Source organism: Eulemur rufifrons, chromosome 7 (assembly GCF_041146395.1).
Source record: "Eulemur rufifrons isolate Redbay chromosome 7, OSU_ERuf_1, whole genome shotgun sequence".
In the NCBI taxonomy this organism is placed as follows: Eukaryota; Metazoa; Chordata; class Mammalia; order Primates; family Lemuridae; genus Eulemur; species Eulemur rufifrons.
This window is the reverse complement of record NC_090989.1, coordinates 217931473-217986739: the sequence shown is the minus strand read 5'-3', so window position 1 is coordinate 217986739 and position 55267 is coordinate 217931473. Positions and strand designations below refer to the sequence as shown.

The following is a 55267-nucleotide window of genomic DNA, read 5'->3' as shown; positions in this document are numbered from 1 at the left end:
CAACTTCATTACAGTGAACTTAAATAAAACAAAGTGAAAATAAATAGCATAAAGCCTGGCATACTCAAAGGCCAAGTACTCGTATTACTGACTTTCTAGAAACATAAAAATAGGCTAATCCAAGTGTTTAAAAGTATATGTACTCAATGAATTAAAATTCCCCCATCTATGGTTACATTAACTTAGATGGAAACAACCAAGCAAATATTGTTTCATAGCAATCAGCAGACTTTAATATTCAAGAAAAATTAGGTCCATCATACACGTTAAAAATATAGGAAATTTCATGCAGACATGAAGCTTCCAATTCAGCCTATGTGACAACTTTTAGAATGAGAGTTACATATAAATACAGTACATTTTATAGTTCCCAAACTTCATAATTTTATACTGTGATTTATACAGCTTCTCTTTATATTTTACATATTCCACCTTGCTCACTTGATTAACATACCCTAAATCTGCACCGCTTCAGAATATAGAAATTAAAAAAAAGCAAGCACAATGACCTATCTCCTTCCACTTTATGAAAATGAATAAAAACATTTGTGTATACAGCTAATTTAAGAAAAAAATTTAAAACTTTAAGGCTTACACACTTTAGTAGCTAGGACTAAAAATTAAGAAAAACAAAAATAAATCCTCCAGTGACACTTCTATTATTGATTGATACCACATTTCAAGTTTAGAATATATTAACTACGAAAGCTTTACGAAAAAGTGATGTAAATTTGTATAGAACATTTAAGAAAAATTCATGATATGAGGGAGAAATTAACAACAAATGAAATAACTGATGGCAGAATTAACTAAAATATATGCTATAATTTAGAAAGTAACATTATTAAAGAATAAAACCTTATAGCAAAAAAATTTTAAGTAACAAAGCCAACCTCCCAGTGTCAACCTGTTTTAACCACTGTGAGAAAAACAAAGATATCTGTTTTGATACAAGTTGTGAAAAAGAGAATACTAGTCAGTGAATAAAAAGCATTTCTAAATCACTCAAAAACAGTATGCATTCCTTTCTGTTCAATGGATTTTTAAAAAATACTTATGCACCGTGTTTCTTTTTTTCCTTAAAAAAAATTGGTTTTGTTTTCCCCCTTGCAAATTAATTTCAAGTTCATTCCCACCAAATGTTCATCTGCCAAGTATTAAGGGACACAAAAGGAGAAATAGTTAAAAAAAAAAAAAAAACTCAAAAGGAGGACCCTCCCCACAGACATCCCTAATTTGAAAAGTCGTATTAACTTCGTGGAATCCTCTGCATAATGAAGAGTAAAGGTCACAAAAGTTCCATCACTGTTTGCAGAAAAGTTCCCCCCAACACACTTGTAACATGTCAAATAGGGTAGTGACTCCCTCAACCTAAGTGACAAAGTTCTAAGATTTACAAATAAGTTTTCCTATTAAAACATGATATTTATACTACCAGTACATTACTGAGATTAAATTTATCTAATTCAAATTGCCACAGAGGTCATTTAAAGCAATCACAATCATCTGTGAAAATATTAAATAAGATTTCTTCCTTTTCTCCAAGAAAAAGTTAAAACATTGGTCATCTCCATTTTCCAAGCTATTGGAAACAGAACAATATACATTTAAAAAATTACAAAGGAAAACTCCCTCCAATAAAGATCTGCTAGAGGTAGAAATTTAAAGCAGCATATACTGTTTAAACTCCATCCATCAGAGAACAAAATTGGTGTTAATCTGAAATTACATAATGGCTGCTGCTTATAATAATGAAAACACAGACCATGGGCAGTAATTTATCCCTGAATTTCATATTCAAAATTTCCCACATTAATACTATTATGACAGTTTTTACTAGTATATAATTGTTTTAATGAAAAAAAGTGCTTGCTTCCATAATCCAGATAATTTAAAGAAAAGACATTATTGTAAACATCACACTGACAAACTCTGCATTTATAGTTTGAAATCATCCATTTCAAATGGGTAAATTTTATTCTTCTTTTCCCAGTTTCCTAGCACTACCTTTAACAAAGGTTTTATGCCTCCCTTCAACTGTTGAGATCTCACACATTTCAAAGTGATCCATGATGAGTATGTGTTCATAAAGTGTTCAGTTTAGTGTAGCCAAAAGACTTGTTAATTTCTCAGTTACTTGAATGCATTTTACTGGCCTGTGATACTATTAAATTTGACATTTCACAAAAATGAAATGTTCGATGCTTCTCTAAATTAAGCTACGCTAGAAAAAATAATTTGAATGATAAAAGAATAGACACACATTTTCTGTATAGATTGCTTGGGCCTAAAGTAAACATTAAGTCCCAATTCCAGATGTTGAATATGACAGAGGATCCTCAGACTTTTCTAAAAATAACATGTGCAATGCATACAAAAAAAAAAAAACCTGGAAGATTACTATGGACTTCAATACTATAAATCATTAATATGGCAGACTTGCAACAGACAGCTTCATGAAGACACTGGAGGTTAGGTTTTTTCTACTGAAAGATGATTCTGGGTTTCAAGGAAAAAGTATACTTGAAGACATTTCCTCCACTTTTACTCATGTAGTACAAATCTGCATGGCATAGTATATTTCTGAAAATGCAATAGACATATTAAGAAAATAGACACTATTTCTAAATTTTGTTAGGAATAAGAAGGCACCACTGATTTGAGGTTGTGTCCTGTCATCACTGATAGTTGATTTTGAGTTGTTTATTTCATCATTTGCTCTTATTAAACTTTTTTCCAGGTAATATCACTTGAGACTATTATTGTGGTTTACGGACCACAAACAAGACACATTCATAGTAGTATTTCATCATAGAGAGATCATTCACAGTATATGTTGACAAGACAGATTCTTCTTCCACCTGAAATGCAAATAATAATCATCACAATGATGATGACAGTCATGATGACACCGCCACTAACAAATATTGAGCACTTGTAAGTAGCAGGCACTATTTTAAGCATATTCATTTATTACATACAGCTATTCCCATAAGATCAGTACTATTAGAAATCCCACTTTACAAAGAATGGGTAAAATAAGTTGCTCAAGGTCACACTAGTAAGTGGTATAAACTGGGATTCATACCCAGGGAGCCGAACTCCAGAGCTTGAACTTTCTAAACTAATATATTGCTTCTCTGTATTCTTAAGAACAAATCTATTGTATATTATTTATTTATTTAGCCACCCTTGAAGGTGTTTATACTGTTTATTTTTAAAATGCTTCTAAATAAATGAACTAGAATACTACAGCCAAAATATCATAAAACCTTACAATAATGTACATGATAAAAAAAAATAAAGCAGTACAAAATGACATATAGTGAACAATATGCCTCTTACACCTGCCTTCCCATCCTCTATTACTCCCCCCAGAGCCTAGTCTACTTGGTACCTACCAGTGAGAGTCCACTAAGGCCAATATTATGATAATGATCAGCTACCACTTATTGAAAGGCTATTTCACAGAGATTACAGTCTTCCCTCTATACAGACATTCTCCCAAATCTTTATAATTCTGAAAGCCAAGTAATACAGGTTGAGCGTCCCTAACCCGAAAATCTGAAATACTCCAAAATCCAAAACTTTTTGAGCATTGACATTATGCCACAAGTAGAAAATTCCACACCTGACCACATGTGACAGGTGCACAAAATTATTAAAAATATTGAATGCTTTGATGTAGTTGAGCCAAAGTAAAAAAAAAAAAAAAAAAAGTATTGTATAAAATTACCGTCAGTCTATGTCCACACGATAAGGGATACTCAACTTAAATTATCTTCACTTTTTAGATGAATAAACAGAGAAGTTAAGAAGTAAAGTAACTGCCATTGTCACTATTCCTGTTTAAGTGCTTTGGAAGTTAAACTTTGGTAATATCTCATTCCATCCTTACCTCTACCTGGAATCCATACTGCAGAACAACGTTTTTAATATCCTCATAGCTCAATTCTATGGAAAGTTCATTTGCCAGATTTTCAAAGTGGTACAGCAAAGGACCTACGGTTTAAAGATACTATGAATGAATTACTTAAATATAAACATGCACTAGAAGCTGTGTTAGACTGAATTCCAAGTTAAATAATAAGTTAGGTGGTAGATGAGACCAACATAAAAAGAAATAGAGAACGTTTACATTTGCTGAGGACACTTATCCAGACCTCTGAAACTCTGGCCAATTGACATCCGAGAGCTGGGCCTACACTACTCACAGGACTGAATGCATCTCGTATACCTGCCTTGCACTGTGATACTCCACACCACGGACCTTCACCTGGGACTATCAAATTACGGAAGCAGTAGCTGCATCAGAAAATGCTAAGTTCCTAAATTCCAAAGGTATTCTGTAATTATAATTCCATAAGTAAATGCAAAACTGCAGTTACAAACTGGTTATCATGAGAAAACAGAGAAAGGGCCTCAAGCTAGACTGTGTAGGAGAGAGCGTGGGGGTGAAAAGAATTTATAGGGAAAGTTTCCTAGAAGGAGGAGGTGACACTAGAGCTGGCATTTTATGTATACTGTTCATATTCAGCTTCAACACTTATTAATTGTGTGTCTATGGGCAAGTCACTAATTCTGCTTCATCTGTAACATAACTTTAATGTGAGATAATATGCAACATACCTGTCATAAATAAGGCACTAAGTAAATGACAGCTATTATTGCTATTTTTATGACATTTCCCCCTTGACTGTTCTCTCATTCCATATATTCAAGGAACTAACATCTGATTCAAACCAGGATTTTCCTATCTTTCAATCTGTCACATTTTGCCTAGTCCATCAGCAACATTATCACTTAATACAGTTATACTTCAGACTAATCTAGACAGTCTTCTCTCTGCCTTCATTGGGTTAAATAATCCTGTGACCAGCTATTTCTACTCCTCATATAATGGGCTAATCATGGGAGAGAAAAGTAACAAATAGGATAAAGTTTTTGCTTCCAAGAGGCTCACCACTCTGTAGATCATACTTAGGGTAAGAAAGTTTTTCTTCCCGTCTCCTCTTTTGTATCCTAAACTACTAGAAAAAAATGACCATGACCATAATTTATATAATGTTTACTGCTCTTTTCAAAAGATAACAATGGTTCCTTATCAAACTACTCTATTGGGCTTAAATTCCTACTGGTTGTATTAACATTAGTAAAAATGATTGGATCTACCATTTACTGAACACCTGCTGTGTCCCAGACTACCTCAAAGCCTTTTACTAACAATGCAGAGCCTCACAGCAAAGTCTTTCCAGCTTCTAAAGCTTATGCTGTTCCTGCTGTATTTTAAGAGTCTCCTAATAACATGGTTTTACTATCCCTTCATATATGCATTCCAATGATTCGTACATACTGAGGCTGTATTTTACCTCTACTCATGTTGTGTTCTGCCTCCTAGAAAGCTCCAACCCTCCAACTTAATCTTTAGCCATGCTTCAAAACCTTGCTGAATGAAATCCATCGAAGTCATCAGCCCTACTGTCATTCTTCCCAATATGGCATACTTTAAAACTCATTTAACACAGTATTGCATTGCTTACTGATAATTTCATGTAATTCACACTGTTTTCTAACCAGATTGCAAGCTACATAAGTCAAGGAGCATGTCTTACGTCTCTTTTAAAGCCACCAAAATGCCCAGTTTAGGGCTGAATATACATTAAAGCATCTAAAAATAACACGTGTGGTACATGTTTTATAGTCTTCTATTTCACTGGTAATTCGACCGATATCTCTGTGCATATTTCAGATTCTCCCTTACAAAGATATTTCTTCGTGGTTTTTTTTTTTTTTTTTTTTTTTTTGAGACAGGGTCTTATTCTGTTGCCCAGGCTAGAGTACAATGGCATCATTATAGCTCACTGCAACCCCAAACTCCTGGGCTTAAGTGATCCTCCTACCTCAGTCTCCTGAGTAGCTAGGACTGCAGGCCCGCCACCACGCCCGGTTAATTTTTTAATTTTTTTTTGTAGGGACACGGATCTTGCTATGTCACTCAGGCTGGTCTTAAACCTCTGGCCTCAAGTGATCCTCCCACTTTGGCCTCCCAAAATGCTAGGATTACAGGCATGAGACACTGTGTCCAGCCACAAAAACATTTCTTGAGGGTCAAAGAGAATAAATATTTTTACTGACTTGATTCACACAGACGAAATGCTTTCCAAAAGAGTTAGAGCAGTACTTGTTTCAACACCTTAGCAAGTGGGGGGAATGCAATGATACAGTCACTTTGGAAAACAGGTTGGCAGTTTCTTGTAAAGTTATAAATATACTTACCACATATGACCCAGCAATTCCCCTGTTAGGTATTTACCCAAGAGAAATGAAAATCTGTGGCCAAAGATTTGTAACCCCAGTGTTTATAGTAAATTTGTTCGTAATCATAGTAACCTGGGAACACCCCAACTGTCTATCAACCAGTGAATGGATAAACAAAATGTAGCATATCCAATGGAATGCTACTCAAGAATAAAAAGAAACAACCCACTGGTATAAGGATAAATGTCAAAAGCGTTATGCTAAAGAAGCCAGAACAAAAAGCAACATACTCTATGATTCTATCTATGTAACACTCTGGAAAAGGGAAAACTGTAGTAACAGAAACCAGAATAGTATCTGCCAGGGATTAGGAGAGAGGAGAGAACTGACTACAAAGGGGTACAAGGAAACATTTCAGGGTGATGGAAATAGAAATGTTCCTGGTGTTGATAGTGGGGATAGTAACGTGATTATTCAGTTTTCAAAATACATCAAACTGTACATTTTAACAAGGGTGAATTTTATTATATGTCAATCATACCTCCAAAAAAAAATACAAGCATTTTTATTAAACATTTGATAAGGGAAAATGATAGGCCATACATACATAATCTGAATCTGTATTTCCTTGAGGCTGAGCAGTTTTTTATATTTATTACCTAGTCGCCCATTCACAAACATTCACCAAGCACCTAGCATATCTGATATATATGGATATATAAAGATGAATAAAACATGGACATAACTATCACAATGACAGGGTTATCAAAAGAAAAAAAAAAAAACATGGACATATCCCTCAAAGAGTTCTTTATTTTTTCAACTGTCATGTTTCCTCATATTCTTTAAAAAAAAAATTTTTTTTTTTAAGAGATGGGGGTCTCACTATGTTGTCCAGGCTGGATTCAACCTCCACGACTCAAGTGATCCTCCCGCCTCAGCCCCCCGAATAGCTAGGATTACAGGCACATGCCACTGTGCCTGGTTCTCTTCATATTTTTTAGTGGACATAACAGAAGTTGCAAAGACATAATTTTTTCTTTGACTCTAAGTATAATGTAAGCTCATAACAGAAAACTGAGACAATAAGAGAAAGCATGAAAAACAAAATCATCTATAATCCTAACATTACTCACAGATAAGCATTTGAAAATTTAATGTATCTCCTTGCAGTCTTTCTTTGATGTATGAAATATTATACATAAGTTTTGCATCTTACACTTCATTAGGAACATTTCCCTATTTCATTAATTATTTCTGGAAAATGGCTTTACTGTGTGGATGTCCTATGACTATTTATCCATTCTATTTACTGTTAGAAATGTAGGTTCAAAGTTTCTGCTGAGAACTTATATCCATTTAATCAGTCTTTAGTCTGCCCATATCTGATTATTCCTCTGACAGACTTCTAGAAATATAATTAATACATTTATGATGGTGAATGTAATTATGTAAAAGGCCAGATGGCAAATATTTTAGGCTTTGCAGGCCACATGCAGTCTCTATCACATACACTTAATTTGTGTTTTCCCCCCAACCCTTAAATAATGTAAAAATTACTCCTAGCTGATAAAGCCATACAAAAATAGGTGCCAAACTTGGCCTGTGGGCTGTAGTTTCCCAACCCCTGACCAAATGTATAATTGTTCAGATTTTTCCATATATTATATTGTAATATCATTGTTTATCCAGAAGAAAGGTATCACTTTATATTCCCACTAGCAGCATATGAGCATATCCCATCTCATTGTATTTATCTAAGCTTTATATAAAAATTTTTTAAAAGCCTAGCCAATGTGATAGGTGAAAAATGGTTGCTCATTTATATTTATTTGACTAACAATGAGGGTGAACTTTTTTTTTTAATGTATCATTTACATTTATTCTTTTACAGTTTGTGTATTTATGTTGTCTGCCTATTTTACTTCTGGGTAGTTTCATTTTCCTTTTTTAAATAATTTTTTAGGCTGGGCGAGGTCTCTCACACCTATAATCCTTGTGCTTTGGAAGGCCACGGCAGGATAATCACTTGAGCCCAGGAGTTCGAGACCAGCCTGGGCAACATAGCAAGACCTCATCTCTACAAAAAATTAAAAAAATTAGCCAGGTGTGGTGGTGCACCTGTAGTCCCAGCTACTCAAGAGGCTGAGGTTAGAAGATCGCTTGAGCCCAGGAGTTCAAGGTTGGAGTGAGCTGTGAATGCACCACTGCACTCCTAGGCAACAGAGTAAAACCCTATCTCAAAATAAATAAATAAAAAATAATAATTTTTAAAAATTTGAAATAAAGCTTATTGTAAAAGAAATAAAAAACACAAAAATATATAAAGTAACTTTGCTTCCTGTAAAGAGGTAGGTTAGGTTATTCAGACCAATGCTCCTATTGAAAACAACTAAAGTTGGCGCATGAAATTTATTCTTTAAAATTTTATAAATACAAAGTTAAGTTGGCAAGTTAGTAAGAAATTACTAGAAACTCAGAGAATTAACCAGTGGTATGCCTAACTGCCATTTTTGCCCTGAGGGTATTTGACTATCCAGATGAAACTGGTCTGCAATTCGATAAACTGTTTGGGCCAAGGGGACACAAGATAAAGCCCTGGGCCTACCACAGGTGGAGAGTCTGAGAGATCACCCACTATGATGGCAGGAATAGTAAGAGCTGTCTTTAAGGTGAGAGTGAGAAATAGGCAAACTTACTTAGGTCCTTTAGCCCCAGGAGACTACAGGAAAAACTGAACTAAACTTTCTAAAAGAAGGGATGTTGGTTGCAAATCATGGTTTAACCCTAGAGCACAGCTGTAGCCTAATTTAACATAATGTAAGTGGTCCAATATACTTCCAGCCCTGATTTTACTTTAAAACAATTCTGGTCTGACAACGTTCCAGACTCCTTGCAGAAGCAAATACAAATTCCCTTAGGGGAAAACACTTCAACCTAGGCCTCAGGAAGTCTAAAAGTGATTTCCCAAGAATAATCAGCAATAAACAGTTAAGGTCATCAGCCCAGAGAAACAAGGAACCATGAGCAAGAATCAGCAAACAGGAACAGGAAAAAGCAGAAAATGACCTGCAAAGACCTGAGATATTAGAATTACCAGACACAACATGCTCGGTATTTTCAAATAAAAGACTACCTTGAAAATATATGCAGGGAATAGAAAATAAAAAATGACATAGCTGACTAAAGAAAAACAAATAGAATATACAATAACCAAAACTAAAAATTAATGGATGCACAGATTTTAGACTATATAATTAAAGAGAGAATTTGTGAATGTAAAGACAGGTCAGAATAAACTATCTGAATGCAGCACAGAGAGACAGATAGCAAGGGAAGTGGTTAAGATACATAGAAGCTAGCATGAGGTCTCAAATACATCTGATTGCATTTCCAGAAGAAACAGAGAAAGAATTAGGCAGAGGCAGTATATGAAGAAATAATGACAGTTATTATTTATTTTAATGCTAAACTTGTCTCAGATTGGCAAGTGGGATCCCTTTCAAGCAGAGAATTTTTCATAACTGGTGACAGAAGCTTTTAGAAGCCACTGGAATGATACACCCCATTTGTTGAAAGCTACCTACCAACCTATACTTAGTGTTGCACTGGAACTACATGTAGCAGTATGAACTCATGACCTTTATAGACACAGACACATATATCTATTTCCTACCCCTGTCTGCTGAAAAGGCCTAGAAGCAATACTACTCCAGTGGCTGAACTCAGATTTTCATTTCTATACACCATTCCACACACTAAAGGGAACCAGGGATCCTTGGAAATAATAACTAATCTCAGGGTTTGCCAGAGAAACTACAAGATGGGCTACCAGAAAGGAGGTGCCAAACCATGAGGGCTGTGTTAAAAAGACAGGAGCCAGCTTAAAGGGGTGGGCAGTGGGGGTCCCAGTTACCAAATCTGTAACAAACTGATTTAAAAACGATTTACACCTGTAAGGCTCTAAAAGTTCCAGTTAAGAGACAAAGATTGTTAGATTGGATAATAAAACAAAATTTTATTGTATGCTGTTTATAAGAGATATATCTAAAACATAGATATAGAAAGGATTTAAGAGACAGAAAAAGATACACTATACAGTCGTAAGTAAAAGAAAGCTCATGGAGCTATACTGAGATGCCCCCTCCAAGATAAGAAACATGGCTTGCATCTGTGCAAAACAGAGAACTGGAACTCAAATCCCAGCAAAAGTTTTATAGGCAGAGTAGGGAAGGGCAGGGGTTGAGGTGGAGTGGGCTGACAGTCACTGCTTGATCATTTTCCAAAGAGGACTTTTAGAGAATCCCCTTCTTTTCTGCCCTACTTTTCACCCTCTCTTTGAAGCCATGCTTTCTTAAATTCTGCTCCTTTCCTATACACTTTTTCCAGTTAATTAAACTTCTGGTCTCCCACCTGAGCATGGAGAGAAAATGAACATAAAGTAGGCATCTTGGTTACTTGGTTACATAGGAGTCAACCGTTCCTATCTATCTATATGTATAGATAGATAGGTTTTCAACTTGGGTTTTTCCATACAGCACCTTATTTTCCAGGGTTATTCCAGGTTAGACGGCTCCTTCACATTGGTTTCTCTTTGCAAAACTTAATTATCTACCCAACCTTCTAAAAAATTGTTACATTCTTTTGTCCCCGATGACATCCCTGCCATTCTTTGTCCATGTGCTTTATATCTTTTTATACTTTTACTACCACTGTAGTAAGGTCTCAATGAAAAGAGGAAATAATACGTGTTCAATCATCCACCTTCTATAGGAAATGTTTCATGTTTTTAAAAATTCTGTAGTTTTATTTTAATGCTTTAAAATCTGATAGGACCCATCTCTCACTACACTTTACAAAGATCTCCTTTGGTACTCTTACCTGTTTATTCTTCCACATGTAGTTAGATTCACTTGGCTAACTGCCTGCTCTTCCACTACCTAACTGTAAATGCATAATGTATACACACAGACACACTTACACACGCTTTAGAAAAAATTATAAATGTGTTTAAGGGGTACTCGTCAGCATGAAAAATTGAAAAACAGGATTCCTAGGCATTCTTCTGCACTTTGCCAAATCATAACCTTACCCAAAGAACATATGTATAACAGCTCCCTTACGAAGCTTATTAGCTTTCTCTAACTTGATGTACTGTTAAATGTACCTCAAATCCTCCTACATCAAAGCATTTTATAAGTTAATAATCCTTTCAACTTTGATTTCATGCAATTTGGGTAATATTTTCATTATAATTTTACTTCCGATGCTGTTTGTTCTAGAATGGTTGGCAGTTACATTTCTCATTACATATGAGTATACTGACATTCTGGTCTATGTGAGCATAGTTAGGGTAAAATCATCCCCAAGGGGCTGATCTCTCAGTTTACAGGGAAAATTAAGCCTTCAGGTGTACATGACTAAAGCCAAAACCATGAGAATGTTATGAATTTACCAATATAGATGACACTTTATCATGTCTCTTGGCAGCCAATTTTCCTCTGAGACCCCCTCTTTCAAATTTTCAAACAATACATTCATACCTATTTTAAGTCAGTAAATATCCACTATTCGCCTGGCTCTGTACCAGGTGACAAGGAAGCATTAGATCCCTGCTCTGGGCAGGCACGGTGGCTCATGCCTGTAATAACGGCACTTTGGGAGGCCAAGGCTGGAGGATCACTTGAGGCCAGCAGTTTGAGACCAGCCTGAAACACACCAAGACTCTGTCTCTACCAAAAAAAAAAAAAAAAAAAAAATCCTGCCTTGATGGAGCTTAGAGACTAGTAAGGGAAACAAAAACATACAGGTGATAACACCTCAGTGTGGTAAATGCTACATCAGATTCACTGAGAATATAAGAGAAGGAATACAGAATACTTAACTCAACCTGACAGGATCCCCTGAGCTAAGTGTTAAAGAAAATACAGGAATAAGCCAAGTGAAAACACAGGGGAAAGAGAAAGGGCTTTCTAAGTCAGAGGAAGGAGGTCAGGGAAGGAGTAGTTAAAAAAAAAAAAAAAAAAAATGAACCTGAGACACAAGACACAAGAAAGGTCACAAAGGGCATTGTATACAATCCTGAACAGTATAGCTTATCAAGAAAGCTAGAATTTTATGCAGGGAGTCTGACAGGAATAGATTTGCATGTTGGCAAGATCACTCTGGTGATGATATGGAGAACTAAAAGGGGCGTGGAGGGTTTAAGACAACTTGAAGGCAGGGACACCTTTAAGGAAACTACTACAGTAATCCCAAACCAGGCAAGGCAAGCAATGATGAAATCAGAGCAATGGTTTTCAACAAGGGGGTGATTTTGCTCCCACCCAGGACATTTCCAATGTCTACAGACAATCTGGTTGCCAAAACTGGGAGGAACTACTGGAATCTAGTATATAGAGGCCAAAGATGCTGTTAACCATCCCACAATGTACAGGACAGCTTCCCCCACTGAAGAATGATCCAACCCAAAATGTCAACAGTGCCTCGGTTGAGAAACCCTGGGACAGAAAGAGATTCAAGAGCCATTAAGGAGCTTTAAGAGGTACAACTTTTAGACTAACGAGATATAGACGGTGAGGAAAAAGAGGGTTGTTATGAACTAGACTGAATGTCTGTGCCCCCTCCTTTCCCCCCAGTTCATACGCTGAAGTCCTAATCCCCAGTGTGGCTGTATTTGGAGGCAGGTCCTCTAACGAAGTAATTAAAGTTAAATAAGGTCATATGTGTGGGGTCTTACCCAGCAGGATTAGTATCCTTATAAGAGATACCAGGCTGGGTGTGGTGGCTCACACCTGTAATCCTAGCACTTTGGGAGGCTGAGGCCGGAGGATCACTTGAGACCAGGAATTTAAGACCATCCTCAGCAACGTAGTGAGACCCCAGCTCTACAAAAAATAGAAAAACTAACCAGGCGTGACAGCACACCTATAGTCCCAGCTACTTGTGAGGATTGTTTGAGCTGAGGAGTTTGAGGCTGCAGTGAGCTATTAATATGATCGTGCCATGCCTGGGTGACAGAGGGAGACCCTATCTCAAAAACAAACAAACAAAAGAAGAGATACCAGGGAGCTCACTCATGTTATCATTCTCTCCTCCTCTAATGCACGTACCAAAGAAAAGCTACGTGAACATACAGCAAGAAGGTAGCTACTTTCAATCCAACGGGAGAGCCCTCACCAGACACCAATCTGGCAGGGACCTTATTCTTAGAATTTCAGTCTCCAGAACTGAGAAAATAAAATTCTGTTGTTTATGCCACCCAATTTGTGGTAGTATTATAGCAGCCCAAGCAAACTAATAAAAGCGGTAACAAAAAGCTCCCAGTTTTTTGGTTGGGGAAATCTCAATAGATGATGGAACAGAAAAAGTATTGGGAGGTATGGACATCATTTTCTTGAGACACAGATTTTGAAGTATCTGTGGTATATCCAACCAAGTTGGACATACCTGCTTGAAGCATAAAAGAGATATCTGGACCAGAGATACAGATTGGGAATTGAAAAAGTAGGAAAAGCCATGAGATTAAGTAGAAGGAACATGGAGTAAAAAATGAGTATGTGGCATAAAAAGTGGAAAAAACTCATTAGATGATACCTTGACACACCAATATTTAAGAGAAAATTGATTCTGAGAGTATTATGCTTTTACATTTTTAATACACACGCAAAGGCATTTTATTTGTAAAGTATTAACCTGCCAAATAACTACTTTGAAGGACCATGTTTCTCCAATATTCCAATTCTCCAAATTGTTTGGAAACTCAACTCCATGGTAAGCAGCATGGAAGCTCTCCTAACGGACTTCCCGTTAACCAGCGTGCTCCGTCATTTCTGATGCCCATGACAGATCACAGGCCGTGCTGTAGCACATCTGCTCTTACCAGTCAAACAGTATGCTTGGGCCATACTAGGGGCCAATTTTATTTGTTCTAGGCAGTTATTGTATTGTACAGTAATTACTGTATTACATAGCTTAATAAAATATTGATAAACCAATAAAACAAATATTCAACAAAAGTTGTTCCCATCAAGGTAAGGTGAGTGCTTTGGAAATACACAAAACCTTATATAACTCAGTAAATGGGTTCAAAAACTTTAATCATATAAATATAGGATCATCTTAATGCTAAGTCATAAATTGACCCAGGGTATTCAAGGGGTTGGCTCTGGCCTGTGAGCCTATCTCTGCCACATAGAAGCTACAGGACATTTCTGCTAGTTATTTAACCTAAGACTCAGTTTCTTCAACTATAAAATAATGCTATTTCAACATTGGTTGCTTTGAAATAAACAAGGTATTTATTAAGGGACCAACACAGTACCTAACCCACAGTGAACAAATACCAATAGGTAAATCTTTCAATCATTCCTTGGGGAAAATTTCCCAAGATAACTACTTTTTTAAAAGACCTAAGGTTTGAGATATTTATTTCTTATTACGATTGCATTTTACAGCTGCTCTCAACAGGACCTAAACTGAAGTTTGGAAAAGACTTACTACTACCTCTAGGGCTTAGTCCTAATGGTAAAATTTCTAGTAAAGTAAAATCATTAAAAAGAGAGTAGATGGCTGGGCACAGTGGCTCATGCCTGTAATCCCAGCACTCTGGGAGGCCAAGGCGGGAAGATTGCTTGCACTCAGGAGTTCAACATCAGCCTTAGCAAGAGCAAGACCCTGTCTCTACTAAAAACAGAAAAATTAGCTGGGCATAGTGGTGGGCCCCTGTAGTCCCAGCTACTCAGGAGGCTGATGCAAGAGGATTGTTTGAGGTTGCAGTGAGCTACGATGACACCACTGCACTGTACCCTGGGTGACAGAGTGAGGCTCTGTCTCAAAAAAAAAAAAAAAAAAAAAAAATAGGTGACAGAACTCAGCTATAAAACTAGACCCTCCTTGAAGGCCAAGGGCTCAAAACAACGTGTATCTGTCCTTTTATGTAGTATGATAACTCTCATCTTGAAAACCTTTATATTCTAGCCTTGATGTTTTTCTGAACATAGATTATATATCTCACTAAAAAGACATGTATATTTACCTTGATATTAGCATTATACTCCCTTTTATTTTAAAAAGGAGAAAAGTAGCAATTTCTTTAGACTCTGGAAGGAAGGGACCATGTCATACTCATCATTTAATTTCTAGTATCAAGCAGTAGAGTGCAGTAAAGAAGTTTTTTTTGCATAAATGAAATTATATTCCTGTTCTTTCTTAAACTCAATAATCACAAAGGATATCACACCCACTCTTTCCCCAGTATATGGATGTACTGGGGGGGAAGATTACATGGAGAGGTAAAATCTTTCCCCCAAATGCTTTATTATAGAAAGAAAAAAAAGAACACCTTCTTCTTAACAGAATGGACTGTCATCTCGATGGAACTGGATTATAGAGGGATGATGAGGGAATGATTACCTACCATCAGATCAATGATTAGTACACACTGCAATTACAACTATTGTAAGACTGACCTCAGTGTGAATATACAACTTTTGAGCCACTGCCTTGGAGACATCACTGCTAGCATGCAATCTAAGGGAAATTGTAAGGCCGGGCGTGGTGGCTCACGCCTGTAACGGAGGCCGAGGTGTGAAGATTGCTTGACCTCAGGAGTTTGAGACCAGCCTGAGTAACAGCAAGAACCCATCTCTACAAAAAATAGAAAAATTAGCCAGGCATGGTGGCACATGCCTGTAGTCCCAGCTGCTCAGGAGGCTGAAGCAGGAGGATTGCTTGAGCCCAGGAATTTGAGGTTACAATGAGCTCTGATGATCCCACTACACTGTAGCCAGGGTGACAGAGTGAGACTCTATCTCAAAAAATAAAAATAAAGGAAACTGCAGAGGTTTTATAACATGTGTAACATAATTATAACATTCATGAACATTTGGCACTGTGAAGTTACCAAATGTAAAACAGGTATAAGTACTCAGATTAATGTCTAAAATTTTAATAAATACTAAAGAACTTACCTAGATTTATCCAAATTCCACCTGGCTTCAGTATTTTCCATATTGTATCAATATAATCAATTACATTGTGAGCTGTGTCTATGAAGAAACAGGTGGCAATACAGTCCCAGGTATCTAATCAAGAAAAATCAAATTACTGCATCTGTTGTTATTTTGCTTTTTAAAAAAATTAATCCTTTAAACTTGGCAGTTACCTCTTACAGAGTATTAATATTTCATTTAACTGGAGGGATACAGAAGTTAAACTCAACAGTATAATCAAGTAACCAAAAAATCACTTATGGGAGATACTTTGTAAATCATAAAGGTATTAATAATCTGACAATGCAACCAATTCGGAAATCATTTGTGATACCCTATCACTAGATATTATTACCAAATGATATTTTTAGGCGTGTTTTTCTTTTTTGGCGGTGGTGGTGGGGTCCTTCCAGTGCGGACCAGAAAATGTGCTAGACAAATTATAAAACAGCTGTAACACTGTGAGAGTTTTTTTTTTTTTTATTATCTAGTCAACTTCTAGCCTTCGCTTAAAATCAGTTTAGACAACATAATAGTCATTTGCACTTAAACTAGTGTTAACTATCAATTCTGGTAGGTTTCAGAAAGACTGCAGGCACCAGCTGCCAACTGAGAAATGAATGACATAAAAATACCTCAACATACACATGATTTTGGATAATCAGGGAAAAAGGGGAGGGAGCCAGAAGCAGGCAGAAGCAGCGGGTGAGAACCCTGCTTGATTCTTGGAGGCTGTGGCCTGGCACAGAGAGAGCGATCCAACTGAAGGAGTGGTGGTGTGGTGTCTGTACAAATGCTGATGCAGTAACCTGTAACTTGACCCCACTTAGGATGACCCTCACCATCTGCTCTCTCAAACCTTGCTCCAGAAGAAAAGGACTTGTACTTGCCTAAGTGGTATTTTCCATTATTTCACTCCTTATCCCCAATACCTAACATCTTCCACCTCTCCCTGTCATCCTTCAGAGTACAAGTTGTCTCAATCTCAGAGTTCAGAGAAAACTAAACAAAAACTTTCTATGTTGTAAAAAATAAACAAATAAAAACATTTTATGTTGTTACTCCCCTGCTCCGAGCCTCCCAATGACATCCTGTCTTTCTCAGAGTACAATTTAAAGTCCTTGCTATGGCCTACAACTCTGCATCACCCCACCCTCTCCTGGCTCCCACAACCAGGCCCATTGCTTACTATACCCCAGCTCCTCCTATAGCAGAACAAGCATCTTCTCTAACCCCTAAACCTCTTTCTTCCACTCCCTCTGTCTGTCTGCAACTCCTCCCCACCCCGCCTCCACAAATATCCAAATGGCTTGCTTCTTCACTCTTCTGAGATTCTCTGCTTGACATTTTTTCTTTTTAGTTTCTGCTCTTAGACAGACCTCCCTGACAACTCTATATAAAGCAGCAGCCCTTCCCCAGTTGCTCTTGTATCACCTCTACCCTGCCTCATTCTTCTTCCTCACAATGTAATATTTATTTGTTACTGCCTGGCTCTCCCTACTAGAATAGAAGCTCCCTGTGGACAGGGACTTTGTTTTGTTCACTGTTCTCTTTCAAATGTCTAGAACCACCTGGTACTTAATAGGTAGTCACACAAATTATCTGTTGACTGAATGATCTTACTGACCCCTCCCATTCTATTTTTCTATTTCCTTTTACTGCCAATCTCCCTTTCTCTAATGCCTAACTCAAATTTCGTCAGTGGTTTGCTAGACTGAAGTCTGAACTTCACAGCTTGATTACAAAGGTCCTTCGTAATGTGGAATGAACCTACTTTTCCAGACATATCTCCCATTAAATCTCCCCTTAGATCTTCTCTTTCCCTACCAATCCAGCTGTGCTGCCATCTCCAATCACTTTATTCATTATATCTTTGTACCTCTGCCTGCCTCGAATACCATTCCTCTCTGTGCTTCCTCACAGCGTCAGAGTTCCCTTCTCACACTAACCTTCACCTTCACTGCATTCATTACGCATTTGAATTTTGTTTACATCCTGTCTTATATTAATAGACTCAACAGATTCTAAATTTCTTGGCTATAGATATCTTATACTTCTTTGTATTTCCTATCATTACCCTGTACATGACCTTGAAAACATTCTAAATTAGCACTGAAGTATACCTTATGTTCTACCATCAAAATGAATGACCAAAACTTTGGCTTAGGATAAAATTAACTCATTAATTTAGAATAGAGGACAAGACCTTTAAAATGCTTGCTTTGGACTTACTGCATTCTGAATAAATCTCCTGAAAATCTCCTGCTGTCATAGAAAAGTTAGAACCAGGAGGAAGACTGTGGGGGTCAACATCAGGGAAAAAGATGGGTCGAATCTGATCAGCTGATCTCCGGTTATTGCTAAACTGATGGATCCAGGGATAAAGTTTATATTTATTAATTTCAGAACATCTGTAAAATATGAGCATAAAATTTAGTGTTAACTAAATGTTTTACCAAGAACATCTACTTTAAACACCAAAGTATTATCTGTTTGATTGAAGGTTTGCATATATAATTCATTAATACTTAAAGTGTCACTATTATACCCTACCCAATTATCTGAAAATGTATATATATACAGATGAGCAACAAATCATGGATTAAAGACAGGAAAAAAAAAAAGTAAATTCAGAGATATAAATATGTTGGTCATTTGAATTTTAAAAAATGTATGTATTTTCAAACTCAAGTAAAACAGTCCAACTAGTTTTTTAAAAAAGGTATTGGTTTCAACTAAAACAGTTTGCTATTTTAATTATTTTGTACAACCCTCTTCTTTTTGCCCTCTTGCCAACCTCCTAAAACTCATACTGCCATCCAAGACAACATATTACTTATATAAGGCAGCTATTTATTTTTCTGTAACACGTCTCTGGCTTCAAAAATAAGAACTCTTTTCCACTACCTTCCAAAAGAGGCCACAAAAGTTCTAAGAAATCTTTCCAACTCAGTCATGTGAACATACTTGGCCATTTCATAAGAATGTGATTAAAATAGTTATGACCGCTACACTAAACTGTTACTCACTGAAGAAACAAAGGGGTAAAGAAGTTTAAGGAATAATGGGGAAAAAAAAAAAAAATCCTTCCCAGATCATACCTAGTCCAGAAGATTTTGTATAGAAATCATTTCTTTCATGGAATGCCCAATCACTTTTAAAAAAATCACTTACCCGTCCTGTTTAACATTCTGTTAACTAGGCAACTGGTTAAAGCGGTAATTTGTATAAGCACTTTGATTTTAACATAAGAAAACATTTATGATATATATCATAATCAAATACTACATACTTATCTTCAAATTCAGAATTGTTCAAGAATAGGTAACTCAATCTGATTCTGAGAAATTACTATTTCCAGCAAAAAATAAATTAAATACCTGTTGAGTACAAAGTTGGAAGAAAAGAGCATAAAAAAACTCCATTCATTTCCTTGACAAGCATAACCTAGCATAGCTATTTCCCAGGCCAGTCTTCCTAGTCCAGCACCAGGTACCAGAATATTTACTTTAGAAGGATCCCTGAAATGAAATAAGGCAATTATGTCCAAGCCCTCAAAGGAAAAAAAAAAAGACAAAATCCACATTAACAACTAAAAACTTACTCAATTATTCAATTAGAAAAGCTCACTAAGACTCTGACTTCTTAAAATTGAGAAATACTTCTAAATATAAGAATAAGAGGTATAAGGAATTATCATACATGTTCAGATATCAGGTAAAGGTTTTATCCCCCAAAAATTATTTTTCAGAAAAAAAGGAGTCACCTTGTATCTGAAGACATATGAAGTCACTCATATTCCTAATAGCCATCACCTGAACGACTGTCTTAGAAAGACAAATTATTCTAAAGGGATGCCAATTAAATACGAAGAGTTTGAACAAAATTACTTCATCACATGGGACAGTAAAACAAAATACAACTTTATTTATAAATTCTGTATATAATACAATGGTTTATGTAACTAAGATTAAATATATGTAAAATTTAATGTATCAGGTATATCTCTAAAACCTTATATATTTCAGTTGGCAAAAGAATTTTGGAGGGGGAAGAGTTTCATAACGAAAATGGGGAACTGCCTTCTAATTGAACACACACAATGGCAAATATATTACACCAAACCAGAAGTTCACAACCAAACTGATCTCTTCCACTTATTAGTATCTCATCGCCACCACACATTTCCTTTGCTATAAGATCCACCATTCTACTTTCAACTGCTAAAAAGCCTTAGCAAAGAAAAGCCCTTTCTCAGAAATTTTGGTAAATCAATATAATCCTGAGGAAACTAAAATGGTCTTCTTATAGGAAACCAAAGGAAAATGTATAGAATCAGCTGGCATCATGCAATTAAAAATGAATTTTACTGTTATATACCCTAAATACAGTTCACAAATCAATTTCCAAATCTACTCCCACTTAACAATTCTTTTTCATCTTTAAACTACACGGTCTGTAAGTTTGGTGTGCTCTAACAGCAACAGGGCATTTTACTAGTAGCCCATATGATAACCTTTGCATAACCCACTTCAAATGAAAAATATACAAGGGCTTTCAAAAGTTCAGTCTACAAATACAGTAACATGGGAATTGCCCAAGGTTATTCAGTCTTATATGTCTATATATGGAACATGTGTTTGTATGAAAACCTTAAGAAAGACTACCTTGTTTCACTGTTGCATTTTTACACACAATAAAGCATAAAAGAAAACTTGTTAAAAATGATTTCTGACAAATAGACCTCTTACGGTTAGTAAGATATCCTTTAATACTTGATATGGGCAAACTGATAACAAGGAGCCACGTAATGGTGTTCAGTAAAACATTTTCTTCTCACTCCAGATTATATACAATTTGTGTGTACTCAAGTACACACTTTCATTTTAATAAAAAGAGAATGGATCCATCCTTTCACTTTGTTCAAGCTTATCTATATATAAGTCACCTAACAAGAATATACATATCTTTAATATTAGTATTTGAAATACTCCTAAGCTCTAGGACTCCATGCTACTCCTTGTATATAGGACCTGTCACAATGGCACCCCACCCAGGCTTCACTCTCTCTTTTCCCACTCCCTAAAGATACACCAAAAGCCCCCCTCTCTGGAATTACCTTTCTTTTCTCAGTTCCCATTTGCCTAATCAAAACATGCATTTCCATCCCCACTCTCTAAGTGGCTGTTCTCAGTTTTGAATTAAAAAAAAAAAGTCTGATCTAAGTAATGCAACAGAAAGTAAAGGATTTAGAAGTAAATTCATACAGTACTTACATCTATAAAAAAATCACTAGCAATCCGTTTCTGAATGGATGATAACCCAAATGAAAAGTTACCATGCAGAAATTACAAATCATACTAACCGTAAGGGAAAGTTGTGCTAACAATGATACCAACAATTATTTTGGTAAATTATGGAAAGTTAACTTTATGACTACTATTAACAAACTCTCCCTAACTAATCAGAACCACAGAACTCTCTACTCCCACCTTATGGCAGAAAATATATTAGCAACACCTTGTAAAAACCTGCTCGTTTAAAAGGCTATAACCAAGCCACAGCAGAGACTAGTAGAGATCTACAAATTATTTGCATTAGGACAAGGAGGATTTAAGTGGGCATATAAGAAGAGACATTAAAACAAACCTTCTAGAACTGAAAAAATGATCAAGAACCAATGAATGAGTGAGTTGGAGAAAATTTTCCCCTAAATCTTTGTTCTTAGCTAGATTTTCTTCATTCGGTCTTTATACAAGGGATACTAACAGCATAATGGGAAGTTCCTCTAATTATAATGTATATGAAAATAAGGTACTCTAAATGGCCATTTCTGCAATGAATCCTCATAAAGTCTAGACTCAAGAGCATTTCTTTGAAGGCATTCTGTGGAGAATAGGCACAATATAAATCTAAACACAGTATGTAAGGGGAAGATAACTTTAAACCAGGCTGAAACTTTAAAAAACTGGAATAAAGAAGCATGCAATATGTGACTTAGTAATCAAATGTTGCCTTCTTGAGACTCTTGGCAAAAATTAGCAAGTCAGCCAACAAGTTTAGGCAAGTTGATAAGGTCCAAATACGGAGAAGCAATAAATTTACTACAAATATGACATCCCTGAAAATAGGGGGGGAAGTTTCAACAGTTTAATCAAGACAAACAGGGATAGAGAAGAAAGGGTACATCTGTACACAGACAGCACATGTCTGAAGAGGCCATGGATTGCATTTCCATTCCCCTTTCTGCTTCAACTATTTCACCAGCGGTAAATGTTGATCTTGAGAGAGGTTTCCTTTATCATACACAGAACTATCTTTGTTTGCATTGCAGTTGTAGATTAGAAAACTCCAACACAAAATAATTTCTCCGGTCATGTCACCATTATGACACTTGGCTGACCCCTGGTGGAAGCACATACAACTTTAAAGCACCAAAAGTAGTTTTCTTGAAATTACAGATATTCTCTCTCCTATAAAATAAAAACTACTAACAACATGTGGCTACGGAACACTTATAATGTGGCTAGTCCAAATTAAGATTTTTTTAAGTGTAACACACCATATTTCAAAGACTTAGTCTAAAAAGGAATCATAATATCTAATTAATAATCTTTTATATATTGACTACATGTTGAAATATTTTGGAAATACTGGGTTATTCAAGTATTATTATTATTTTTACCTGTTTCTGTTTATAGCTATTAGAAAATTTAAAATTACATACAGGCTCTGCATTTGTGGACTGCACTATGTTTCTATTGAACAGTGCTGGTCTATATTGTACACATAAATTGTAAATACACAACACTGAACAAAAAACAATTGTGAAATGACACTATAAACCATTAAATAAACCCCAAAAATGTACAGAACAATACAATGTGTATAAACATTTAGTTAATGTAGAAATGCAAGACTAGAATAACCAAATAACAAACGCATGTTAGCAGTTATCCCAAAGGACAGAGGAGAGTGCTCCAGGTAGTGCGCAGGGCAGTTTCAACTTCACCTGTAAGATTTCTTTTAAAATGTATATATATAAATAAAAATCTGAACCAAATATGGCAAAATGTCAAGGTTTAATAGAGCTAGTGTTGAAATATTTTTCTGTTCACTGTAGAAAATGGGATATAAATCAGGAGAGTGTCTTTCAAAAATATCATCCCAACTTACCTCTTCATCTACTCCCAACAACTTTCCACTGATCCCAGAAAAGACTCTTATTTTAATCTTTAGAGCTCCTACAGAAACTCAATTTAAATTATTACCTTATCAGTATAAATTACCACTTCATCTATCATTCTTACTATCCCAGGCAAACCTTGAACTTACTTCTTCTGTATGCTTTCAGCACTTTATCCATACCTCTGTTATATAATAGTTTACATGCCAAGTTCTTCACTTTGCTTTTTTCATTTAATACAGGGGTAAGCAACTACAGCCCACAGGCCAGTCATCTACATTTGTAAATAAAGTTTTACTAAAACATGGCCATGACCATTCACTTAAGAACTGTCTATGGCTGCACTCCCACGACAGCAGAGATAAGAAGTCCCCATAGAGAATGTACTGGCTGCAAAGCCTAAAATATTTAATATCTGGCACTTTGAGAAAACGTTTGCCGATCCCTGATCTAATACATTTTGAATCTGTCTCCCTAGCAGTACACAGAGCTTCCTTAATTTCAGTGCATGACTGTACCATAATTTATCAAAATCCCCTAGTTAAGGGCATTTATATTGTTTCCAATCTTTTGCTGTTATAATATTAAAACTATTATCCTTGGCACAAATCATTTCCACATGCAGAAGTATGTCTGTAGAACAGCTTCCCTGAAATGGAGCTGCAAGAATCAAAAGATCTGCATTTGAATTTTGACAAATATTGCCAAATTACTCAACCTAAGATTTTTTTACTAATTTATTCTTCTATCAGCAACATATTTAAGTTTCTTCACACTTTCCTTGATAGTTATCTAACTTTTAGATCTTTGTAATGCAATAAGTGAAAAATGGCACCTTAATGTGGTTTTTACATTTGCATTTTCTTATGAGATTGTCTTGTATTTCTTTTTCTGTGAAATATCTATTAACACCATTTTTATACTGGGTTATAAATGTTGAATGGTTTTTCCATTGGGTTATTGCTCTAGATTTGTAAGCACTTGCAATCCTGATTTGAAAGCAATCTGAAACACGTACTTGTCTTCGGTCTAGGAGGGCTTTCAAATGAGGAAGAAATCTATCTTCATTCTCTAAAACTACTGGCTGCATTATGTGGCAGTCTACATTTCCTCCATTTTCTCTTTTAAAATGGATTCTCTTAGCTAAAAGAATCTTTTCATAACTATAATTTACATTCTTTATTTTAACCTAAGCGGAAAAAATGCTTTAAAGCTCATAGTATTTTTTTCCTAATGCTTACTATGTAAAGAAAAAAACACATTCCACCAGTCAATAATACACCAGGTACTTCATTGGAGTGTTAGAGTATGAATATTGAAATACAAACACATAAATTTCCCCCCACAAACAAAATATCACTTCAAATTATTCTAAAATTGAATGGGCTAATGAAAATAAGATCTAAAAAATACAGTTTAGGAACTTTCAAGATTCATAAAGAACATAATTCTACATGTGATCCCTCCTTTCAGATAGGACTCAACAAATCCATACTTCTTTAGCAACTCTAAGTTTTACAGCACTGAACTCTTCAATTTAAATGATTACACACTCACCTGGAAAACCTGTAAATCTCAATGCGCACCATTCAGACCATCAATTGAGAAGAGTTACATTGTGCTTATGTTTACGTGTGAAAAAAAGGTTTAAACCCTGCGTTCATACTTTAAATTAAAAAATATATACATATATAGCTAATTTCAAAGAGCAACTGCTCACTAGAGCAGAGTTCAAAATCTACTTAAAACAAAAATAAAACAGAGGCCAATAATTACTTAAGTATTTGGCATTCAGCACAATGAAAACAGCATTTCCTTAATTAACAAATAGACCCTATACAGAACTCAGTCAATCTATAGCTTCAAAGCTGCTTGTGCTTGCAAATTCAGGCATATTAAAAATTGTAAACATAGACAAATTGGACAAACTGGTAAGACAACTATGTTCCCATAAGAAAAATATTTTAAAGGACACAAATATAGTAATTCTGTAAAAATATATTCCAGTAAATATATTATCTTCTATAGGCAGTTCACTTAGAAAATACCACTAGTGAAATTTCAAAAAGAACAGAACACAGTGAAAAGCTAGTTGACATAAATTTGAGTCAAATCTAACCTGAATATAAAGACATCAGATTCCCATGTACTTGCAGTGGCACAAACAAGATCCTGGAAATTTATCTGAGAGACCCAAAGTTGACCAAGATTTATCCAGAACCAAGCTGGATTTTGAAAGACTATAATTAATGTCCCTTTTCCAGGCCCTCGGGTTTACTTTTTATGGCAAAGCTATGACTTTAATAAGGATATGGCCTTTACTGTTTTCATTAGCTTTCTTGTTCAGGTTTTTTGATAGCATCTTATCTACTACAAGGAAATCAATCTAAATTAAACAAGAAAAACAAATTATATAGGAATAAATGCAATTTTTCCACTGGGTCCAAGAATGGTTAAAAAAAAAAAAAAGAGTTTGATAGATACTTCAGTGCACTTTAAAGTTTATGTACATCCTGTCCACTTTTATAACATTAATTACTTCCAGGGAAGGAAACTGGGTAGCTGGGGAACAGTTATGGAAAGGAGACTATATATCCCTTGAAACCTTTTAAATTTTGAACTCTGCAAAATGTTTTACGTGTTCAAAAACTGTTTTTAATTATTCTTTTATTTTTAAAATCACCTATTAGAACCATTTAGAGTTCATTTATCCTTTCCTCACCAATGTACATTCTGTAATAACAGCAGAAAAACAACAGTAAAACAGTACTATGTGTGCTAGTTCACTAAATATCTTTAACAATGGCATGCCCTTTTAGTATTGCTGACATTGTTATGCTAATTAGATAGGATAATACAAGATTCCATAATCACTATGAACAAAGTCATGTTTTAAGTGCCAGCAATGGTGTTGACATTCAGCCTTCGAAATTCACTCAAACTTTGGTACACTCCTATTGTAAAATACCTTAATAATTATAACCTACTTTTAGAAATAAAGATATTTTGAATTTTGAGAGATACCTGGACTTTACAGAAACTATTAAGCTATTATCTACTACTTTATGGAGCACAGCACTGAACATACACATTGGGAGAGCAATGTTTACTAAAGTTCACAAAACTTGAAATCATTTATAAAAACTATAAAAATAAGAACATATAAAAGATTAGATCATAATTCTAATAGCTGTAAAGTATTTAATGTATTCCTATTGATAAAAATTAACAAAATAACCTATACTAGCATTTATTAAACTAAACAAGAGTAGCCTTTAAGAACTGTCATTTTAGTTATTTATTCCAACTTAAGCCATGTCTTATTAGGGAAGACTTCATATGTTTTTTTTTTTTGTTTTTTTTTTTTTTGAGACAAGGTCTTGCTCTGTTGCCTGGGCCAGAGTACAGTGGCATCATCATAGCTTACTGCAACCTCAAACTCCTGCTCAAGCGATCCTCCCACCTCAGCCTCCCAAGTAGCTGAGACTATAGGCATGCTACCACACCTGGCTAGCTTTTTTTTTTTTTTAATTTTTTTTTTGTATGGGAGGCCGAAGAGGGAGGATCGCTCGAGGTCAGGAGTTTAAGCCCAGCCCGAGTAAGAGCGAGACCCCATCTCTACTAAAAAATAGAAAGAAATTAACCGGACAACTAAAAAATATATAGAAAAAGTTAGCCGGGTACGGTGGCCCATGCCTATAGTCCCAGCTACTCCCAGCTACTCGGGAGGCTGAGGCAGGAGGATTGCTTGAGCCCAGGAGTTTGAGGTTGCTGTGAGCTAGGCTGACACCACGGCACTCACTCTAGCCTGGGCAACAGAGTGAGACTCTGTCTCAAAAAATAAATAAATAAAAAATAAATAAAAAATTTTTTTTGTAGAGACAGGGTCCTGCTATGCTGCTCAGGCTGGCCTTGAACTCCTGACTTCAAATGATTCTCCTGCCTCAGCTTCTTTGTATCTTAAATAAAGAGATTTAAAGCAGATTGTTGTCATCTCAATATTCCATGGTAAGGCAAAGATCCTTCCTAACAGGCCGGGCGCGGTGGCTCACGCCTGTAATCCTAGCACTCTGGGAGGCCGAGGCGGGTGGATTGCTCAAGGTCAAGAGTTCAAGACCAGCCTGAGCGAGACCCCGTCTCTACTAAAAATAGAAAGACATTATATGGACAACTAAAAATCTATATAGAAAAAATTAGCCGGGCATAGTGGCGCATGCCTGTAGTCCCAGCTACTTGGGAGGTTGAGGCAGTAGGATCGCTTAAGCCCAGGAGTCTGAGGTTGCTGTGAGCTAAGCTGACGCCACGGCACTCACTCTAGCCTGGGCAACAAAGTGAGACTCTGTCTCAACAAAAAAAAAAAAAAAAAGATCCTTCCTAACAAAGAAAAATCCTGCACAAGATGTGCTCCCAGGGGAATTCCACCAAACATTAAAGAATTAACACATTAACAGTCCTTCTCAAACTTGAGGCCAGCATTACCTTGATACCAAAAGTCAAGTAAAAACATCACAAGAAAAAATTACAGATCAATGTCCCTTATGAATATAGATGTAAAAATCCTTAACAAAATACTACCAAATTGAATCCAACAACATATTAAAAAGATTATTTACCATGACCAAGTGGAACTTATCCCAGGAATGCAAGGAATGCAACATAAGAAAATCAATGTAATACATCACATTAATAGAAGGAAAGAAAAAAAACTGTATGATAATTTCAATTGATCAAAAAAGGCCTTTGACAAAAATCCAACACCTTTTAAGGGGAAAAAACTCAGAAAACTAGCAATAGAGGAAAAATTCCTCAACATGATAAAGGGTATTTATGAAAAACCCACAGCCGACATCATATTCAATTGTGAAAGTTTTCTCCCTAAGAACAGAAACATGATAAGGAAATAAAAGCCATTCAAATTGGAAAGGAAAAGGTAAAAACTATCTCTTTTTGTATGACATGATCCTATATATAGAAAATCCCAAAGAATCCACAAGAAAGCAGTAAGAGCTACTAAACAAATTAAGTAAGATTGCAGGGTACAAGATCAACACAAAGAAATCAGTTGTGATTGTACAAATCAGCAATGAAAATTCTGAAAGGAAATCAAGGAAGCAATTTCTTTTATAATAGCATCTAAAAGAATTAAAAACTTAAAAATAAATCTAACCAAGGTGAAAGACTTGTACATTGAAAACTACAGAAGACTGCGGAAAGAAATTAAAGATCTAAATAACTAGAAAGAAGTCCTATGTTAATGAATGAGAAGACTGAACACTGTTTAAGATGTCAGCAGTACTAATACCTAAAGCAATCTACATATTCAACATAAACCCTACCAATATTCCCAACAGCCTTTTCTGCAGAAATGGAAAAGCCTATCCTAAAATTCACATAGAATTGCAAGGGGCCCCAAATAGCCAAAACAATCTTTAAAAAGAACAAAGCTGGAGGAATCACACTTCCTGACTTTGAAATTTACAAAACTACAGCATTAAAATAGTATGGTACTGGCATAAGAGCAAACATATAGACCAATGGAATAGAATATAAAGCCCAGAAAAAACCCTCAAATATGTGGTCAACTGATTTTCAACAAGAATACCAAGACCACTCAAAAGGGAAAGGGCAGTTTTTTAACAAATGTGATGGGAAAACTGGACATCCATAGGCAAAAGAATTAAGTTGGACCCTTACTATACCACATATAAAAATTAGGTCAAAATGGACCAAAGACCTAAACTTGAGAATTAAAACTATAAAAATCTTAGCTTATTTTTTAAATCTGTTTTTTTTTTTTTAATTTTAGAGACAGGGGTCTTGCACTGTTGCCCTGGCTGGAGTGCAGTGGCTATTCAGAGGCACAATCACAGCACACATCACACTATAACCCAAAACTCCTGCGCTCAAGGGATCCTCCTGCCTCAGCCTGCCCAGTAGCGGAGACTATAGCATGCATCACCAAGCAGGGCCCAAGTATTTCTTAATGATGGAAAGATCTACCACAGGAAAGATGATAAAATCAATGGGCATAAAAGGTGAGATGCATATGAAACTTCAGAAACTATTTCATGTTCTAGGGGCAACAATATCCCTATATTGCTACATTTCTAGATGCAAGGTTTACAAACAAGTAAGTGATTGATTGATGCCGCTAATACATGCAAGCACACTAGAAATTATAAACACTTAAGTGATTCACTCAGCCCTCTCACCCCCACTAGCAGCCTGACAGACTAAAAAGAATGCTTTTTTTCTGGTTGTTAATATTATTGACTTCAGTTTCTACTATTTGCATACAATGTCTCGCATTCAATCAAAAAATTATGAGATATGCAAAGAAGCAAGAAAATGTAACCCATTGTTATGAGGAGAAGCTTTCAAGAGAATAGTCCCACAAACAGCACGTATGTTGGAATTACGAGGCAGGGATTTTAAAATAACCATGAAAACTATGTCAAAGCATTTAGTGCAAAAGGTAGCTCACATGTACAAACAGGGAATTTCAGCAGAGTGTGTGTGTGTGGAAGGGGGGTGGAGAGAGAGAGAGAGGTGCTAGAAATTAAAAAAAAAAAAAAAATAACGAACCAGTATCAAAGAACTCTGTTTCAAAGGACTTACTGACAAATTAGCATAGCAAAGAATCACTGAAGTTGAAGTCAACAGAAATTATCCAAACTATAATATATAGAGTTAGGGGAGGCGTAGTGTGGTAAAAGATCCATTTGAAACCTAAGAAACGATATTCAACAGTTTAATATATGTAACTGAGTACCAGAAGAGAAATAAAAAGAATGGTAAAAAAATAATGTGGTGACAAAAGCAAAGAATTTCTGAATTGATGATAACCAAACCCCAAGCAGCTCAGCAAACCCCAAGCAGGATAAATATAAAGAAAACCACATTTAAGACACCTCAAACTGCTAAAAAACAAAGGTGGGGTGGGGGAATGGGGAGTAATTGCTTAATAGGGTATGAGGTTTTATTTTGGTTGATGAAAATGTTTTGGATCTATACAGAGGTGGTGGATACACAATATTGTGAATGTACTGAATGCCACTGAATTGTTTGCAATGATTACTTTTTGTAATATGCATTTCACCTCGGCAAAAAAAAAAAAAATGAGGGAAAAATATATGAATATATAATTCTCAAAATAAAAAGATATAAAATGACCCTTTAATGTATGAAGATGTTCAACTTCATTCATGATAAGAGAAATGCAAATCAAAACTATGCCAAGATACAATTTCCCACCCATCAGATTGGCAACAAGTGCAAAAGCTTAATAATGCAATACGTTTGTCAGGACTGTGAGTAAACAGGCACTTTCATACATTGCTGGCAAGACAAGAGTACAACCCCTATAGGAAAATACAGCAATATCTGGCAGACAGACTATAATGTGACCCTACCTCCTGGTCTCCATTCCTTTTATACTCCCTTTCCCCATGAGCGTTCACAGAATCTGTGACTTGCTTCTAACCAACTGAATATGACAAAAGTGATGGAATGTCACTCCTATGACTGTTTCATATGGTATACCTCTGTTTAGTGCTTACTTATCTAGAGACTCTCCTTGCTGGCTTGATGAAGTGGCCGTTTGGGAAAAGCCTGAGACAAGGACTTTGGGAAGCTGAGGCAGAAGGATCACTTAAAACCAAGAGTTCGAGACCAGCCTGGGCAACACAGCGAGACCCTGGCTCTACAAAAAAAGAAAAAATTAGTTGGGGATGGTGGCATGCACATATAGTCCCAGCTACTCAGGAGGCAGAGGCAGGAGGATCACCTGAGCCCAGGAGTTCAAAGCTGAGTGAGCTGTGATTGCACCACTGTACTCCAGCCTGGGTAACAGATGGAGATACTGTCTCAATTAAAATAAAAAAAAAAAGACCCTACACAGAGGAACCAATTAAGCCATGCCCAAACTCCTGACCCAAAGAAACTGTGAAATAAATGTGTGTTGTTTTAAGCAGTTAAGTGTGTGGTAATTTCTTACACAGCAATAGACAACTAATATGCTTAATATACTAACCAAGCTACACAGGCATTTACTTTTCAGATGCAGGAATCCCACCTCTAAGAATTCAAACTAAAGACAGAACCTCTTGCACACATACCTAATGATAGGAAATACATGAGGGTATTCCCACTGGCAAATGGGAGCTTCATGGTCTTGGTTCCAAACACTATAAACCCTTGATAGTTGACTTTGATTGCTGTCACTTATACCCAAGCCCTGTGTGCACATTAATATGCTGGGTCAGTTAAAAGCCCAGGTACTGGAGGTCTTCAAATTTTAATGATTTTTAAAGAATTAAGGCTTTTTTTCTTTAAGATGATCCATGCCCAAATCCACAAGCATGTGGGTTTGTATGGCAAAGTGTAAGTTGTTATTACATTGTGCTTTTAAAAAAAATCAGAGAGTATGAGATACACTTATCAGGATGAGGAAGATAAATCCTTCAGGGCTATTACAACGAACATTTCTTTCCCTCAAAACCTTGTGGACACTGGGAAATCCTATGTCTTTGATATTTCCAAATCCTCACAAACACATACAGGCCCTGTAATTGCAACAGGAAAATGCATGATGGAAAGTTTTCATAACACATGCACTGAAAAATCATCCTAGCTGGATATAATTTATTATGTAATTAAGTGCCAACCAATATTTCTTACCATGGGACTGGCCAGGAACTGCTGCAAAGACAAATAAACAGATCCCTCTGCATTATTTATGTTTTAATATGTGGTAGCAAGAAGTCAGGAGAAATTAGTTCTGAGGTTATAATATGGATTTTTTTAAGATTATGGAATAAAGTTATTTTTAAATTAAAAAATAGATATGCTTCTAACAATATGAAAATACAGATGTATGCTATTAACTGTAGCCTTATTTATAATTGCAAGGTACTGCCAACTATCTAAATGGCCAAATGTAAAATAAACTATAGTATATCCAAATAACAGAGTACTCTGCAGGCTGGACTTGAACTCCTGGACTCGATCTTCTTGCCTAAGCCTCCCAAGTAGAGCGGACAACATGCACATACTACCGTACCCAGCCTGTTCATTAATTTTGCAGAGGTATTTTAGAGCAGCTCCCAGATACTGCTATCTTTTTCCCAAACTTCAGTGTGCATCTCTAAGAAAATTTTTTAAGATAACCACTATGCCATTATTATCTCTATTAACAAAATTAATCAGTTCTTAAAATCATCTAATACTCAGTTCTTATTCAAATTTTCCCAACTGTCCCAAAGATATCTTTTTATAGTTTTTCAAAATCAGATTATGCCTACTACATCTCTTTTAATCTTCAACAGTTCCTGCTTTCCCTCTACCCTTTCTTTTTCTTATGCCACTGTTTTGTTTGTTTGTTTAAGAAAACTAGGTCATTTGACCTGCAGAACATCTCACATTTTGTATTTGGCCGATCGTTTCCTCATGGTGTCATTTCTTGCTTCTTTTACTCATTATTATAAGGATTTAATCTGCTTTGTTGTAAATAGCTATAGTTTGTCCATTTTCACAGTATGAAGCATTCCTCGATGAATATATCACAATTTATATTACTAGAGGCATCTTTTTTTCACATACACCCCAGATCCCTTAACCATTTTTGTTTTTCTTCAGAGCATAAGCACTATATTGCATTACTTATTGGGTATATAGTTAGGTACCTCATTCCATTGTCTTGAGGGCAAGAATCAAGTCTCTTTTTATCTCCTACACTCCTTCTATATAGTAAGTACTAATATATGTTGTTCAACTTGCTTAATTTCAATTTTCTTCTTAATGGCGAATTTGGCAAAGAACTTTCTTTTATCATTAAGATTCTGTTGAAAGCTGCTCAACGTGGGCCATGATTTTTAGTTGTAGACAACAGAATCCACCCTAGGTAGTTTAAGCAAAAAAATAATTTATTAAAGGACATTAGGCACACACAGTTTCCAGGAAGACCTGGGAACCAAGCTTGACTGCCACACAGGAACAAGACAGCAGCCATACCAGTTGTTTCAGAAGAACTGTTTTAATGGACACCAAGGCAACCAGTGCCCACTACTCAGCTGTAAAAAAAAAAAAAAAAAAATGACTGAGCAAAAACTCCATGAACCCATATATGTAGCAATTTCTAGGATACATTGTTAAGTGGGGGAAAAAAGTGCCAACTAAAATACATAGTAGGCTACCTTTTGTGTATGACTGAAGGGGGTAATTACAAAGAAAAAAACATATATCTGCTTACTTCCTCCCCCAAAAAAGAAGAGGAAGAATAAATCAGAAACTGTTGATAGTGGTATTTACATCAGGTGTGGAATGACGGGGGTGCTGAGATGGGGTATAGAAGGAATATGGGAAGGAATGAATGACACTTCTGAATATCATTTTTTTATCTAGTTTTGTTTAGTTGATACTCTATGAATCAAAAAATAACAATAAATCAAGAAGGACAGGGGTGCACAACAGGTCTGTCCATAAAAGGCTCAGAAACAAATGTCATCTTAGTAACAATAAACATGCGTAGTGCCAGATCTTGGTTTCTACATACCATTCCACATTAAAAGGAGCCATGTCTTTAGAGAAACAGCCAATTCCAGAACTGAAGTAGTGAAGATAAAAGATGGGCCTGAAATATCTCACAGTGCCAGAAAGCAAAGAAGTACTCCAAAAAAGAAAAAGATTGGGATATGCTGATATGCCAAAAGGACACAGGAGCCAACGTGAAGGGACTCCTGGTGGCCAAACCTGAGGCAATCTGAACAAAATAAAGAACAACAGTAATGGATTATAACCCACTATATAAAATAGGAACCAGGAGTCCTTCCTGCTAAAGAGATAAATAGCTAGATACACAGGTAGGGGAGAGGGAAGGGCTATTCATTACAATATAATGCCAACTGATAACTGTAGTTAGAAAAATCACCATTCCACAACCACCACAGCACAGACAGGTTCATGCAATAATCATCAATGGATTATAATTCTAGGGGAAGGAAAGTCTGAGGAGGAGCAGGATATTAACTGCATCGTCTGAAAGTGTCTTGCCAGAAATTGCTTATTATAATAGTTGTGAGAAGAGAAATATTAACTGACCGGTAGAGAAGCCAGATAACATTTTGACTGGGTGATCAAAATTAAAATTGGCAATGATGGTCTGACAGACACTGTATGTCTCTGGATGTGATTACCTTTTAAAGGACATAACATCAATTATGTACTACTTACACTGGGGATATTCAACCTAGATCTCATAATGAAAAAACATGAGACAATCTCAAACTGAGCAATATTCTATAAAATAACTTCCCTATATTCTTCAAAAACGTCAATGTCAGTCAGGAGAGTCAAAGAAAGGCGAAGGAACTGTTCCAGCTTTAAGACTAAGACAAGGCAATTAAATGCAATACAATATCCTGGACTGGATTCTAGACTGGATAGAAAACAAATGTTATAAAGGACATTGCCAGAATAATTTACAAAACTTGAATATAGACTGTAGATTACGTAACAGTATCCAAGGTTAAATTTCCTCAATTTGCTTATTTTGTGTATGTGTAATTTTAGACACACAGATATATAAAAGTAGGGGAAGGAGGGAAGAAAGAAGAGGAAACAATAATGCAAATGTGGTAAGATGATAAAAATTGGTGAATTTAGGCAAAGAATATATGGGAAGTTTCTGTACAATTCATGTAACTTACCTGTAATGTTGAAGTTATTTTAAAATGAAAAAGAGAAAAAAGAGACACACATATGTATTGAAATTTCTGGAGGGATACACCAAACTTAAAGTTGCCTATCAATGAGGGGGAAAGAAAGGAGGAAAAGGAGGCTCTCTCTACAAAGATCCCTAAAATGACTGAATTCCATCCAGAGGTTCTCTTTAAATATATGTCCTCCAAGTCAGGGGGTCCTAACTTGGGATTGACAGATCCAAGGGATCTATAAATAGAATTCATTGGGTCTATGAAGGGGATGGGAAACAATTACATTTTAATTTCAGTAACTGATATTTTTCTTCAATTATAAATGCAGGCAACAAACAATAATAGTTTTAGCAATACTTGTAACTTTACCATCATAGAAATCACACAGATTTTCACCTCACATTAGTTGATGAGGTTCTCAAAATAATGTATACACCATTCAGCATTTTCATAATACGGTAATTACACTTGCTGCTAGATTGTATTTAATGTGATACATGACAAAAAGCAAGTTATATCACAAATTTCCTTTTTAAATCTTTTAATAACTGTATTTCAAACTAATTGGTTTCTTTGTAATCCTATGCATTTTATCTTATTCACTTAAAAAGTTATTCTGAAAAGTGAACCATGGGCCTCAGACTGCCCAAGGATCTATGGCACAAAAGAGTTAAGAGCTCTGTTCTAAGGTGCAGATCCATCATTTGCTTGTAAGTATGTCACAACAAGGAGAATTAAAAATTTGCAGCTTTTTGCTTTGCCATAAAGTATATTATAAAAAGATACACATCACTGATAATGAACATTCAATCTAACTTTATTATTTAATTTCTAAATTAAATTTCCCAGGAATTAACAGAGCAAAAATTATTAAAATGCTAACTGCAACCTCACACACGGCATTCAACAACAAACGTTAACACTCACATATACAAAACATACTATACTCAGCAACTATAAAAATGAATCAGGATTACAAAATGTCTTATAGAGAAACTCAGTGCTTGCATATCTTAAAGAAATTGGTTAAAAACAAAGTACTATTTACCATCTCTCTTTTGGAAAATTTTTTAAAATTTCTTTAATGATTGGCTGGTAGCAGGCATCCCTTTCTGCTTTCCCGGTTTCACTCCAGTCTCTCACAAACTGTTTCAATGTGGATTTTAACTTATCCATGTCAAATGTAGATGCTGGCATAATCTTTCCATTCCCCTGTTTAAAAAGCAGAAATCAATTAGCTTCTGAGAAAGTAATCAATTTTGGGTATGGCTAAATAGGCATGCTACTAAGAGGCTATATAGGTGGTTTAGTGGATAAATCACTAGCCTCTCACCTCAACGGGGGTTCAAGTGCATCTTGAGTTCCTAAATGAAAAGAGTTTGGCGGTCTCACTTCTACCCTCAAAAGATTAAGATCCATTCATCATAAAACCACCATATAATTAAGCAGTCCTTACTCAGGAGAGGACCAAAACTGAGCTGCTATGGAGACCAAACATCCTCTCTCTCTAAGAGAGGGAAGAATGTCCCTCCAGGTCATTGATGGGGCAGCATGGAGAGGCTCACATGGAGTGGCCCAACTGTATCCATCCTGTGGATACAAAAAGAGGACTTCAGTTTCCATTACTGCCAGTCCCTTGAGATTTATAACTGAAAATAATTTCTTACAGTAAAAGATGAATAGCAATGGATGTACTGAAAAAAAATATGAGTTAAACAATGGAAATTAATTTTATACAGCTAGTAAAGTTTTTTATAAAAATTTAAGTCACCAATCCTATATGCCAAAACATTTAAAATACTATGTCAAAATGTCAACAATTATATTAGTATTTAAAACAAACAAACAAAAAAAAAAAATCAAGGAACAAACCCAGTCTCTGTTTAGCCGAATCAAATGACTGAACATAAGTGAAAATATTCTAAATAGAGCAAATGGCCTTTGCACAATTATAAAAATGAAATCCAGAAAAATAAAAACCTCAACATATAGAGGTTAAACCCTAAAATAAAAACAAAGAGAACAAACTTTCACATACATCTTGTCCATATTCTTTATTTTCAAACATATGTATGCAATCATTCACAACGGTCAGTAGTATTTCTTGATTATGATCAATGCATTTCCGAATCTTGTCCAAGTGAAGGAGAAACTGAGGAAGTAGTTTCTGTTGATTAGCTGGAAGTGATCGAAATTGTCTTTCTGTTCGGTTCACTCGCTCATGCATACTGGTGCTAAAACATAAAAGGTGTTTTTTAAATTGGCAAAAGAATCTCATCAGAGGCCAATCTTATTTTAAGGTTGTCTTTCTGCACAATTACTCCCTTATTATGTTAAATACTGTACAACCATTTACAATCTCTTGGCTTTTTTAAAGATACGAACTTAGAAAGTTTCGTATGTTTTTACTTTATTACAAACACTTCTCTAAGCAACCAAACAACATATAAATGGTTTCTAACTAGTAAAAGTAAGCATCTGCACCAATTAGAAAGGGAAAAAGGAAACATAAAAAGGATTAGTGTACAATTAGTTCATTTTTATGATTTCAACTTACAAACTTAAAATTTTCAGCAAAAACAGCTGAATTCTTTAGATTTTTTCCATCTTTAAGTAGCAAAATGCTGCTGTGAAATTACTTTAGAATATACATAAAATATGTTTTGAAATGAACTGAAAGCCAATGAAGTTGAGTTTTTAAAAATAACATTACAAATCTCCTAAGTAACTAAAGTACAAAGCAAATGAAAAACTGAAATTCTATAGGGTTTAACATGACAATATTCATAATTTGCATTCTAAAAGCGTCCACATAACTCGAAAGATCACTTTAGAGATTACTCATTCATAAAACCAGAAAAGAGAACTCTTTTAAAAGTGAAATATACGTTCACAATGTCATTTTACATCAACCAAATGGCCAAAATCTAAAAGCCTGCCTATATCAAATGTTGGTGAAAGTGTGGAATAATTAGGACATTTATACACTGATGGTAAGTGCATAAATTAGTATAGCCACTTTGGAAAATAACTTAGAGCACTACCTAGTAAAGCTTAATATAGTACATGCCTTATAACCTAGCAATTATACTCCTACACACATACCCAAGAAACTCTTGCAAATGGGCACCATGAAACATGGATAATCTTCATCACAGCACTGCTAGAAATAACAAACAAAAAATCTGGTAACAACCCAAAGGTGCATCATCAGTAGGCTGAATGAAGAAATTACAGTGTAGTTATACAATGGAATGCGGTGAATGAATAAATTATAGCTATACATAATATGAATAAAACTCAGCAATATAAATATTTGTTGAAAAAGCAAGTTGCAGAAAAATACATAATGTACAATTGCATTTTATATAAAACTAAACAATATATTCCTTAGGGATTGAGTATATGTGTAAAAACCAAAAGGAAAGCAAGGAAATGAAAATTCAGGATAGTGATTTTCTATGAGGGGGAAAAGAGATAGGATAATTTTTTTTTTCGTTTTTTGCACAACTGGGTAGCAGGTTCATGGGTGTTCATTCCTTACTATGTACGTGTATGTGTGTGTGTATATATATATATATAATATTTTCAAGTATCATCTCTTACATTATATATATATATATTACATTTTATATGTTTCTTTTAAATGTTCTTTGGTATTTACATAACATTAAATGAAAACAAAAAATACTTTTTTCATTTGGTTGCCTAAATCTATTTAACCAAACAATTTTCTCATCTTTTTACCTTCTTATGCCAAATTACTCTCTAATTTCTGAACATAATAAGAAAGTTCAGAAGATATTATATTAATTATATCAATATTATAATAATAGTATAAATGTGGGAAGACTGAATGAAGATAATTAACATATCCACCACCTCAAATACTTACAATTTATTCCTTCTAACTGAAACATTGCACTCATTGACCAACATCTTCCCTTCCCCTTCCCCAACCCCCCCAGCCTATGGTCACTGTCATTCTACTCTATTTCGATGAGATTGGTTGTTTTCCATTCCACATATAAATAAGACCATGTAGTATGTGCCTTCCTGTGTCTGGTTTATTTCATCTAGCACTTTTCTATTCCAAATGTGGTACAGAGAACAGACGTCCACTTGGAAATGGCTAGGAATACAGAATCTCAGGACCTACCCAAGACCTACTGAATTGGAATCTGCCTTTTAACAAGTTCTTCAGAGGATCCATATGTACATTAAAATTTGAGAAACACTTGTAATTCTTCATCCTTGTAAGAATTTTCTCAGATCAGAAAAAAGTTCTCAAATATAACAATGACCATAATAGTTGTTCATCATTCCATCTTATGCAACCAGCATTTACTTAGATTATTTCCAAACTATTAGGCATTTAGACACTTCCACTTGTCTATACGAGAAACTTTTTGTGCTCAGAATATGTCTATGTCTTAGAAAGAAAACTTAGCATAAATTCCCCAAAGGAGAATTACAGGTCTGAGGGAATAATTACGTTTAAGGTTCTTGATACAAAATTATTTTCAGAAAGACTGTATCAATTTACATTCCTGTCAGTAGAGTATGACACAAAGGAACTATTTAAAGTGGCCATAATAAGTCATGCAAACTTATTATGTAGTAGAGCTGCAACAGTTTAAATACAAAATGATTTTCAGAAAGACTGTATCAATTTACATTCCTATCAGTAGAGTATGACACAAAGGAACTATTTAAAGTGGCCATAATAAGTCAGGCAAACTTATTATGTAGTAGAGCTGCAACAGTTTACAATTCACTGTCAACAGGTTAACAGTCTCACAGAACTTCCTTTCTAGTATTGACTCCTGGTCACTGGATGCTCCACAACCTCCCTCTCACCATACCTCAGAACTCATACCCAAACTGAACTTATTTTAGCACCTGCCCCACGAAAACTTTGACTCCTTCCTATACAACTAATATTGATGAATAGTACAACATAAATGCACCCAAGTCAGAAACCATGGAGTCATCCTAAAATGCCTGTTCTCTTAGTCCCACAATCAGTAAGCCCAGGATACAGTCTTTTTTTTTTTTTTTTTTTAAAGAGACAAGGTCTTGCGCTGTTGCCCAGCCTGCAGTGCAATGGTGCTATTATCATAGCTCACAGCAGCCTCAAATTTCTGGGCTCAAGCGATTGTCCCATCTCAGCCTCCTGAATAGCTGGGCCTACAGGAGTAGCTGGGGCTATAGGTGTGTGCCACCACTTCCAGCTAGTTTATTTTTGGGTAGAGAAGGGGTCTCATTATGTTGTCCAGGTTGGTCTTGTCCTTGGCCTCCCAAAGTGCTGGTATTACAGGTGTGAATCACTGAACCTAGCCCAGGATACTTTTTGAATCTACTTCATAAAACTATCAGCAAATTACCCCATCTTTAATGCTTTACCTCAAGCCCCATTATGTCTCTCAAAGATTACCGAGAGGCTTGTGTTTTTTTGTTTTTTTTTTTTTTGAGACAGAGTCTCGCTCTGTTGCCCAGGCTAGAGTGAGTGCCGTGGCGTCAGTCTAGCTCACAGCAACCTCAAACTCCTGGGCTTAAGCGATCCTACTGCCTCAGCCTCCTGAGTAGCTGGGACTACAGGCATGCACCACCATGCCCGGCTAATTTTTTGTATATATATATTTTAGTTGTCCATATAATTTCTCTCTATTTTTAGTAGAGATGGGGTCTCGCTCTTGCTCAGGCTGGTCTCGAACTCCTGACCTCGAGCGATCCACCCGCCTCGGCCTCCCAGAGTGCTAGGATTACAGGCGTGAGCCACCGCGCCCGGCCGAGAGGCTTGTTACTTAGGAGTACTGTTTCTCGTTGAATGCTGTCCCCAAACTAACTCCTCCCCCACCTCTCCATCCCTACCTGTAATAAGATGAATTCTTCTAAAAAACAAGTCTCATCTTTGTCACTACTGAATGTCCATATATTAGCATATGTAGAAAGCAAGTAATAAATGTTCAGTTATACTACCAAGGCACCGCCTATTGGTTCTCCGTGGAGACTACTTATTATCATGGTTGCAGGGGTTTGAGGTGAATTATGGATTGGTCAGAAGAACTGTCAATTACTGATACAGAAGTGAAGTAATCACACAGAGCAGGATGAGATGCAGCATATCTCTGGTTACTTAATGGTGTGCAAACCTGCTGGTAATACACCCACAGTCACTCTCCAATAAGTGAGGTCTTACCAAAGTTGAGAACATATTCCAACCCTAACTATACTACGTGGGGCTAACTTCATGATCCTGGAAATGTCTACACTATCAATATGCTTTAAGGCAGGGGTGGACAAACCAGCCCAATAGCTACTTGGTTGTTTTTGTAGACTCTTATTAGTACAGAGCCATGCCATTTATTTACAGATTACCTATGGTCGCTTTCACTCAAGGAAGTGCTGAATAGTTATAAGAGAGACCACATGGCCCTCAGAGCTTAAAATATTTATTGCTTGGCCCTTTTAAGAAACTGTACTGAAGCTACTTTAAAGGAATGTTTTACAAATATCAGATTTTGCTTGGTTCTGAACTAAGTCGCTACATCCTCTAGTGAAGCAGTCCCCAACCTTTTTGGCACCAGGGACCGGTTTCAATGGTCCAACGATTTTAGATTTCAGAACAGATTCTATCAAAATTTTATTGTGTAACTCTGGGTAAGCTGCTCACTTTTTTATATGCCTATCTTCTCACCTACAAAAATGAGCTCTAAATCTCAATATTTAAAATCTCATGCTAACCATTATTTACAAAATAGTAAACTTCTGAAAAGACCTTTGATTTTTCTGCTGGCTGCGGTGGCTCATGTCTGTAATCCTAGTACCCTGGAAGGCAGAGGTGAGAGGATTGCTTGAGCTCAAGACCAGCCTGAGCAAGAGTGAGACCCATCTCTACCCCACCCACCCACACACACACAGTAGAAATATTAGCCAGGTGTGATAACAAATGCCTGTAGTCCCAGCTACTTGGGAGGCTTAAGCAGGAGGAATGCTTGAGCCCAGGAGTTTGAGGTTGTAGCGTGCTATGATGACGCCACTGCACGCTACCCAGGGCGACAGAGTGAAACTCTAATCTTGAGAAAAATTTCAAAAAATAAAAATAAAAAAATAAGACCTTTCATTTTTCGACTATAGTATTTTTATGTGCTGAGACATCTTCAAAGTAAGAGTAGTTTTAAAGCTAATATTTTTGCTATTCAGTACAAATGGGCTATACCAATTTTTACCTTAATCAGAATGTTACCTAAGCAAAATCTGTAGGAATCACTACATTGGAACCATCAGAAAAAGAAAATAGTTATCAAAAGACATTTCTTGCCCTACAATCTTTGATCTAAGTCTCCCACATACTGACTAAAAGACATTTAGCAGTAAAACCAAACCCTCCAAAATTTAAAAGCACAGTGGGCCGGGCGCGGTGGCTCACGCCTGTAATCCTAGCACTCTGGGAGGCCGAGGTGGGCGGATCGTTTGAGCTCAGGAGTTCGAGACCAGCCTGAGCAAGAGCGAGACCCCATCTCTACTAAAAATAGAAAGAAATTATATGGACAGCTAAAAATATATATAGAAAAAATTAGCCGGGCATGGTGGTGCATGCCTGTAGTCCCAGCTACTAGGGAGGCTGAGACAGGAGGATCGCTTGAGCTCAGGAGTTTGAGGTTGCTGTGAGCTAGGCTGACGCCACGGCACTCACTCTAGCCTGGGCAACAGAGTGAGACTCTGTCAAAAAAAAAAAAAAAAAAAAAAAGCACAGTGGACCCTTAAACAACACAGAGGTTAGGGGTTCAGACCCCCCTGAAGCAGTCAAAAATCTGTGTATAATTTTTGACTCCCCCAAAACTTACCTACTAATAGCCTACTATTGACCAGAGAAGCCTTACCAATAACATAAACAATTAACACATATAGTTATATGTATTATATATTACATACTATAATCTTATAATAAACTATAGGAAAAAATTATGAAAATCATAATGAAGAGAAAATACATTTACAGTACTGTATTTATCAATACCATAAGTTTATGGTGTCTGTTTACAAGATGAGTTGTCTATCTGAAATGGAAGGCAACTGCAACTGCAGACCTTAATCTACAGTACATAAAAAGCAATTCAACTTTTTCTTGTAATTTCAGGACTTTGCTTCTTGGGAGCACTTCTAGCACCACTAGTGGACTTCACATGGGTCCCACGGTGTTACTTAAAGTTTACAGTATTGCACTAAACATGAAAAATATGCAAGAATCGCAAGAGATCACTTTTTATTGCGATACACAATTTACTGGAAAGACTAAGTTCTCACATGAAAATGATTAACATCACAGGTGTCTCAAGCAGATTCTGGCAACACTGGAGCTCACCACAACAACAGGAGGTGGCTACGAAATTATTACAGCAGTGCAGTATGTACTATAGTCAGTTTTATACAGTTATGATTTAATACTGCACCTTTATTTCTGTTTATATTACTGTCAACTGCAAATGGCTCTACGTAGTCTTTGTGTACATAGTTTTGATAAGTTTTAACTTAATACACCAGTATCTACATATATTTTATGCATTCATAACATACTTTTTCTTAATTATTTTCAATATTTCTAGGCTACATGATTCATCTTTGAGTTTTTTCAAATTGTTACAAATCTCCAAACATTTTTCCAATTTTTAAAGAAATCCACATGTAAGTAGACCTGTGAAGTTCAAACCCGTGTTATTCAAGGGTCAACTGTACAGTATCTAGGATGGGACTATCCATCACAACTTACTTCGATAGTGGAAGGGCTTTTGTCTGCACTGCCCAATACAGCAGACACTAGCCACATGTGACTGCTGAACACATGAAACATGGCTAGGGAAACTGAGAAACTGAATTTTAAATTCTATAAATTTTAATTAATTTAAGCTTAAATTTAGCCAGATATGATTAGTGGCTACAGTAATGGACAGCACAAGTCTAGACAATCACAAACTGTTGGAATGTAACAATCCACTATGTTTTCTGCTACCTAAGCTTTCCGTATCCCTAGCCTTTAAGTGACATTTTTAAAAGCATATTTTTGATGTTATATTAAGTCCAAGGATTTGAAGTGTTTCAAGAGAATAAAAGCAAATAAATGTAATGTTTTTTAAAATGAAATTTCCTTAATTTAACATTAAACTGGTAAAGAAGAGAGTACAAGAAGCAGTATCACAACCAATAGAATTATGTGCACAAGAACACTTTTCTAAATTGGTCCTAATATATTAAAACTGAGTACAATTATATACATTTAACTAAATGAGTCCACTATATTTCCAAAACATTTCCCAATATTCTTTCTAGATTTTGCAAGAGTAAAATGTATCAGACTTTTCTGCACCTACCACTCTTAGCTATCTGATGTCAGCTGTTTTCCCTCACTGTATGGTTCTTCCAGGTTCTTGCACCAAAATCACTTCTCAGATGGTCTGCATCCCTCCCTCCCTCTGTTGCTGCTAAACCTGGAGAAATAAAATATCCAAACTACCAATTCTCTTTGGCTCTGCATAAGTACTGGTCTCTATTCCAGGGTATAATTAGTAAATTATTTCATCAAAATATATGAACTTCAAAACTTCCTGTCACAAATGTAATCAAGATTCTAAATAACCTTAAATTTTATTAAACAAGCTTCTACAATCAGACTACTAACAAACTTGTTTATTTGTCAAAACACTGATAGACTATTTGGGAATGATAAATGTATTTCTTTGCTACTATTTGTTTTATGTGTTAAAAATAGAGCTTCAACAACATATGTCAAGTACTGGTGTGGCATAAAAACAAATATGGCTCAAAAGCAAACCTAAGAGCACAGGTTTACCTGAGTAGGAGGTCATATCTGTCTGATTCCAATTGCAGACTCAGAACACAGCCACTGGCGGACTTTCATTATCTCTTACTTGAATAAAAGTGTTATCTTTACTGGAAAATGTAATCGATTTATTTATCTGAAATGTATTTCAGATCTTGGAATTCTAACTTTGTGAGTAAGCTATTTTAACATCTATCCAGAAAAAACGAGGAAGTTAGAAAGTTGTTTAAGAATGAGGTAACATACTTAAAGATCCTACCACCAAGCCCAGCCTACGGGGAGAATTCGATACATATTTGCATTATAAAGAACACTAAGGCGGCTCTTACGGTGCCTCCTTTCGCTTCCCTCCTTAATAATTAGCAACTTTTCGAATATCCGGACCACCTCTGCCCTTAAAGATACAGAGCGGCAACATTCAATCGCTCACCACAAACGTACATGTACATTCACAGCGCAAAGGAGAGTGGGGTGGAAATCTTAAACTGCTCCTAAGAACTGGCAACAGTTTGGGAAAATACATCCTCCAGCATCCCACGTGTAGGTGAACTTGGGCTCAGCTTGGAGAACATCGACAAAACACACCAACCAAGCCCAGCACTGACGATTTTACCATCATCATTTTATATCTGAAATTGTGAAAGCAATTCTCAGGTCACCCCCACCAGCTTCAAAACCAAACCTTTACCAAGGGATGGAAGGCAAGAAAACTAATTTGATCCTGAGGTCAGAAGACACGAGGATGAGCAGCAGACGGCGCGGCAGGCACGCGGGTGTGCATGCCGGGAGGGGTTGAGGGTGGTGCGAGGTGACTCGCGGGGCTCCGAGGACAACTCAGGCTGCCGGTTCGGGACGCCCTGGAGGCGTGGCAGCCGGAGGGCGAGCGCGACAGGCGCCACCGTTCCGGCTGGTCCGCCGCAACCAGCGGGCGCCCCGACGGGCTGGGCCGGGGTCCGCCACGGGCTCCTTACCCGTAGTAGCGGAAGGCATTAATGATCTTCCAGAAGTGCTCGCGCTCGAGCCTCTCCTCCTCCTCCTCGGTGCTGCGCGCGGCCGCCACCACCGCCGAAACCGCCGCAGCCGAGCCCAAACGCCCGGCGAACTGCACTTCCACCTCCTCGCTCCTACTGCGGCCGCCGCCGCCTCCCCCGCAACCCTCCGGCAGCTGAGAGACCGGCGGCGGAGGGCGCCGCCGTCGCTGCATCGCAGCCGCGGCCCTGGGCCTGGCTCGCTTGCGTCTCGCCGCGATTGAAAGCGTGGTGGCGGCTGCTTGGCCTTCCTCTAGACGGCGCCCGCCGCGGACATGCACCCAGCTCGCGGCGCGCTCCGCCCCCGCCACCCTCAAGCCTCCATCGGTGCCGGGCTCCGCCAGGTCTTCGGGGCTCCCGGAAACAGCGCGCATGCGTCTGCGAGTGTACGACCGAGAGCCCCGGCCGCCAGCGCTCATTTGCTGCCGGGCTTCGGCGACGGCGCGCTGACGTCAGGACGGCGCTTCCAGGGGCGGGGCTAGGGACCCCGTGTGGGGGCGAAGGAGGAGCTCCTTGGCAGGGTGGGGCTGGCACAGCTGGCACCTGTGAGTGGCCGCGTGGGTGGGGCTTAGCTTGCGAGTGCTGGATTGTGGAACACGAGGCTGAACCTAAGCTAAGGCACTGGCAATGGAAGGAAAAACAGAAAGTTCAGCTTTGATGAATTCGGAATTTTTATTTCATAAAGTGTAAAAGGAAAGTCTTGCATTCACTCCAACTTAAGTTTTAATTCACTTCCTAAGTAAGTTTCTAATTAACGGGGGTACTATCATCTTTCCGGTCTTTAGGGGCTTGCAAAAGTCCTAATGGCGCTCTCACTGGTGATGGCAGCAGATGGAAAATGCAGGAACCTAACTCTATCCAGTTTGTGTACTTGGCAAGTCCATAACACCTCCCGCGTCTAAGGGTGGCCCTTTGCAATGCCCAACCTGACCTAACCTCTTATCTTTTTCGCCTATATTCATTCACTTTTTGCCTCATTTCTCTCCGTGCTCAGAGCTAAAATGGCTGCCCTACCCGCATTTTAATGTTATTTTCTGTAAGTAACTCATTCCGCGCAATTTAATCCACCGTCCAGCAAATCAGTCTTACAAAATAATTATAAAAGGGAAAGATTGTTTTTATTCGGAATAGTTAGATATGCCTAGGGAACCACAGAGTCTGTTTAAAAATATATAATCATTGAAAATGAAGTGACTTCATATTTTCTTAATTCCAATTAATAACTGAAATAAAGGCAATACTAAAAAATACTGATTATTTTAGGAAGTGATGCACGGCCCTGAGCAGGTGACCACCCTGCCCCCACCTTTCACGCTGTCCTGCCCGCAGGTGCTTGTGGCCACTGTGCCCAGAGGGAGGCAGGCGGCAGAGGCCAGCAATGCCTGGGAAACTCCTCTGGGGGAACACTATGAAGCTGGAAGCACCCTTGGAGGAATCGAGAGCCAGAGGAAGAGGCAAAAGAGCTTTATGGATATCGGAATTTCAGATGAGGGATTATGGAAGTACAGACTTTCCTTATGGGGTTGTTATGAAAATTTAAACAAGATTAGCAGAAAACACATTACACAATGCTTGAGTGACAGAAGGAAGTCAAAGCACCATTATGAATTAGAGGAGAATTGCTGATAACCTGGATGTTGTTCCCAAGCCCAAAAAAGCTAAAATGAAAGAGAAGCTAAGTGGAGACACTGAAGAAGGATTTAATGGACTTTTAGATGAATTCTCTAAATCACATAAGTCAAGAAGAAAAGATCTATCAAATGGAGATATTTATAAATATTAAAAAAATCAAAGTGAGAATCATCCTTAGATAGTTCTATTCATGAATCAAGTGATAATAAACTAAAGGAGACCCTAATACATGAACAGAAAGAAGCCTTCTGCAATTTCCCTATTTCTGAAGAGACTATAAAGCTTCTCACAGGTCAAGGGGTAACATATCTCTTTCCTATTCAAATTAAGATCTTTGGTCTTGTATATGAAGGAAAAGGTTTAATAATTGCTCAAGCATGAACAAGAACAGAAAAGACATTCTCTTTTGCCATTCCCTTGATTTAAAGACTCCAAAGAAATCAAGAAACAATTACTAAAAAGCCACTCACCAAAGGTATTGGTTTTGGCTCCCACAAGGGAACTGGCAAACCAAACGGACAAAGACGTCAAAGATATACTAGGAAACAGTGTGGTGTTATTTTTTTGGTGGAGCAACATGTCAAAACCAAATTAATCATATTCAAAATGATATTGACATCTTGGTTGGGACACTTGGTCATATCAAAGATCACCTGCAAAGTGGTTGATTGGATGTTTTTCAAGTGTGCCATCCTGTGCTTGATGAAGTGATTCAAATGTTAGATTTAGGTTTTGCTGAACAAGTTGAAGATATTATTCCTGAATCCTACAAAATTGATTCTGAATACAATCCCCAGACTTAGGTTTTTTCTGCAACTTGCCCACAGTGGGTATACAAAGTTGCAAAAAAATTACATGAAATCCAGGTATGAACAGGTTGGCCTTGTTGGAAAAATGACTCAAAAGTCTGCAACTACTGTGGAACATTTGGCCATCCAGTGTCATTGGTCTCAGAAGCCAGCAGTTATTGGAGATGTCCTTCAAATCTACAGTGCGTCTAAAGGGAGGGCTATTATTTTCTGTGAGACCAAGAAGAATGTAACTGAAATGGCTATGAATCCACACACAAAGCAGAATGCTCAGTGTTTACATGGTGACATTGCACAGTTACAAAGAGAAATTACACTGAAAGGTTTCAAAGAAGGTAGTTTTAAAATTTTGGTGGCAACCAGCATGGCTGCCATGGTTTGGAGATTCCTGAGGTTGACCTGGTGATTCAAAGTTCTGCTCCTCAGGATGTTAAGTCCTATATCCATCACTCTGGATGCACAGGTAGAGCTGGCCAGACAGGGATTTGTATATGTTTTTATCAACCAAAAGAAAGAGGTCAACTAAGATATGTGGAACAAAAGGCAGGTATTAGTTTTAAACATGTATGTGGTTTCTTCTACAATGGATTTAGTTAAATCTAAAAATATGGATACCATCAGGTCTCTGGCTTTGATTCTTATGCTGCTGTTGATTTTTTCCGACCATCAGCTCAGAGAAAGAGGCAGTGGCTGCAACATTAGCCCACATTTCTGGTGCATCCAGCTTTATTAGCATCACACTCTAACCAACTGTGCCAACCAGCCACCTTGCACCCAGCTTTAAACCACAGTCTTTGATCACCTCTGATAAGGGGTTTGTGACCATGACTCTGGAAAGCCTAGAGTAAATACAAGATGTTAGTTGTCCTTGAAAAGAATTTAACAGCTGAATAGCAATGTTGTGTCCCAGATTACCAGAATGTGCCTCCTAGAAGGAAATACAGGTGTTTACTTAGAAGTTCCTACAACCAAGTCAGAAAGATTACAGGTAGAGTGGCATGATCCAGACTGGATACTCTCAGTGCTGGCCAAACTACTTAAAATTGAAGAATATTATGATGGAAATACATATTCTAGTTCCAGACAGAGAAGTGGCTGGTCAGGTGGCTCGTTGGCCCGGTCAGGTGGTTGATCTGGTGGCCAGTCAGGTAGAGGGAGTTGACAGGGGAGTTGCTCAGGATGTTGACAAGGTGGTAGAAGATGGAAATGGGAATGCAATTGATCAGAAGCGGGGACCACAAACAAGTTTTGACTGGGTATTGGATAGTTAATCTACCCATATGAGCTTGCCTATTTCTGCCTAATCATGTGCATTATCCACTAGAAGTTAAGTCATCATAGTTGAGCTATGTGTCTGCTATTTGCAAAGAAGTTGGTCATATTTTATTGAAAAGTATTTCACAAGAATGATTGTAAACAAATCTACTTATCCAGTTATACCTTAGAATAAAAAAAAAACCTCCTTTTGTTGTCTATTTTATTTAAAAACTGATAATGTTATCATTACATTTTTATACAAGACTTTCCTAAATTTTTAGTCTATTTACTTATAGTAATGCAGTTATACATGATTCAAATTTTTTTTAAAAACTGCAAAGGATTACAAATATGAATTGTTTCTTTACCCCTGTCCCTAGCCAACTGTATTTCCTGTCTAGACACAATATGCCAATTCCTTGCCTGTTCTTCCAGATTTCCTACCTAATGCCTATTTTTCTTAGAGACTAGTGTTTTTGGAAGTTATATGTTATATAAATTGGCCTCATATTAACTGTTACTAATACTGTTTTCAGGTACACACACACAAGTTATACATTTGTGACATGTATATAGGCATGAATGACCTCATTGATACAGGCCAGCATGTCATGGATAAAGATAATAAGCTGCATACTTTTTAATATCCTAGGAAGTATCATAAACATGTTCAAGTTAATTTCATAGGTAGAGGTTTGTTTGGTTCTGTCTCATAATTTGGTGAGTCTTAGAGTTTGTGTCATTAAGGTGCTCAACTTTAAACTCAATTGTCATTTTACAAGTAACGAATCTGGGGAAAACAGAGATAGTAAGTGGATCTTCATGCACCCAACCAGGTCTTGTGCATCAATTTTATCAATATTCAGTTATGACTGCAACTGTGCTTTTAAAATATTTTGCCATCTAACATTCGTTTATCACTTAATATTTTTCAAATTGTTTTCCCTATTTTATCATCTTATTTGTTCCTTATCTCAACTCTGTGAACTAGGTGTTATTATTATTATTTGCCTTTAACAAATGAAGAAACAGACTCAGAGAAGTTAATTTTCCTGCCCACATACACCTAAATAGAAGAGTTGAAGTTCATTCATTCTTGTCAACAAATATGTTGATTGCTTACTATGTTTCTTACACTGAGCTGAAGGTAGCTAGAAGCTAGTGAAAGTATGAACTTTTTATTCTAGATTTGCCATTTAGTAACTCTGTGATCTATTTGAAAAGTTACTTGAAGTCTCGATTATATCATTTCTAAAATATGCATTGTACCCTTTTCACAGGGTCATTGGGAGGAATAAATGAAATAAAGGATGATAAATTGCCTGGTAGATTGGCTCAATGTTAGCTTTCTTCCCTCATTTCAGATGTCTTTATATTTATTTATTTATTTACTTATTTATTGACAGAGTCTCACTTTGTCACCCTGGCTAGAGTGTGGTGGCATCATCATAGCTCACAGCAACCTCAAACTCCTGGGCTCAAGTGATCCTCCTGCCTCAGCCTCTTGAGTAGCTGGGATTGCAGGTGCATGCCACCATGCCCAGCTAATTTTTCTATTTTTGGTAAAAACCAGGTCTGATTTATGTGTGTGTATGTGTGTATGTGTGTGTGTGTGTATGTTTATTTATTTAGAGATATAGCCTTGCTCTGTAGCCTTGGGTAGAGTGCAGTGGTATCATCGTAGCTCACTGCAACCTCAAACTCCTGGGCTCAAGCAATCCTCCTGCCTCAGCCTCCTAAGTAGCTGTGACTACAGGCATGTGCCACCACAACAGGCTAATTTTTTTCTATTTTTAGTAGAGAGGAGATCTCGCTCTTACTCAGGCTGGTCTTGAACTCCTGAGCTCAAGCAATCGTCCCATCTCTGCCTCCTAAAGTGCTAGGATTACAGGACTTGGCTAGATGTCTTTAGAATAAATTTTTAGCCTTGTTTTAAAACAGTTTTCTTAGGACTTCCTTACCTAACTCCTTTGCAGTGAGTTTCCTGTATAGATGTCTTCCCAAACCATGGAATCATTTTATGCTTAAAGCTTTGGAATGTTTTCATCAGAAGGAGGTCAATTAATCTTCAGGAATTAATAATAAAAAGGCGGCCAGGTGGGGTGGCTCACTCCTGTAATCCTAACACTCTGGAAGGCCAAGGCTGGCAGATCATTTGAGCTCAGGAGTTGGAGACCAGCCTGAGCAAGAGCAAGACCCCGTCTCTACTAAAAAAAATAGAAAGAAATTAGCTGGACAACTAAAACTATATAGAAAAAATTAGCCGGGCATGGTGGCGCATGCCTGTAGTCCCAGCTACTTGGGAGGTTGAGGCAGTAGGATTGCTTGAGCCCAGGAGTTTCAGGTTGCTGTGAGCTAGGCTAATGCCATGGCACTCTAGCCCGGGCAACAGAGTAAGACTCTGTCTCAAAAAAAATAAAAAACAATAATAATAAAGAAGCATCATCATGCTTTCTTTAACTATTCTAAAGAATTGTTAGTTAAGTAGTTAAAGCTCAGCATTCATACATTGCTGATGGGAATATGAAATGGTACAGCCACTCTGAAAAAGAGGGCTAAGCAGGTTTGGTGTGTATTGGTTACCAACTTCTCTGGTCTGGTAAGAAAGAATATCCTTATATACAAATTACACAAAGTGGATTGATTCTTTACAGATAGGAAGCAAGGGACAACAGAAGCATAAAATTCATTGCAAGCCAGTCACCCAAGGCTTAGGAAAGTTGCCCTGGGAGGATGGAGTCTCATCTGCATGTGCCCTACTTGCACTGCAGCTGAGTGACCCTGAAAAGCAGATCACTTCCGGTTTTGTATCCTGGGGACAACATGACATGGTGGGCTGAGATGACAAACACGGGGACTGGAACAGAGCCTGAGCTGGTCCAGCCAGTCCTGCATCTCAGGATATTGCATTTTTAGCACATTCTGTACTTATTGTTGAGAACTACAAGTGAGAAAAGTTGCAGCACTGGGTCAGTCCAAGGCCAGCGGAGAACTGTCATGCAGAGTATAGCCATTTCTTACAAAACTGAACACGTACTTAGCATACAACCCAGCAGTTGCACTCTTAGACATTTATCCCAGACAAATGAAAACATATGTACCTACAAAAGCCTGTACATAAAAGTTTACAGTAGCTTGGGAGCTCTCTAAAGCATTACTGGTTCAGGGTGTCCCCCTTCCCTCCAAAAAGAGTTCCTAGCAGCTTTGTTAGGTAGATAATAAGGGACCTCCAGCTCTCCTAGGGACAAAAGCAGGCTCCTCGCCTTGGTGCTGCCCCACCTTGATCCTGCCCCAGGCCTACTATATGTCTTTTCATCTTCAACAGTCTCTGCTTTCCTTTTGCCCTTTCTTTTTATTATACCATTTTTTGTTTGTTTTGAGACAACTGGATCATTTGACCTGCAGAATATCCCACATTTTGTATTTGGCTGATCATTTCCCCATGGCATCATGTCTTGCTTCTTTTACTCAATATTACAAGGATTTGTCCACATTGTTGTAAATAGCTATAGTTTATCTATTTTCATAGTATGAGGTATTCCTTGGACAAATATATCACTATTTTTTTTTTTTTTACTTTTTCACTCCCTTATTTTATGCAAAATATCACTATTTTTTATTAGAGGTATCTTACCTTTTTCATACACACCCCAGCTTTCTTAACCATTTCTGTTTTTCTTCAGGGCATTAGAACTACATTGCATAACTTATTGGGCATATAGTGGGTATTTTATTCAATTGTCTTGAGGGCAAGAATCAAGTCTCTTTGTATCTCCTATACTCCTTCTATATAGTAAGTACTAATATATGTTGTTCAACTTGCTTAATTTCAATTTTCTTCTTAACGGTGAATTTGGCAAAGAACTTTCTTTTATCATTAAGATTCTGTTGAAAGCTACTCAACCTGGGCCATGATTTTTAGTTGCAGACAAGAGAATCCACCCTAGGTAGTTTAAGCAAAAAAATGATTTATTAAAAGAAATTAGGCACACACAGCTTCCAGGAAGACCTGGGAACCAAGCTTGACTGCCACACAGGAACAAGACAGCAGCCATACCCATTGTTAGTTGTTTCAAAGGAAACTGTTTTAATGGACAGCAAGGAAACTGCTGCCCACTATTCATCCCTTACAGTGTTAAGTACCAGACAATAAGACCTGTACTGTAACTATCATAGAAGAACCAGATGCTTCTGCCATAAAATCCAGTTTCCCTATATGTTGCCACCTTCTCACTTCTCCTTCCAAGTTGAAACCTCAGTTATGAGGGAATATGGAGATGGAGTTTTTAGCTTTCTAACTTCTAAAGTAGAGGAAAGCGTGCTAGAAAGTGGAAGGAGGTAGATGGTGTTCAGTGAGCTAGCGTATCTGCCAGAGTGACTACATGTGTGTCACTGATTAACATTATGGCGAACACTGGCTGGATGGGGCCGAGTGAGAAGGGGTATTGTGGTATGGGAGCAGGAACGCCAGATTTGGCTTATGATGTTGATCATAACTAGGTGTGTGACGTTGGGCAAGTCATTTAACCTACCTGGAATCAGTGTCCTCATATAGACAAAGAAACAATTGCACTATTCTTAAAGGATCCTTCTACCTTGAATAGTCTATGATTCAAAGATAATTTGACAGGTAATATCCTTTGATTTCAACATTTTCTTCAGGAAAAAAATGTTCTGTTAGCAATATTTATATCTGAAATTTTCTATATTTAGTTGGTTCTTTTCTACTCTCAAGGTGCATATTAAATTATTTTCTAAAACTCCTTACTATCTAGCATGGGATACTTACATACCATTTCCAAAGCTGGTTTTTCCACAGGTATACAATTGATGAACATGATGAATTGAAGAGAAGGAAATTCCGTGTTCTATGATCAGAACAGGAAGTTGCAAATTGTTCTTCCACTCTAAGTCAGATGCTTAACAAAAAAATCTCTTAATTTTCGCAGCCACACCAACAAAGTTACTCCCTCATTATCCTCGAGGATGTTTCATAATCAATAAGTGTTTGTAAATAAAGGCTTTGAAATCTGCAGCTCTGCTCATCTGTTAATCCTAAGTATATTTTTATTAGCCTCACATTCCCCAGGTGGATGCCTCATTGAAGCTTTGTAATTATATGTTGATTTTAACTTACCTTTTAACTAACTACTTTGTTTGTTAGACTGTATGCTCTTTGAGACAGGAGACATATCTATTTTGTTCATGCCTGTATCCCCAACATCTAGCACAGTGTTTGGCATGTGAAGATTTTCTATAACCAGTTTGTGGAATAAATAAATGAATTTACAAATGCCATGCATGGCACTAAGCACTGTAATACATCATTGCATATAACAATACTTAAAATAGTATTATTTTTTTTTACAGATGGGAACACTGTAATTTAGGGATGTTAAGTGGCTCTATCAAAGTCATACAGCTATTAAATGGTAAAGCCCATATTTGAAAGCAGGTCTACAAAGCCGAAGAAACTATTAACAACCGGATCTACTGAAGTTGGTCGTGTCTCTCTTTAAGTAAGTTTCATGAAGTACTTCTACTTTTGGAAAT

General features: G+C 36.9%; 1 protein-coding gene, 1 non-coding gene and 1 pseudogene across 2 annotated transcripts; 1 reads left to right on the top strand and 2 right to left on the bottom strand.

Annotated features, from left to right (window-relative positions):
- Window positions 1-1493: 1493 nt before the first annotated feature.
- CARNMT1 (carnosine N-methyltransferase 1) lies at window positions 1494-46407 on the bottom strand. The gene is made up of 8 exons (XM_069474114.1): window positions 45960-46407; window positions 37186-37381; window positions 36196-36359; window positions 19631-19771; window positions 18483-18661; window positions 16230-16343; window positions 3899-4002; window positions 1494-2861 (listed from the first exon to the last, which is right to left on the bottom strand). The coding sequence occupies exons 1-8, from the start codon at window positions 46388-46390 to the stop codon at window positions 2760-2762; spliced, it is 1431 nt and encodes a 476-aa protein (XP_069330215.1). The 5' UTR covers window positions 46391-46407; the 3' UTR covers window positions 1494-2759.
- Window positions 16651-16712, bottom strand: LOC138388946 (U7 small nuclear RNA). The gene has a single exon (XR_011234399.1). It is a non-coding gene; the product is annotated as a U7 small nuclear RNA (small nuclear RNA).
- Window positions 46408-47394: 987 nt separating the features above from the next.
- LOC138385945 (ATP-dependent RNA helicase DDX50 pseudogene) lies at window positions 47395-49679 on the top strand (annotated as a pseudogene).
- Window positions 49680-55267: the final 5588 nt, after the last annotated feature.

Excerpts from the sequence above, each read along its gene's own strand:
- CARNMT1 (XM_069474114.1), bottom strand. The coding sequence starts at position 46,390 with ATGCGCGCTGTTTCCGGGAGCCCCGAAGACCTGGCGGAGCCCGGCACC. Across the intron at positions 19,772-36,195 it reads AATTTTCCAAAAGAGAGATG|GGATCCTTCTAAAGTAAATA; the intron begins GTAAATAGTACT and ends ATTTCATTTCAG. Across the intron at positions 4,003-16,229 it reads TGGAATTTGGATAAATCTAG|GTCCTTTGCTGTACCACTTT; the intron begins GTAAGTTCTTTA and ends TTTAAACCGTAG.